Source organism: Rhipicephalus microplus, chromosome 10, assembly GCF_043290135.1.
Source record: "Rhipicephalus microplus isolate Deutch F79 chromosome 10, USDA_Rmic, whole genome shotgun sequence".
Lineage (NCBI taxonomy): Eukaryota > Metazoa > Arthropoda > Arachnida > Ixodida > Ixodidae > Rhipicephalus > Rhipicephalus microplus.
This window is the reverse complement of record NC_134709.1, coordinates 15,892,949-15,964,739: the sequence shown is the minus strand read 5'-3', so window position 1 is coordinate 15,964,739 and position 71,791 is coordinate 15,892,949. Positions and strand designations below refer to the sequence as shown.

Sequence of the window (71,791 nt, the reverse complement as noted above, 5' to 3'; positions counted from 1 at the left end):
GCGTCTTCTACTAGGAAATTGTTTGTTTGACCAAATCTCTCTAGTAGACCACAGCTAGTTAAAAAAATTTTAAGCGACAAAGTGCAAACAGAAGGAAAACGCAGTAAATGGGGCCATGACAGAGTGATGAGATTATACTAGCAGAGACGTAATAATGTGAGTTCGCTTGACGCAAGGCTGAGGTAGTTTAGATGTCTCCGTAACCTGCTGCTCATAAATGTGAATGTTTAGTTCATCTGATGATGAATAAGAGAAATAGTTGCTGGGCTATTTGGTTGGCAACAGTAAACTGGGGAGCACAAATTAGGTGCGGAACATTGAAGAACGAACACAGCATATGTGAAAAGCGCTATACACAGCACGATACATACTTCGCGTGGGACGTATAGAGCGTGTGTTCTCTTTTGTCACGTACCTATCGTTTGCACTTTACAGTTTGCTCGTACCTCTCGTTATGTGTGCTGCGTGTGATCTTGTACGTTCCGTTCTTAATTTGCGCTATGCATGTGCTTACTATGGGCACTTGTCATATATGGTATGTGTGTCCTTCTACGCCCCGAACTTTGCGCTCTGCAGTTGTCCCTTACAATTTGAGGGAACCATCTTGAACGGCACGGCTTTGCTACACTAAAAGTGACATGTGCCACAAGTCCTGTTGCACCAACGATAGATAGACACCAAGCTGATCACCTTGCAATGCTAATGAGTTGAAGCTTACCGACTCACAGCAGATCAGGAACACTCGTTGTCGTCGGCGTCCCAGAAGTCGACAGCCTCCGTCCACATGTGAGGCGCAGAGACTCCGATCACAGAGCGGCAAGGGATGCAGCACCACGATCCTCCCGTTGGGATCTCCCGCAGCGCGCCGGGGAGCCGATGACCGCGCTTCGTCGCAAGCACGTCGTGGTGGGTTACAGGTTGCTCCTGGAAGCCGGACGTGAAACAAACGCCGGACGGGAAATGACGTTGAACCACTCGCTTTAAAAAAAAAAAAAGGCTTTTCAAGCCCGAAAGCACTGTCGTTAATGTCGCTTCCGGTTACGCTGGCGTAAAAGCGGGCTGCGGCCGCAGACGAGAGTGATGCCATCGCGACTCTTGTAGCGAGAAGAACCGGACCGAGACCGACGCTCGTCGTTTGTCTCTTTTGGGAGAACGGGTTTTCTTTTCTAAAGATGCGCTCTCCCGCGCAGCGGTCTCCAAATTCTGCAGTGCTGCATCCGCGACACACTGACGGGCCTGTGAGCGGGTCACCGTCCAGCCTGTGATGCAACAGGTCTCGCAGTGCATTCTGAATAAAGGACTGATGCACTTTGTCAGAGCCCCTGTTGAACGTTGAAACGGCCCTAATGGCATCGAGATCTTCGAGTGGTGTCCGTCCACGTCTGACGTCAGCTCGTGGATTCCGCCCTCCACGGCGCTGCAGCAGCCTCTGCTCCTGTGCGTGGATCGTCTGCTTATGGTGGGAACATGTTCAAACGAACATCATCGCGAAGGTCAACTAACACCCACTAGAATGTTTTCGAGTGAAATGATGAACTTGTTTTAGTTGCGGCCCTGTCGACAGGGCCGAGAAACCTCCCACATGGCCCAACGAGCACGCCGATGCCACCGACCGCATTGCTGGCAAGAAAGTGAAACTACGAGTGAATGTTCTCGCTCGACACCTGCAGAATTCGTCGTGCGATACTAATTAGTTCGGGTGTTTCTTTCTAATTGTAATAGGCGTACCTTTCTGCTACAAGCATGTATACATGCAGCTTGCGAAACGTCACGGTATCTCATCGACGGCGCGGTGCTGTGTACGACGCAGGCCACGTTGTTGAATGCGTAGTCGAGGCCATCAGTGGAGATCGCATTATACCATCGCGGCTACCAGCAAACACGTGGACTTGCGAACCCGCGCAACAACGTCTTCGTGGCGATCGAGGGCTTCGCAGTGGTGAAGTACTGATCTGTGCCTCAGTGTGCTTCGTCCACCAGTGAAAAGACCGTTAGCTTTCACAGCAATCGTTAAGAGAAGGGCACGCCCTCCCCTTCTCCTTAGGATATACTTTTTTCTGCAGTGCGACGATAGTGACAGTGAACACCATGACATGAGAGAGAACTGCTGATTCCTGCCACTCTGACATTCGCAAACAACGCATGAGAACTTATCGATATGGAGTAGCCGAGGCAATATAGACCTCAACCTCTCCACAGCAAAAGTTAGAACAGAACAGATATTTACTGTAGAGCAGCTATTTAAATTGCTGCTTCGGCAATCAATCGACCGTTCGTGGCACCTATACTAGGAATGCTGAGCAGCATCAAATTACCAAATTTGAGATAATAATGCTCAGATAGCAGCGTCGGCAGAACGCAAGCGCGTGTTGTTGTATCGCAGTAAGTGCTGGTGCGACTCGGGGAGGGAGCAAGTTCCGCCTTATTGCACCCCCTGGCCGATGCAAACGACTGCAGCTTGTCTCAGTAACGTTTGTTGAGTGAGAGCGACCTCCTTAAGTAGTTCGTTTTCGCAAAGAGCCGTTGATTGGGTTCAGAATATAACAAATAGTTATCGCTGATTATATAGACCGCGCAGAGGGCCACAATGATTAACGTCGCAATGGCAAGCCGGGTGAGTAAGCGTTCACGCACGTAGCATAACGAAAAACTTAAGAAGCTCCGCTTAAAGTGTCTGCATCACCTTAGGTGACAACGTTTAGTGAATGTGCACTAAACAGCGACAGCCGGTTTCGCTTACGAATTTATGGTTAAGCAATGGGCTAGGCGCGTGCTTGTCTTGATCAGTAAACTACGTATATGTGTACGTACACCAAACAAATGAAGCCGTAGTCTCAGATGCTCTGCGCCACTCAGCTGCGCTCACGAGGCACCCTTATACCTGGGACGATTCGGAGGCCGCGTCGACGGCTCCCTCTCCAGGGGCCTCCGCGGTTTTGGGACGGCACGCCACCTGGTGTAAGTCGACTACGCTCGTAGCCCACGTGCGATGAATGACTGAAGTATACTGGCGAGCCGCCAAAACACGGTTGCAAGCTTACCGAAGAGTAGCGCGTAGGGCGGGTGTATAGCAAAAGTCACTGTCGGAGAAGTGCTTGCTGCGCAGGGTCGATGAAGGCTTGGGGCGCTTTCCCTTTCCGAGTTTGACTGTCCAGTTCTTCCTCAGCTTTGGGTCCTTAGGATAACTGTGAAAGCTGACAGACTTTCCATGGGTGGGTCATCAAACTCGTCATATTGAGGCACAGATCAGTACATCATGGCGCAGCACTCTGCGCGATGACAAGTGGCCCCAGTTTTAAGATAGAAAGTGGTGGGCCTTTACTCTAAAAATGAGCGTTAAAAGCGGACACTCACCGTTGTTAGAACAGCGTCAGTAGCCACCACACACAGGACAACCAATTGAATTGCTTCTTATTCGAGTTTTACCACAATGGTGGTTTCTCCACGGCGCCGCGCCTCGCTAGCGAGCGAATCCTCGAAGTGACGTCACACAAGCGCAGTTTGCGCTTGTGTGACGTCACTTCGAGCGCAGTTTGACATTGGTCGCACACCAGACCAATAGGATGCAGAAGAAAGAAAAAAAATGATTTCAGGCCTGCGCGGGACAGCCAAAGCGAAAGCTGGAACAGTGGCATTTCTATAAAAGCCCGTTACAAACTCCCTCAGTTGGGTTGACTAAAAGAAAGTATAGCTTCTAGGAACCCACCACACCATAAAGAAACATAAACTTGTGAAGTGGGAAATTAATCCTTATGCCATTATTCATAAATAAATAGTCGTAGCTCACTGACGTCACCTCTAGACCAGCCTCACGTTGTATATCACACTGCGTTGCGCTATTTGTGCGCCGTTTAACCCCATTTCAAACTGTAGTGTGCATAAAACTTTGGCAAGCTATACCAAAAGTAAACTCAACCAAAACGCGCTTTTTCTGGCAGCAACAGTATCATACGAAGGAAAAACAATTGAAATTTAAGATTTAAGCACGAGACAGCATATGCGGTATATAGCTTAGCCCCTACATATGTTGGCGGAATATAAACGCCAGTGTCCGTCATTGAGGTCGATACTTTTTCTCTCATCGATATGACACGCCACTCTACGATAGCCTTCACCTCGTCGACCAACTATGGGCAACAATACGCGCGCATGAGCATATGCTCTGGCAGTGTGAGTCGCTTAGCCCTGGTTTTTACTGGGAACCATTTGTAGGGATGACCAAGTTGCAAGGCCATGTCGCCCAAGTCCAGCTGGATGTCCAGTACGTCCAGGACAGGCCTAGGAGGCTTGACCTCCAGGTTTCGAGCGTGGGATTAGCCAGGCAGGTGCACCCTGTGGAGGAGATATATAAAAGTTACTTCCATTCATTCATCCTATGGGCAACCCAACCAGCCAGCGAGGCGGCGAAATCGCAAGGCTTCGACATCCCCACGTGGAAGGCCTGGACCCGCTAAACTAAGTTGCTTGTTTTAATAAATGATTGTTGCTCCCCCTCCGTAATAATGTCATGGCATTAATTTTCATTTGTAAGTGTATATCTTGAAGTGGGGTCGGGAGGGCGAAAATTTATCTGTTACTTTTTTTTCTACCAAGCTCTGCAATTTATACTATAGTTCACGAGTGTCAGCATTCATGACATGCAGAAATTCACTCCGACTGTATGCACGCCTTTTGCAGTGTCTTCCGAAATGCCGGAATCGTGTGGAAAGAAGACTGCCGTCTTAGCCCTGTTTTGCAGCATGAGCGCCGAAGCCAAGCTGCACAACACACTTTGTTACAATGAAAAAACAACAAAGCTAAAGGGAATAAATTACTTCATTTTCTGCGTTTTCGAGGTCTGAATGACGTTCACGCAATTCAAACTGCCCGCGTCCAAGAACGGCCTTATGACGTAGCCATGCCCACACTTTACTCGCTTTCCTGCCCTATAGGCGGTGCTGCAGCACAACGAAACGAGGGGCCTTACATGCCGGCGAAAACAAAACAAGGATATCGTTAAGATTTTTTTTCTTTTTCATCAGACTGAAATGCATAATTTGCATTTCATTCCATCTTGAAATGCAATCAAATGTTTTTTTGTCATGGGTAGTTTCAGTAATTATGATTAATTGCAACAGAGGCTCTGCTACGCCATCGGGCGTACGTTTGCAAATTTTCCAGTGGCATCACAAATAATGTCCTCCAATTATATTAATTTAGTGATTACTAAAGCACTGCTACTTAGTATTTCTTCGATGAACCTATTGTACTTCAACTTCACCTTCCGTTGAGTTTCCCAGCCCACTCTCATGGTGGTGACAAACAGACAATGAGGGACAGACTTAGCAGCTTTCCCTCCTTCTATCTATTAACTAGAGGGGACTCTGGCGCTGCGATCGTTTAGCGCCCTTGGGAATTATGGGTATAGTACACGGATTTGCCTAGTATTCGAACTTGCGGGTGGCGAATCGCATTTCTGGATTCGTTTATTGCTGTATTTTGTTTTCGTTTTGAAAGGAAGAACAAACCCTTTTGAACTTTGTGACCCGATTTGAAATGGTAAGCCTAAAAAATTAACGTGGTGAAGCACAACCACTGAACATTCGCTGATTTTTGTTTTGTGACAGAACAGCTCCAAACCACACGAACACACACGGAACCAGAAGTACGAATATTAGCCAAATTCGTGTACTACTCGTCATTCCCATGCTCGCTGAAGCGTCATGTGTTGCAGCTCTCATAGAAACTATCGCCAGAGTTCCCTCTAGTGGATATATAGACGTCAGACTCTGCCCAGGCGGCGCTGCGAAAAACGCCGCCATCAGCGCCCCCATCGACACGCTGGCCATAAGCGGGTAGTGCAAAGCGAGCCGTCCGCAAGTGAACGTGCATAGGCCCTCCTCTTTCGTTGGCCTTGAGGCACGGTTTGCTGAAAATCAAGGACCTGGCAAGCTTCTTGCTTCAATCCAACCTCGCTTCAGAAATGTAGGAAGCTCATGAAAACAAACTGTGGATACAATGCGAAAGTTGTCTCAGTTAATTCGGCGTACTGCGACTGGCACATTAAGTGCAAGCCCATGACATCGAGTTACAGGCAAGCGCTCCAACGTTCGTTCTGTTACGCCTAAATGCGTTAAACTTGGGAATACACGTGCACATGATGCTGTAGCGGCGAGGGAAGAGAGACGTGAGACGGCGTTGAAGGCGGCCGACGGGGCCGTGCTGATCTAGCCGCTTTATTCCACGCCTGAAGAGCAGCCGCGGTGGTTGTCCACGTCCGTCGCGCCAGGTGCGTGAGCTCGTTCTGCTCCTCGCGCAGCTCGAGCTAGCATCAGCTGCGCGAGAGGCGCGGCGCAGTGATCAAGAAATGATGGCGATGATGATGGCACTACAGGGCTCCCCCCCTAGCGCTTTGCGCGATTCGAAGGCATATGAAAAAAAGAAAGATAGTGATAAAAGCTATATACATGAACGACAATCCATAAAGTGTTCATTTGGAAAGTCCAGGTTGTCAACGTTGATGGGCCATCGGTAAGCGCGTGTCTCCGGTGGGCGACTCTGGGAGAAGCGCAAGGGACGAAGGAGGAAGTGCCGGATCACTGTGGTAGCCGACGAGCGGGTCTCACGGTGACCTGGTCGGACAGGCCGGTCATGATGCTCATGCGCCAGTATCTGCGGCTGGGTGAACGTCGGTATCTGCACAAGGGATTGGTGCTGGTCTGTCTGGAACGCACCCAGTGTGGGCTGGGCCAGCATGGTCTGCGTGGGCAGCATGGCCTGCAGCTGTTGCAGCGTCAGTGGCTGTCCCGGGACTATGGCAAACGAGGGGGGCGACATCATGCGTGGCAGTGCCAGAAAGATGTTGGGCCTTGGCCCCAGGTTCTGTGGGATGACAAGCGTCGGGATGCCAGGCGGTCCTGGATGTCCCCCATGGGGCCTGGGCCCCGTCTGAGGTCCCAGGGTCAGGCCCGTGGCATGGGGTGGCCACAGGGCCAGCTGGACCTCCTGTATCTGTCCCAGAGAGCTCTGGGTCTGCCCCGATGCGCCTTGTATCAGAATCGGGCTGTGGCCCAGGCCCGGAATGTACTGGTTCAGCAGGAAAGTGCCCTGCGCAGGTCCAGCTGGAAACATGCCCGGCTGCGCTGCCGCGGGGTTCCCGATGAGCAGCGGACTCCCCGTGTTGAGCCCCATCGCGGCTCCACGCTGCACCGTGGTCGCAGGCTGCGGCGCCGGTACAGGCGCGGGCCGCGGTGTGGCCTTGTGCTGGGCCGCCCGGGGAAACTGGGACCGGGTGGTCGCCGCTGCCGAAGGCGTGGTCATGTTCGCGCTGCCGCTCGACAGCTTGGGCAGGATCTGTGGCTGTTTCGGCTGGATGAGCCGGGGGGCACCAGAGGTGCGAGGACTGGGGCTGGCTGAAACCACCTGTGCGACGCCGGGTCTCGACACAGGTGCCTGCTGCGGCGCCACGGGCAGAGGGGCGACGGTGGCAGTTGCTTTGGTGGTTGCCGGTGTCGACGCCGACGATGAGGGCAGGCTCTGGCTCCGCGAAGGCACGGCGCTGGGGCCCGTCGTAGACCACGAAACAGAGACAGGGACAGGGGCGGGGAGCGGGGACGCCGAGTGTGGTCGGCTGCTGGCCGGGTAGGTGCGAGTGGTATGTGGCGAGGCACCCGGCAGGCCATTGCTGGCACCAGTGGCAGGTGGCGGAGCGGCAGGGGGCACCGTCGAGGAGCTTACCAGCAGCTGCGGCGAGGAGGAGGCCGAGACGTCTGAGCTGGTGGTCGCGGAAACGGCGAGGGCCACGGTGTCGCGTGTCGTCGCTTTCGTGGAAAACGTGCAGGTAGCAGGTACGTGTGATGAAGCTCTGCACTGGGGCTCTGAGGGAATGTACCTCTCGGAGGGAAGGTCAGTCGCAGTGGGGGAGTCTTCTACCTCGCGGTCGTGATCAGGTGCAGGAGTGGATGTTTCTGCGACCGGATCAGGTGTAGAAGTAGTCGAAGCCGGGGTACCGAGATAGCGGTCAATGGAGGGCTGCGGACCGGTTCGTACTGTTCTGCTTTACGCGCTCAGCAAAGACACAACCACACGAGACGCTAGCTAGCAAGGGACTGTTTATTGATGGCTGCCGCGCCGCGCGCGCGCCCTCTCTCAAGGTGGCCAGGTGAGGTGGGATCATCCCGATTTATTAAGCGGTGGCCCGCCTGGTACATCCTCCTTTTTCTTTAGGTGATGTAGTCGGCAAAGCGCGTCGGTGCTCTACGTGGCCTAGTTGATCTGCTGAGACTCGAGTCGGCTGCTTCTTGTGCCTGGCAAGTGACCTTATGCTGGGACGGGACCACGTCGGGGTCCCTTGATGGTTGACTTGCAATGGGTGGTGCACGTGCAGCTGACTGGTTCAGTAGAGCATCCGATGCAGGCGCCTGTTGTGACGGATGTCGTTCCTTTCGTGATGCGGATGCTGTTGTCAAATCGGGCGCTGTATCTGATGTTGAATGTTGTCTATGCTGTATAGGCGACGGGATTATCGGTGCGACATCCTTGTCATCCAGTGGGTCTAAGTGTTCGGGCGTCCTTTTTAGATGCTGACGATTCCTTCGATAACGCCGGCCTTCATCTGTACAGACTATGTAAGATCTAGGGCCAGCAAGTTTCTCTACTCGGGCTTTCGGAAACCACCCCTTGTCGTTTCTTATTCTGACGACGTCCCCTTCGGAGAGAGGTGTGAGAGGTATGCCTTTGCCGTGATCCTGTGGATGTTTCCGCACTGACGATGTCGAAGCCGATGAGAAGTCTGGAAGTCGTCCCCGAAGCATCCGTCCCATAAGGAGCTGACTTGGTGTGCGTCCGTCTATCAGGGGCGAGATTCGATAATTGAGCAGTGCAACCCAGAACTCCTCGCCAGCGTACTCACTTTTCTTCAAGAGGCGCTTTACGACCTGTACCCCTTTCTCAGCTAGACCATTGGCCCTGGGGAAGTGTGGACTGGATATGGTATGAGTAAAATCGTATTTTACTGCAAACTGTCTAAACTCTCGCGATGTGAACTGTGGTCCTCCATCGGTACAGACTTCAATGGGTATACCGTGGCGAGCAAACATGGTCCCTAGTGTGTCCACTACGACCTGACTTGTTGACTGAGGCAACTGTTCCACTTCTGGGTAGTTGGAGTAGGCACAGTACGCAACCAGGTAACGCTTGCCCCCATGGTCAAATAGGTCGACACCAATTCGCTGCCACGGCCGCGTTGGGATTTCCCTCGATAACAGTGGCTCTGAAGGTTGCCGGTAGGCAAAGTGCTGACATGTGGCACACTTGCTAATGAGTGACTTGATGTCAGCATTCATCCCAGGCCAGTACATCAGAAGGCGTGCTCTGGCTTTGCACTTGCTCATTCCCAAATGGCCTTCATGAAGACGTTGCAGCATGGATCGCCTCAGACTCTTTGGGATTACCACCCTGCTGCCCCGCAAAAGCACTCCATCAACATATGACAGTTCTGACAAACATGGAGCTAGTTCGCCTGAGACTGGTCGTCCTTCCTGGAGTGCCTCCACCACTTGCTTGAGGTATGGGTCCGCCAGGATTGCAGAGGTCAGTTCAGTCTTCGTGTTCTCACTTACGATGCTGGCTAGCACGCGAGTCGCATGGATGCATACGTCTTGTTCGCTTTCTCCGTCACTCGGTTGGGTTCCTAGAATTCGGGACAGTGTGTCCGCCACTAGCAGATGCTTCCCAGGAACATATTGCAATTTGATATCAAAAGGCATTAGCCTCAAGAAATAGCGCTGCAATCGTGGCGGCATTTCACTCAGGTTCTTTTGTGAAATAGCAAGCAAAGGTCGGTGGTCTGTTTCGACTGTCACTGATAACCCCAGTACGAACTCCCGGAAACGCTCACAAGCAAACGTCACGGCCAGCGCTTCCTTTTCAATTTGGGCATATTTTGTTTCAGCCTTTGAGAGCACCCTTGAAGCATAACCCACTGGGCGCCAATCTTGGTCATGGAGTTGAAGAAGAGCAGCACCTACTGCAAAGCTTGATGCATCAGCTGAGAGTTTCGTTTGCTTCAATGGGTCAAAAACTGCGATCACTGGAGCCGATGTCAAAGCCTTAATAAGATCTTTCCATTCTTTGTCATGGTGAACTTCCCATATGAATTCAACATCATTCTTTATCAATGACCTAAGGGCGTCAGTTCTTTTTGAGAGATTAGGTATGAATTTGCCAAAGTAATTCATAATACCTAAAAACCTTTGAACTTCCTGTTTACTCGACGGCTTTTGCATGTTGGCAACGCATTCAATGAGACTAGCATCGGGTTTTATTCCTTCTTTGCTGATACAATCTCCCAGGAATTTAACTTCGGCCTTCGCAAACAGACACTTTTCTTTGTTCAGTGTCAGGCCAGCCTTTCTCGCTGCCATCAGTGCTGCACGCAGGCGTTGATCATGCTGCTCTTTTGATGCACCCCAAATTAAAATATCATCGACATATACGCGTGTGCCCGGCAGGTTTTCAAACACTTCCGTCATTGCCTTCTGAAATACTTCGGGGGCGGACGCGATACCAAATGGCAGGCGCAAAAATCGGTATCTTCCGAACGGCGTGCTAAAGGTGCAGATCTTTGAAGTGTCTTCGTCTAAGGGGATCTGGTGAAACCCGCTATTGGCATCAAGCTTGGTGAACATCACCGCTCCTGCCAGCTCTGCTTCTATTTCTTCACGTGAGGGTAGCTGATAATGCTCGCGTTTAAGGCTTCGATTAATGTACCGCGGGTCTAGGCATATTCGCATGCGGCCATTCTTCTTCATAATAAGAACAAGTGGACTCACCCAGTCTGACGGCTCTTCCATTTTGCATATGATGCCCTGCGAGACCATCCGGGCCAACTCCTGCTTAAGTGGCGCTCGCAGTGCGTGTGGCACTTTCCTCGGCGGCATGATCGTGGGGCGCGCATCATCCTTCATTGCCAGCGAATATGGTCTACGGATGCAGCCCAGACCGTGGAATAACTCCGGGAACTCGGTGACCCAGTCGGTGCTAACGTCACTTCTTGAAGATACATCGTGAACGCGGGAAATCAGCCCTAAACGTTCTGCTGCATTCAATCCGAGTAGGACTTGCTTGCCTCTCTTGACCACAAAAAAACTGATATTCTCTTGCTGCTCTCCTAGACGTAGTGGCAGACTGATAACGCCCAAATGATGTATTTTGCTTCCTTCGTAGTTAGTAAGTACTGTGGTCGATGGCCGCACCATGGTCGGCAAACGCATCCTGCGAAAGTACGAGTACGGCAATATGTTCGCTTGCGCTCCTGTATCCACTTTCAGTTCTGTCGGGTGCCCGGCAAGGTCCCCTGCCACCGTCCAATCCTGATTTTTGGACACGTTTCTGATTTGTACCGTGAGAACTTGAATGTCTTCATCGGTAGCGTCCGAGGACTCCTCCAGTGCATCTTCTGTTGCAGCGACGCCTAACTCATGAACGCCGCGTCTACTCCTGCAGCAAGCTGCAAAATGGTTTCTTTTGTTGCACAGCGTGCACGTTTTTCCAAACGCTGGGCAGCGTCTTGGTCCGTGAATCTTGCCACAGTAGCCACAGCGTCGACGTTGTCCGCTCGTACGAGACTGTCCGGCAGCGTTTGCAATTTTTTCGACTCTCTGCACTTTCGCTTCGCTTTCAAGAGCCCGGTTCTGCGTTGCTGCCAGTTCCGCGGCTTTGCAGATTTCTACAGCTGATTCTAGGGTTAAGTCCTTCTCCTGAAGCAGGCGTGCACGTAGCTTCTTGTCGACGATACCGCACACTATCTGGTCCCTCACCATCGAGTCCCTAAGTTCGCCAAAATTACAAGTCTGTGCTTTCAACTGAATGTCGCGCAAAAACTGTTCGAAAGGTTCACCATCCTGTTGTTGCCGACTGCGCAGAACGTACCTCTCGAATGTCTCGTTGCACCGAGGCGTGCAGTAGTCTTCGAAGGCTTTGACGATCGAGTCATAGTCCTCTCGTTGTTCTGCTGACAGAGGTAGGGTGTTAAACACTTCAATTGCCTCTGGGCCCGCGACGTGTAGAAAGATGGCAGCCTTCTGTGCTGGCGTCCGTTTCTTGTTGGTCTCAGTAGCTTTGAAGTAGAGTTCGATTCGTTGGCGGAACTTTTTCCAGTTGTCGGCCGGAGTATTTGTCAGTACAAGTGGCTCGGGTGGTGGTAGGCAGTCCATCTTCAGCGCAGGGTTCGACTGTTACACTTCTGACACCATGTTCTGCTTTACGCGCTCAGCAAAGACACAACCACACGAGACGCTAGCTAGCAAGGGACTGTTTATTGATGGCTGCCGCGCCGCGCGCGCGCCCTCTCTCAAGGTGGCCAGGTGAGGTGGGATCATCCCGATTTATTAAGCGGTGGCCCGCCTGGTACACGTACCTTGCTCTGCGACGCCGGGGAAACTTGCCTGGTGCGGGTAAACGGAAGCGGACGGTATGTGTTGCCGCTGCGGGCGAGCACCGCAGTGCAGAGGGCATCGTAAGGCTGCGGGCTGGTGCTTGAAGTGGCAGCGAGATGGCGCAACTCTACTGGAAGGGCGTCGAGAAGAATGGCGTGCATCAGCAGCTGGTCCGTGATGCCATTCACCGCAAGAACGGCGTCGAGCTGCATAAACCATACCTTGGGGTAGGTCGATTGGAACGGTGGCACTGGCGGGCAGAGTTGCGGGAACATGGCAGCGGGCCGTTCGGCGAAGGGCGTGTTCTCCGGGTCACCAATGTAGCGGCGAGGGAAGAGAGACGTGAGACGGCGTTGAAGGCGGCCGACGGGGCCGTGCTGATCTAGCCGCTTTATTCCACGCCTGAAGAGCAGCCGCGGTGGTTGTCCACGTCCGTCGCGCCAGGTGCGTGAGCTCGTTCTGCTCCTCGCGCAGCTCGAGCTAGCATCAGCTGCGCGAGAGGCGCGGCGCAGTGATCAAGAAATGATGGCGATGATGATGGCACTACAATGCCAAAGCGATGACGTGCATACACGAGCAATCTATCTTACGATCAGTGGTACGAAGTTCACTTTGTTCAGCACAAATAGCCCTGGCAATTTTTAGTCATTGCAGTTGCATTCTCCGATCTCTCGCTTCCTGTGCGTTGAACTGTGTTATTATACGCAGGCTAGAATGTTCTGTTGATGGTTGCCATCCGTTTGTATATGCTGCAAACGGGCGTGCATGCGTGTCCACTTTCTCGGTGTACGACGAAATGCAAAACCGAGGCCTCCGAGATAGCTCCGGCAATATCGGAGACCAACGGCAAGAAAAAAAAGAAAACTTATTGTGGTCATGATTATTTTGCAACTTACCTGCATGACGTGTATGTTCACGTTTCATATATAAAGACGGAACTTAGAGCCTTGAAAGCCCTCAGGCGTAATGCTGTGGAGCTTCAGGTTATCTGCAGTCGCGACGTGTGCGATGTTTATCGTGTGTGTGACCTGTCTACTGGTGCACGGTGCCCTCCGCGGTCAGAGCCTCTGTTAAGCTTCATAATCAAAGTTGCTACGGTTCCCTTTGATATCAAACCTACTCAAAACAATAACAGGGAGACCCACATTATCACGCTTTCTCACGCGAACGGCTGTAGACAACGCGAGTGATTTGCTTGCTTAACACAACAGCACATGTCCAGTGCTCTCACCGCTCTGCTTCGTGAAAGCTGCGGAAAACAGCAAAACGAAGTCCTTAACATGCGTAACGATTCCCAACGCAACTGTAGCGTCGGCTGGGGTCTTTTTTTTTTTTTTCGTAGAGCGCGGAGCTGTTTGTTGCTTCTACTCTTGTTTTCGCAGTCGTTCTGGCGAATGAACCAGCAAGCACTTCACCGCGGTTCGGTGAAGCGCCTGACTAGCGGAGAAACGCTCGTAGCTCTTTTTCGAAGAGTTCAATGCTCAAGTACACCTAATATTTAGCTCAATTGCTGTTTTTTTTTACGCTGTAGTTGCACCTGGTTGCGCAGCAAACTGTGCAAGGAAGTCGGACTTTGCACTACTCAAAACTGCGTCGACAGGTGGCGCTGCGTGTCCGCAAAACTCCGTAGTTGGACGTCTATAGAAAGCTCTATGGGGTACACAGTATCACCGTGCACTTTAGTCGCATAGCACTTTGTGTTTCCGCGTTTCCTTCCGTGTGTTTGTCGGGCACCCCTTTGCCTCTTCTCAGGTACACCTTTGCTTGCTTTCTGTGCCCTCGCTTTAGCGCCGTAGGCACTAAAGCGAGTGTTTATTTTTTTGGAGGGGGGGGGGACGCTGACACTAAACTTTTGACCACCTGGGGATCTTTAGCGTGCACCTAAATCCAAGTAGACGGGCCTCAAAAATTTTCCCCTCCATCGAAAATGCAGCCGGGATTCGATCCCACGACATGCGGGTTAGCGGCCGAGTACCACAATCACTAGATCGCCACTGCTAGGGCCGGGTGCGTTTGTACAGTATACACTTCCGTTTACCTTATCGCAAACCTATATATATGCACTTCAGCTCTCACAAGAAGCTTCATTTTGGCACTCTATAGGCAGCAACACTTTCTGTTAGAACAAGTGACCACATTTTTACAGCGATTAGATATGTTTATAAACTCCTGATACCCCCCTCCCTTTCTTTTTTCCTTGAGCACATACATACCTTCAGTAACTGCGGCAGCCCGGCCGCCGATGAAGATGCCGCGTCGACGTATCGGACCACCACCAGCACCACCACCACGTGGACCTTCTGTTGTCACCACGTGCTTGGAGCATGCGGTCTATAGTCGTGCCCTCCGAGTTTCACCACTGGGAAGACGCGTCAGCGAACGATAAGGGGACACACACATGCAAACAAGCACACACCCGCCGCGGACGATACCGTGGAGCCGTCGCAGATAAGCGAACAGGATTTCGCCGGCAATATAGTATCGCCTTGACCAAGCCCGCGGCGTCGCACTGGCCAAGTGCGGCAAGAATGTTGAACGATGTTATCTTGAAGAAACAACACTTTGGCTTTGTGTGGCTTTTCATGCACCATCGTTGAAATTGACTGCCGAGTCCGCTTTGACTCGCATCGCCGACAGTGTTGGTGCGGCAAAGCTTCTCTCGGTGCGTTGGGATACTGCGGGTACAGATCGCCTAGTTTTTTTTTTTTTTTAGGGGCGAAGCTCCTAAAGCCGCGGGTCTGTCCATCCCTTGTACGTGACCGCCTAGTTCTACGACTCACTCAGCAGGCAGGCAGACAGACGGCCGGACGGACGCTTTACCCCACGCATCATCGTTCACTCCGCGGACATTCTTTGGTTTTTTTTTTTCTAGCCTTATTTGGCATGCAGTCACAAGCCGGTTCTGCCTCATGTTAGTTCTACCAGAGTCCTTCAATGGTTCTACCTTGTCTCGTGAGCCTATAAGGCGCGATAAACTTCGTGTTGCACGTTTTCGACGGGGCAAACGGAGATAACAGCGTGTAATCAGAATGGGTGGAATCCCAATAGGCTGAACGCTTAGTGTTCTCATTGTTCACGTGTTTTACGAAGAAATAAGTGGCGAGGAGAAGATAGCTTCTGTAGGAATGGTAGCATAGGCGAGAAAAAAAACACACTTCTGACTCGAACCCATCCGAAGCATCCTGAGCGAACAAAAGACGTGTTTGTACCCATCGAAAAGACTGCTTAGCAGTGTTCACACATAGATACATATCCTCATTTCCATGATTGTGTGGAAAATGACTGTACTAACCGCATGCTCTGACAGTGTGCCCTATGTTACAGGACTTTAACAACAGAGAGGACTGGGGCATAGCCATCACGAGCTGCAAACCGGAAGGCCAGTCCAAGACAGTCCAGATGGCCTCTAAGAGAGCGAAGAGGCATGGCCTGCCGGCTCCAACATGGGATTAGCTGACAGCAAGAGTAATGCTCTGTAGGACTGCACTGGCTGGCTACTCAGGGCCTTAATAAAATTTCTTGTTTCTGTCTGTCTCCGAACTCGAAGTGGCTTAGGGGACCTTTCAGCTATCATGCGACAGCTTCTACAGAGTATAGGTGTGGGGTAGACTTTGCAAACGGGAATGAAAGAGCTTACCGCCTCCCCGCGCATGCCTATGCTTTTAGGAAAGTTTAGGTTAAGGGCAGGCTCGAATGACTTTTTATTTAAGCAGTAAGATGGCTGCCTAGTTTAACGTTACGCAGAGTCCGCAGCACAAATAAAAACGAAGGCCAGGCAAAGTGACGATCTACGAGGCCACATAGACACGTCCGCGAGAAAAGAAAAAAAAAAGGCGCGGAGTTTGCCGAGTAAGCTTTTAGGACAACTTATAACAAATCTAATAGCACAATCTCAGTTAAGACACATGCAGAGGGCTTCTAAAAGACGCTTCTTTAGTAAGTTCACTCAGCGGGGGTAAGATAAGATTACTGCTCAGGACCTAACGAGCACTGCAACACAACGCAAAACGAGAACTGACGTAGCCACTAAAATGGTGACCAATGCGACGCAACCATCACCGAGCATTTCGTAGACAGTTAAGACGCTTACCGCCCTGTTCGTTCTCATAACCACAGACACACAGGAACCACTTGTGATATCCGTTTGAAGAAACATGCGAGAATGAGTTCTTGGAACGGAACAGGCCATCCTGGAGGATAGCTCGATCTCTTCTGAACGCACGCTCGCAATGCGTCGAACGACTTGGAAAAAGATATGGCCGGGCGGTGCTGCCCGCATACCTTTGCAGGCCACACTGGCAACGTAGTACCTGTGCGGTACCACGGCTGGGCTAGACTAAATGTGCGAGCCAGGGTGACCTCTCCTTTCCGCCCTTTCCTATAATTCAACCCCTCTCCCCCCACACACGCACGCACCCGTGCACACCAGCGGAGCAGTGCTGTATATTCCCTCATATGTCACGGAAATAACAGTCATTTCCCATTTTAGACAATTATCAATCTTGCTTCCTTTTTTCCGCCCCGTTCGGGACAACAAAAACATGTTTCCAGATAAGAACTTACACCTTCACTGACAGCGCCGGCTTTTTATGGGTGTTGTTTCGTTTCTCAGTCTCGACACGTCCTTGCGGCTTACAAAAGCGGAAAGCGGTGACGATAAAATTATCAGTAGAGGCACAGAATGGGTCACGATAACGAATTATTTGCATACAGCAAGGTCAACAGCAATGACCAAGGTTGTTACGAACGTGCTCTGCCATGAGGTAGGAAAAAAAAGCGAGCGATCAGATTAGTTTCAAGTGCCCTAGTGACGCCCTTTTTTTCTTAATCCTGTCTGCATGCTCTCCACCAGATGTACTTTTTCATAGAGTGGAACTGGTGAAGAACGCCACTTATTAATATGCATGCATGACACCTGTATGAAAGACCAGCACAGCATTTGATAGATTGATATGTGGGGTTTAACGTCCCAAAACCACCATATGATTATGAGAGACGCCGTAGTGGAGGGCTCCGGAAATTTCGACCACCTGGGGTTCTTTAACGTGCACCCAAATCTGAGTACACGGGCCTACAACATTTCCGCCTCCATCGGAAATGCAGCCGCCGCAGCCGGGATTCGAACCCGCGACCTGCGGGTCAGCAGCCGAGTACCTTAGCCACTAAACCACCGCGGCGGGGCTACTGGTGAAGAACGCCACTTATTAATATACATGCATGACACCTGCGTGACAGACCAGCACAGCATTTCCTTTCACCTCTATAGTATTGTAATAGTGCCATTCTAAAGAAATAAATAAAAAATGCAGGCAGCTCTAGAGGCTAATTTTAGGGTAGGAATAACCCACACAGGTTAGAAAATTTTATTATTTCGCGAATTCCACTTTGTTTCTTCAGAAGTCATTAGGACAGGCACGCGGCGAGGTATATCTCTCGCCGGGGTGAGGAGCGAGGGAAAGTCACTTGTTGAAGGCTTCAGAAACCGCTATGCTAGGGCACTTCCCCCTCCCCTGTTTACGTGCTACATACATATGTGCAGCCTATACGTGTACGCACAAATCAGACATGTTCGATGCCAAGTCCTCAACGAAGCACGTTCCACCAAAGATCACCCGCCGCGGTGGTTTTGTGACTGAGGCACTCGGCTGCTGACTTGCAGGTCGCGGGATCGAATCCCGGCAGCGAAGGCCGCCTTTTCGATGGTGGCGGAAATGAATGAGGCCCAGTGCTTCGATAAATTTAAAGGACCGTGGGTGGTCGAAATTTCCGGAGCCCTCCACTACGGTGTCTCTCGTAATCATATGGTGGCTCTGGGACGTTCAACCCTGACAATTACCATTATTAACATAATATCGCATTGCCCCGCCGTGGTGGTCTAGTGGCTAAGGTACTCGGCTGCTGACCCGCAGGTCGCGGGTTAGAATCCCGGCTACGGCGGCTGCATTTCCGATGGAGGCGGAAATGTTGTAGACCCGTGTGCTAAGATTTGTGTGCACGATAAATGACCCCAGGTGGTCGAAATTTCCGGAGCCCTCCACTACGGTGTCTCTCATAATCATATGGTGGTTTTGGGACGTTAAACCCCACAAATCAATCAATAATATCGCATTGTGAATGTTGCCAACCCGACCACGTGACTATTTCGAAGGCGTGCCTCGCGTCAGAGCCCCTGCCCTCGCATTCCGGCCGATTAGCTTGCCGCCGCCTCGTTTAGCCTTTGTGTCTGGCGGTCTTTTCACGAACGACTCGGTGACAAAGCGGGCGCGTCGGGGGCCTTTGAGCACCAGCCCTGACCTTCGGACCACCAGTATAGATGGCGTTATCGCGGCGTTCTTGTTTCCCCGTTCCATTTTCAAAAGGAGCGCGCTCGCTAAACCGGCAGATTAGAGCGTTTCAGTTGAGATGATTATAAAAACGCTATCTATTCTCTCACGCATTCCACACAGAAGTGGCGCTTCTTTCGTTGTCAATTTGAATTTATTATTCCGGTTCACCGCGCTAGTATCGCGATGTTATTTGGTAAAATTAAACGTTATTCAGGAGATGTGTCAGTGTTTTCACGCAGCACCGGCCAGTTCTTTTGACTGATAACAGAATTCTTTAAATAAAACACAGCAATGACAAAAAGAAAGAATAAAAGAAAGAAGGCAGCTTCGCACTAATGGCACCAAGCCTGAAGAAAGAGCAGACCTAAACGATATTTTTTTTTCCTCTCTGTCTTCCGTTTTCTCTCTTTTCTTGGCTCCTTTCTGTCTCTTTTTGTCTTTGTTTATGTCTACTTACTTATTTTCCTCCCTCTCTTTATATCGTTCTCTTCGTTACTCTTCCCTTTGTCCTCTTTGCCAATTCACGCTTGCTTCCCCTTTTTTTCTATCTTTATCTTGCCCTATTCCCATATCTCTCTCTTTCTTTGATTATCTCTGCTTTTCTCTTGGTTTCAATATATATATTTTTTTTATCTTTCACCTTCTTTGTATTCCGTGCTTTACTCTCTCCCCTTCGTCACCCTCAAAGCTCTCACCACATCTTATCTCTACACTGCACTGTAAAAGGCTATGCTGTGCTATCTTATAACGTGCCATAGGCGAGTGGTTACAGCGCTCACCTTCAGATCGTGGGTACGCGGGTGCGAATCGCGCCTCGCCAAGAATTTTTCTCTTTCTCTCGCTCTCTTTCTCCGTACTCGTTGTCTGTCCCATCAGATTTATTGCATCCCGACCCGGATGATTGTTCTAGTGCGAGCTCAGAACGTTGACGAAGGGACAAGAAGACGAGCGCTCGTCTTGTCTTGTCTTGTCTGCTAGGAGATCTTCTTCTCAGTGTCCCATCGTCGTCGTTCTGAGCTCGCGCTATAGCATTCGTTTTGACCTACCAACTAGCCCAAACAGCCACGCTTCCAATCCGGGAGCGAAGCAGAAGAGGAAGAAAAGAGCACGTGCCCGTTGATGAGGACGATAATTTCTAATCCACCGTCATTTAGGCTTAAACAGCTCCGCCATTAAATACAAGAAAGAGCATCTATATGGAGAGTTCATGTAGAGCGGTGAGCACTGTTAGGGTGAACACGCGAGCACGTGGCCGACGGCACTGTCAGCGCCCCGTTACGGTCATCACTGGAAACATTGCGCATGCGCATCACGCCTTCCGCGAAATAATTGTTCCACCGCGCGCATGACGTCATGAATGCACTTGTTCGTCGTCTGCTAGCGGCATTTTTTGTTTTCTAAGCCCATGCATCCTGCATTTTAAGATTTCTTTAAACATCTCTGCTTGAACAGGACAAGACAAAAAACTTGTATATCAATGGGGGCGTGTCTATTCGTTCCCTTCAAAGTTGTTGTGGATGCAACGCCGTATATAAAACAACCAAACATCTTTTGCAGCCGTTCATTCTGTCGCCAGATCGTATTATGGCTAGGGTTCCTGATGATGAACGGCGCTCAATTGTCGATCTTTCCCTGAAAGGTTATTCCCAGCGGTATATTGGCGCTTTAGTTAATAGGCCCCTGAAGACTGTGAACAGGATAATTCAAGCCTACAAGTACGAAGGTCGCATTCAGGATGCACCCCGCGCGCCCCGCCCTAAAGCTACCACAGACGATGAAGACGCCCTCATAGTTGCAGCTGCTGTTCGTACCCTTTCTTGCCAGCCCCAGCAATACGTGAGGACTTGGATTTGGACGTTTCGGACACCACTGTTCGACGTCGCCTGCGGACAGTGGGCCTTCGCAGTCGCAGCGCAGAAGCCACTACTAACGGCGGCACACAAGGACGCACGACGGCAGTTCGCTCAGTTGCACGAAGCATGGACATCAGAAAAGTGGGGTCGCGTCATCTTTTCGGATGAGTCGACGTTTTCGACGCGACAAGACCAAAGATTGCGTGTTTGGAGACTACCAGGCACACGGTGAGGCAAACTTCCTGCTTTGAAAAGCAATTGTTTTAGTTAACGTCAAAATGCCACGCAGGAACGACCCAGACAACGTGCAAGGTATTTCTGCTGCAGTTGGAGATCGAGTGTGAGCGTGTGGGGTGCTGCTTCAAGATATGGTTTAGGGCCCCTGCAACGTATACGTGGACACTTATCGTCGGAACAATACTGCAACATTTTTAACAATGCGCTGTTGCCATATGCGAGCAGTTTATTCGCAGACGGTGATTACCTGTTCCAACAGGACCGGTCACCGTTACACACGGCGCGGGCTGTCAAGGAGTTCCAGGCGGAGCAGCACATTCAGCTACTGGAATGGCCTCCGAAAGGAGCGGACCTGAATGTGATAGAAAACGTGTGGAGCCGTCCGAAAGCTTCTTTGGCAAGGAAGCCCCTTTATTCCGTGACTTCAGACCAGTTGTGGGCGCAAGTCAGCAACGAGTGGGATTAAGACTGAAAGCCGATCAGGAATATGTTCGATCACTTTACGACTCGTTACCGTCCAGAATAGCTGCAGTCGTTGCTGTGAGTGGTCACATGACTCGCTATTTGACTGCTCATGTTTTTAGATTTGTTCTCATGGTCTTGTTTAACTTGAATTGCAAAAGTGCAATTTTCTTGAATAAAAGTTTAATAATTATCCCTCTTACACTCACGTTTTTCCTTCACGCGACACCTTCAATTCGGATGGACCTTGAAATGCAGAAGGTATCAGCTCAGCGAACAAAAAATGCGGCTAGCAGACGACAAACAAGCGTATCGATGACGTGATGCGCGCGGTGGAAAGAGTGTTTCGCAAAGAACATGCTGCGCATGTGCAATGTTTCCAACGATGGCTGTTACGTGGCGCTGATAGTGCCGTCGGCCACGCGCTCGCGTGTTCACCCTAACAGTGCTCACCACTATACGTCAGTCAAACCAGAAATATTGCTACATGCGCTATGGTGCCCCGCTGTACCAACCCATGGCTACCACTGCAGACAAGTGCTCGTGGCGTTATCGTCAACGTAATATATTGATATACCGGCGTGCAAAAGCCAATATATTCTTATCAGCGAAGCCGCACACTGTTGCCGATTGCAAGCGTGCCATGGGAAATCGATCCTCCGGGATATCAATTTGAAAGAATGTAAGCTTGCAAACTTTTCTGGCTGAGTGACAGGAAGCTGGTGCGTAACTGTATCAGAAACGGCTCCCCCCCCCCCCCCCCCACACACTTTTTTTATATCAGCCATACCCCCGTATTCACAAACGCTCCTCGACTCGACTTCCACCCTTCATTTGACATAGTTGAGCAATGCGCCACCGCTCGGATGAAAATGACGCTGCGCTATCAAAGATCGCAGCAGATTATTGTTGATATGCAGTGACTTACCGTGCCTAAAGAAGGCACTCCCATCGGCTTTCTCAAGTGAAGGTGAAGCGTTAAGTGAAGGGACGTTCAAGAATATGGGGGATAGTGATATAAGCGTGAAGATTGAAGAAGCTTGAGAGTAAAAAAAAAGAACAGTCCGCCGCATACTGAAAAGAACAGAAATGTTTCGTCACTCTGAAAGCACGTGGCAGTGCAATATGTGACGTTGGTCACCGTCGGGTCAACGTGCTTGAAGAAACTGCTGCACGCTGCTGCTTATCTAATGTGCATCACGTACAAGCTTCCAAAAGAAGATTTTTTTTTAGTCGACAGGCAAGGATATGGCCTCCTAGCCCTTGGTCCTGAGGCTTGGATTTGAGCAATGAGCCCTACGTTTACATTGTCACGTAAACGTGAGATGGATGGCAATTAGGCACAGACGTGCGCACAGGGATTAGGTTCGGGAAGTGGCAGCATAATCTCTATTCGTCGAAGAGAGGCACAAAGTCTGCCCTGTACACGTGTGCTGTATGGGACCTGCACAGTCATTGACTCGCTCGCTGGATTCCGTGCCGACCGGCTGTGCCCCCGCGATCTGTGACGACAGCGCAGCTCTGGCCGACCGGCTCGCTCTCCGCCGTCTCCTGACGCCGACAAGAGCTCTCGTCGAGTGGTGCTTTGTCCTCGGACTCCTTCGACCGTATCCCCATCTTTCTCCATCTTCTCTTTACTTCTGTATGTGGTTGTCCTCATCTCTATACCTATCCCTTTTCTATCCCTATCCCTTTAATTAATACCTCCTTATTCCCTTCCCTCGTGAGCCACTGTTGAGGTGTCGCACTATGATGCAGACAGTTACGGGGCTCACTTGTAATCTTCTTTTCTGTCTTTTAAGAATCACTTACAATGTACAGTCATTGTTGAAAGCGTAAAGTTTGTTTCTGACGCTAGCGACCCGGTACTCGCGAGGCTGCATTTCCAAGAACTGCGCTGTGTGGTCAGCGCACTTATACCATCACTCATTTTGCATCCGTCATAATGTGGTGGTATACGTATAGGAAATGTCACTGCTCGCGCACGCCAGTCAAGATTTGGGCGACTGCTTGCGTGCGGCGTATAGCCGGGCTGCTGATATCCCGTAATCGTGGCGCGTGCCCAGATAGAAGAGGAGACAAGTACAATGCCCCACCAACTTTTCCTGTTGGCCGCGGTGTAACCGAAGGCGTCCGTATAGAAGCAACGCCTCTTCTACTTCTTTCAATGTCCGTGCAAAGGCTCGCTACTCAGTAGAGCCGGCGGTCCGCCTCAGTTGACGGAGTCGTCGTGATGCCACGTCACATAAACGCTGCTTGCGTCACGCATGCGTCCCAGTGCCCCACTGAAGCCGAAGAAGGGCCCCAGTAGCTCTAACTCTAAATAAACCACACATCTTCATTACCCAGAAGAGTAGCCCGGCCACGGTGGTCTAGTGGCTAAGGTACTCGGCTGCTGACCCGCAGGTCGCGGGATCGAATCCCGGCTCTGGCGGCTGCATTTCCGATGGAGGTGCAAATGTTGTAGGCCCGTGTGCTCACACTTGGGCGCACGTTAAAGAACCCCAGGTGGTCGAAATTTCCGGAGCCCTCCACTACGGCGTCTCTCATAATCATATGGTGCTTTTGGGACGTTAAACCCCACATATCAATCAATCTATTACCCGGAAGAGTAGCCTGGGATGCCAACTGGCGACCCTAGTCACATCAGAAGGGGCGAGGCGCAAAGTCTGCCACATACATTCACTTAATAGAGGAGGGTCACTGCGATGATACTTCACCTCTGAACGGAAACCCTTCAGATGCGATCAAAGACTGTGAGGCTTTTTTTTTTTTTTTTGGAGTCGGGCTTTTCTGTCAAGGATCCACATGAGCGCTGTCAGGCGGCATTGCTTACAGCCACAAAGAAGGAGCACGAAAGAGAGATAGATAAGGTTAATTCGAGCCACCCCGTTATGCAGTGGTTAATTCGAGGCTGCCTGGTATGCAGCGAGTCACAATGCGCGTTAACTTGTGTAACGTATGAACTCGGCCATCTTTTTGACAATAGTGTGTCATTGCACGAAGGGTGGTGAACAGCTGGATCGGGAGCATCCGGCTGGCATTGAAAAAATAGAGGCGCTGGCAGTACGTTTCACGGGGGTTAGAGTTTGGGGGGGAGTGCATTCATAAGGGATCAGTAGCTACCGAAACGGCAAGAACGAAGTAAGGAGGGAGAGGTTTTATGATTATTCAAGGGGATGCGCTTTACTTTTCGAAGCGTGGTCGGGCTGACGCGTAGTGATAAAGCGAGATTGAATAATGAAGAAGCACAATGTGCATGCCGTGGGAGAGCTAAGGAAACAATGGAACATGTTGTGATTGAATGTCGCGACATCAACCCAGGTGTACGTGTGGGTATGAGGCCTTGGATTTTAGGGACAACGATGGAAAGCTGAATACGTCCGCGATAGAAGCAAGTAAAAGACGGTTAGAGTACTGGTGGCACAAAAGTAGAGATAAATGAGATAAATGGTGGGGAAAATGAGGTCATTCTGTCTGAAGAGACAGAGAGATAGACCGTGAATTTAAATTTGGTAACAAGAACGATTTAATCGAAGTAGAAAAGACATTAGGCCAACATAAAGATAAAGTTTTCTTTTTGTTTTGTTTTTCTTCCGAGCCTGGTGGCACACACGTCACCGCCCCGTTATAAAGGGGACGCTTATAGCACCCATCCATCCATCTATCCATGGAGATGGGGGAAGTATTGAGCTTCCTCCTTCATTGTTGTGACCTGATCAATAATACTAGTAAAAAAAAAATTATCTGAACCATGCAAAATTGGCTGGCAATCCTGAAGACCGTTTCACAAGTTTCTGCGAGGGCGTGTGCTAACGAAGCTGTGTGGTTTATTGCTACTGCACAGAAAAATATCCGAAATTCCGGAAGACAGGAAAAGGGGGGGGGGGGGGGTGACAGTTGCCATATTCTATAATCGGGACACCAACTACGTAAGCAATTTATTTTTAGCTGAACGTTAGCCCGACTGGTTCTGACTTGAATATATCCCCGCCGCGGTGGTCTAGTGGCTAAGGTACTCGGCTGCTGACCCGCAGGGCGCGGGCTCGAATCCCGGCTGCGGCGGCTGCATTTCCGATGGAGGCGGAAATGTTGTAGGCCCGTGTGCTCAGATTTGGGTGCACGTTAAAGAACCCCAGGTGGTCTGAATTTCCGGAGCCCTCCACTACAGCGTCTCTCATAATCATATGTTGGTTTTGGGACGTTAAACCCCACATATCAATCAAATCATCTGACTTGAATATATTTTATTAGCGAGATCGGCCCACGGACTACCGTTGTGTGCTATAAAGACAGCACGTTGTCCCAGTTCTTCTTTCTGACCGAAAATCAACTGATTTGATTTGATGATGCGGACGACAGCCCTCGCGGCGGGCAACCCCCTTGCCTTGTGTTTAAAACTGCACGGAAGTGGTTCGATGACAGCAAAGACTGAGCAGAAGTTTCTTGCCCTGTTTGATAAGACGCAGTCGATATCAGGGTGCGCGCCCCAGACAAGGCTGCCTGGTACGCAGCGATTCACAACGCGTCCTTGACTCGTCTAACGAACTCGGTCATCTTTTCGCCGAATATTAGTGTGTCATGGCAGGAAGAGGCATGCACCCGATGCAAAAAAAAAAGATAGAAAGAAACATAAACACTTCAATGACTTCATGAATGCATATCTTCGCGAGCCCACGAAAATAAGATACGGGGTGGTCAGCCCCCACCCTCTCTCCACCGCAAATTAACACTATCGCTAGGTTCCTGTTATCTTTGTACTATTTGTGCTACTGGAGGTGAAATCCTATCCGAAGAGCTAACGACAATTAACAGAACTATAAACAAAGCTCCCGCGGCTCGAGCTGTTCTCATCTACCGTGAAACTTGCGCCGCTCAGCTACATAACTGCGTGGATATGCACGTTTGTAAATGTAACCGCATCCGAATCTCACAGAGCCGAAGTGTTCAGGGTCACACACACGCTATCCGCATACGTCCACAAGGTGCACAAGTGCATAAAGATAAGCGCAGGGGTCAGCGGTTCATTGTTGCACCTTTTAAAAGCGCCGCGGAGCTCTATCTCGCCGTTGTGGAAGGATGCGATAGCAGACAATGTCATGCAATAACTTCGTCCTCGCGAACAATGCATGCAGCAGCACTTTCAAGAGAGACAATGGATACTCTTTCTTCTCCGGCGTTGATGGTACATCTATAAAGTTTTATTACGATCCAGGCTTGCTCCTATCAGGGGCGTACGCAATATTTTTTTTTGAAGGGGTGGTAGCACTATTTTGATCAAAAGGGGGAGGAGGCAAATGGTCATTTTGCGCTATGTATGCCATGGCGAATTTTCTTTTCTTTTTTTGGGGGGGGGGGGAGGTAGAGGGTGTGGACCACGTGCCCGGTGTGCCACCCCCTGGCTCCTACAGTTTCGCACTGGGAAGTCTCCAGACTCGCCTGAAGTTTTTGCAACAACAATAGAACCTTCAATGACGCCGGCAAATAGCCACATCGATGCAGCCAGACTTATCAGAGCCATGAACAAAAGCTTCAGCAGCAGAGCGTGGCATTCAACTAATATATGCTGCTTGGAAATGTTTTATAAGAACCTTTACTGTAGTGTTGATTCACATCTCATGGCTTACAGCAACATGGGTGCCAAGTGGAATTGTGGAGTTAACTTTGAGAGAAGCCTCAGCTACATGGGCAGTTACACTAACTGGCTTCATGCAGCCTCCACAAGTCTTTGACACTGCACTATAGTGACACAGAGTGCAGTGAATGCTGCAAAACGGGCATAAACTTGAGCAGGAATTAAAATTAAAATGCATCTACTCTCTCACATTCATAAGGCACATACTTTTGGACTGGTCAATCTTTAAATCATGGTTTCGTGCGAAACTTGATTCTGTCGGAAGGAGAGTGTACATTTAATATATTGAAAGTGTAAATTCATTATTATATTGTCTGTGTTATCAAAGTTATCAAAGAAGCAGCGATAATCATCGGTTTGAGCGAAGTTCATCTGTTTCGTGTTGTATCTCACTTTACACGCGTCGGAATTGGCAAATCTTCTGCCACACCAGTCAAAAAGCACAGAAGCAACCCAATGTGCTTTTAAGCATTTTAATACCTGCAACGATCACCTTGTATAAAGCGCTCACAACGCTGACATTCAGATCTTTTGTTCGCGTGCAGTATCGGAGAGTCGCTATGTCACATAAGCACTTGGTCTGCCTACTGGCAGTGAAATGTCGGTGCAGACTCAGCAGTCACCGGATGACAGGTCCTTATATTACAATAAACATTGATGATTAACACTATAGCTGACATCATGAATACTCAGTTGCTGGGAAAAGCCCATCTGTCAAACACATTATTGCGCTTGTACACTTTCTAATGCGGTCCTAAATAAAATGCACTATTTCCTGGATTGCAGCCAGCTCGATTTTTCGTGAAGTACATATGTAAATTCCCCTGGTCACTGCTGTACACTAATGTGGATAAACGAGTCCGAATTTCCTTACAAGTACTCATGCTTACACAAAAGCACTGCGGAGTGAGATTTTCTTTCAGTACCATATCATGTAAGCAGGCTTGATGAACAATGGCACAGATTTACGGTGCAATGACACACTGCTCCGTGCAACTTTCACTATTTGGTTCTTTACACAGTTAATTCAAGTTTGCTGTACACGATGACGTCTCCACTCAGGTGTACACAAGTGCACGGTGAAGGTGTACACAGCAAAAATGTGTCACAATGGAGGTTAGTTCAAAAATTCTGAAAATGGTATGCAAGAACAACTTGCTCATTTGGAATGTGTAAATTAAGATGATAAATGATTGCTAACCAACAAAAATGCAGGCACTTGCACGTAAAACAAACACTGGTGTATGAGTATGCATAAACGCATTATGTCTGCTATGTATATCTATGTACAATCCTCATGTGATCCACAATGCAGAAAGTCATCTGCACCTAAAGTGCACACCTCTTTAGCATTCAAGACCCTGTAGACGTAATGTTTGATGCATAATTCGGAAAATTATTACCGTTTGTCGACCTCGTGATCAGACGTCACATTACGCACATTTCACTCACATTAAAATAATCGTGGTAGTTGTACAGGTTTTGAATACAAATAAGGTGTCCGCCTTAGATGCGACCAATCTTGTGCATAAACCCAGGTGCTTCTCTGGTAGCCCTTCGTCTCGCTTGCAATAAAATGCAAGCTGCTTGACAGTGTGTAAACATGTCTAAAAGCACGATTTTTGTGCACGTGGAAGTTCTAAAATAGCTGGGGCCCAGTCTCACTGGCCCCAAACAATAGGCAAAACGTCAATGTCCATGAATTAAACAAAAACAATAACAAAGACTAGTTTAGAGACATTCGAGCTGTCTTTCGAGATCTGAGTCTAAGGAACTCATACTTGGTGACCCTAAGCAGGCACAGCACGGCACAAACATCTGACGCCATGACCATGTAGAACACGGTGTTCCAGCCGTACTGGAGAACGAGTCCCGCAATCAGAGGGCCCACAGCGGCTCCTATGGAACCTGTGCCGTCGATAATGGCAGTGACCGTGGCCAGCGCCTTAGCGCTTCCTGTCACCGTCGGATGGGTGCCGAGCTCCGCCGATACGGCGGTTGTGATGAGAGCATACGGGCCGTTGATCAAGAGACCCGCTAAGCTCTGGAGGCCCAGGTTCATGGCGAGGCTGACGCTGCCGAAGCATTCGAAGACAAACATCATGGGCACGGCGGCCATCAGGAAGACGACGCAGGTGATGGCGCTGGCGCCGGTGCGATCGGACACGTAGCCGGCCAGGATTCCACCCACGATGCCTCCGAAGTCGAACGCGGTCGATATGAACGCCGAGTTCGAGGAACTGAACGACGTGGAGGCGTAGATGTAGAAGGGCAACCAGAAGAGGAACGTGTAGCTGACCAGCTTGGCGAAGAACAGGGCCAGGGAAAAGTCGAGCACTCCGGGGATGGCCAGGGCCTGGAGGAACGTGACGGCTCTCTTCTCGCTTTCCTTCTCGAGCCTCCTCTCGAGCAAATACCGCTGTTCCTCCTCGTCAAGAGTAGTGTTCACGTCGTCGTCTTCATCGACCTCGCTGGCCGCGTCTTCCGGCCGCGCGACCGCGGACGAGAGGGACGTCTGCAGCGACGCCGAACTTCGCCGCGGAGTGTCGCACTCGACCTCTTCGGGGTACGGCGTCAGGAAGAGCACCACGAAGAGGCCGACGAGACCGCATATGGCGGCCGGCACGACGAACGAGAGGCCCCAGTCGCGGTTGACGAACATGCCGGCGATGTAGGCGCCCAGTATGTTCCCCACCGACGTGTGCGCGTTCCAGACGCCGAAGATGAGACCGCGCTTCTTCTTGCCGAACCAGTTGCCGACGCACGTCACCACGCTGGGCCAGCCGGTGCTCTGGCAGGCGCCGCCCAGGAGTTGCACGACAAAGTAGAAGGCGAACGAGTGGATTCCCAGGCTGTGGCCCATGCCGAATACGTGCGTGGTGAGCGCGCTCAGGAGCATGCCCAGCCCGAGGAAGTAGCGCAGGTGCATTCTCTCGGCGACAAATCCGCTCACGAACATGCACGCGGCGTACGTGAAGAGGTAGATGGAGTCGAGGTAGGAGAAGAGACGAGGAGCGTCATCGCCGTCGAAAGGGGCCCAGTTGCACCACGTCCGGCTGTTGTTCACGGTGACGACGATCGAGGCGTCGGGCGTGGCGTACCTGCAGTCCTGGTGCAACACGGACTTGGCGATGCTCAGGGGCCGCCGCGTCATGTGATAGCAAGTGTACGCCAAGAAGGTGGCCACCAGCACGAAGCCGCGGTAGTAGGCGAGCCTCCTCTCGGCCGTAATGGAAACGCAGCACTTACGGAATGCCAGCTGAAGCAGCCGAAGTCCCAGCGGAGCCCCGGACGATGCCATCGGGATCGTTGGATGTCACAAGGGCGACCGTCGCTGCTTTCGGGCGCGAGTGAAGTCGCCAGCTGCTGCTTCTCGCGATTTCTACTCTTTCGCGGTCGCGAGAACGACTGACATGACTTCTAGGCGCGATAAACGCGTACTTCGGGGGCTCGGCTGATTGCGGTTATCTATCCGTCCGTCCGTGTGATCGTAGGGTTGGCGGTTGGTTGTCAGCTGAGTCAAGGGCGCGTGACATGAAGGCCAGCACAATGAAGTGCGATGACGTACAACACACACATGCGCTAAACCAAACCAAAACAAAATGAAGTAACGTAAAAACAAAACGAAACAAAAAAGTTTGCCCGCGAGAGGACGCGACATTCGGAACATTGTTGCTTACATGCACTGCCTATTTTTTACTAAACTTACGTAAAAAGTTCTGAAAAAAAAAAGAGATTGCCAAACTGTGGCGTTTATCAAATATAAAAACTAGAATCTCTACAATATAAAAAAAAAACTTGAAGTTGCAAAGCCAATGATAAAAAGCAAGTGAGTAAGCACATCTTATGCGAGTCAAAGCATGGCCCCCGAGAATGCATACTTCTAGCTCTCATTATCACTTTTGTCGTACGTAGCCAGCTGAACAACAAGGTCTAAATCCTGTACTTTTATTAAAAATACACTGTGTGAAGACCGAGCCTATTCGAAAGCGCAGAGTATAAGCTCTTCAGTACGTAGCCATGCGTCAAGGATCTGTTTCCTCTATAGAACATCTCAATTTTGATGTACTCTTCCAGGAACGTGCATAAATATGAATATTCCTAAATGAAATGAAGGCATGGAGATGGTTGCTATGCGTGTCCTCTTGATAACGAAGTGGTGACATCTGTACCACCAAGCTGTGCCAATGAAAAGGGCCTAATGCACTGTCAATTCAATTAAATAAAAATATTGGATAGACCATACATTCAGAGCCCAACTCTCTGCTCCTATTGACATAATGACGGAGTAATTACTTTGTCCGTTCTTCCCATTTTTTTTCGCCATTACTCCTGTGATCGCGTTTTTATTTTTTTTGTCACTCTGTAGTTATGCCCTCGTATTTAATGTATTGATCTTTGTATTTGCTGCCGTGGCTTTTTCTTGTACCTATACATGTATCCATCATCCCCCTTTAGCCATATTTCGAGGCACTTGTATCTTTGTATCTCCTGGCCCCGTATTGACACAACATGATCATTGAATACCATCAATCCACATTTTTGGTACAATCATCTCAGCTCTGCACAAATAAGACAATATCATTTGGTACAATCATCACAGCTCTGCACAAATAAGACAATATCATTAGCGTAAAATGAACCTTGAAGCTGCTGCTTAGTCATGCCAATCTGTCTGTGAGACAGATTAAAACCAATTGCTGCTACAATTTTGGCGCTTCTGCCTTCTTCATCATGCATAGCATAAAAAAAAAGCAGATGCTATGGACATCCCTAGCTGCCTCAGCACCTCGCTAATATAAACATCTATTGTGCTACTTATTCCTCCCTATTTTACACAAACTGTATTCTCTTGGTATGTCTCCCTCAAAAGTTGTATATTGTGATCGCCTATGCCCACTTCTTTCGTATATTCTCCAACATTTCCTCGTTAACGTCATACACCTCAGCCATTTTAGAAAAGCCATGTACAAGGGTCTGTTTTCTATTTTAGATACATCAATACATTGAGTAAGAACACACAACTTATTATCTAACTGGTTCTTTGTTAGAACCAACAAAAGTTTTCTATGTTCACGAGGACACGTGCAGCATTTATGCATCGTGCTGTTGCACTTTTGTAACTCTTCAAACGCTTTTTAATTTGTGAAGTATCTTTAATGATGTGGAAAACATAGCAGTATTGCAAATAAAAAGTTTGAAGTCTAATGCCTTCACGTATGCAAGTAATGAGGACTACTATTAGTACTAGTCACGGTATACACTGTGGTACTAGTATATGCATTAGCTACCGGTCACGTTGTACACCATGGTACTCGTATATGCACTAGCTAGGAAATGCATGTATACAACGGTACGTTGAATTCTCGCACATTAGGCTGCCATTCAGTAAATACATTGATTGCATTAATTTGAAAAGTGGGGGCTGGACAGAATGGGAGGTGGTTGAAGAACGGTACTTGTACGAATAGGTGTGCCTAGGGTGCCTCTTCAGAGGAGGGCTAAGGTTCTTCGCAGCCTCCCCCTCTATTAAGTCAAACTATGGAGCAAACTCTGCTCCCCCCCTTTTTTTATGTGATGTGACTAGATGGGCCACACTCCCCTATTGCCCAGTGCACGCGCTTATGTTTGCAAAGTAAATAAAGTATAAAAATTGGCAGACCCTTAAGCTTCACCGTTTAGAATTCAACGCAACAGCGAGATACTGTTCCTAGAGCGTACCTAGTTCAAAATGGCTTGTGTCAGTGAAGCCTTTGCACACGGCTGCATTCTGTGTAATGGGTAGCTTGTTTCAAACCACGGGCAATTGTGCGCATGAAATATTTTCGAGCTTGCTATTCACCCGCTCCGTGACAGTAAGGGAAAGGCATGTGTGCCTCATGTAGTGAATGGCCCGCTTTATGAAGTCATGATAATCACATGTTCTGATACCCGACCACCCATCATTACTGCGGTATTACATGTTGCATTGTGAAACACGTATACAGGGCGCATGTGTTTATGTGTGAAAGTTACTTTAACTGCATTTACCAGCAGAGGAAGTTATTTTCACTGTATTTCCAAGCAGGCACATGGCTCTGCGCTGGAACACTTGCTTGCCACACAAACGACCAGGGTTTGAACCTCGCTCAGGCGGAGAAATTATTTATTTTATTTGCATATTTCTTGATTTTTTGGTCAGGCACAAGATGATTCTTCACTCGTAACCAACGATGCTGATGCCGACACCGGAATTTCTGCAAAACGAGCTCTTAAACGCCGTCGCGTTAGAACTGTTGTGACGGCTGAATTCGACATTGGGGCCTACAGTACACGAACCGTGAAATCCTTTCTCAGCACTCCTTTTCTCCATTTGCTGACCTCACTAGTGACGTCATAAAATAAATGTTTTTTTGTGAATTATTTTTAGTTGCATACCCAGAAGGCGCTAGTGGTAAAAGCGGCGATGCCCCAGCGTACCAGCATGCGAGCGCTTGTCTCGTGGGAGGTATGCTGAGTTTCCACTCTTTGCCATCAGTTCCATCATGCTTGCTTCATCATATGCATGCATTTTTGACATGAGAATGTTCGATGTACCGACTCATTTGCTGACTGCACAAAGGAGCAGCGAAGCCAAGCCAGAGAGCACCTACGCCAAGCTGAGTTCGTTTTTACAAGCAATGCATCTACGCAGTGCACTTGGCGGTCTTGCACAAAAATGAACAGCGGTGCGGCACGTTCAGGTTGACACCTATTAAAGAAACACTAAAGAGAAAAAACGGTTTTTCGTGCACAAGTTAATTACAATTTCCCAATCCTGATACACCACTTTTACTGCAGTACAATGCTTGGTAATCAAGAAAATGTCCGTGGAGACACCACCTGTAGATTCCCGAACCAAGCACTGCGACGTCATTGACATTGAAGGCATCTACTGGGTCCAACGTAGCGTCTAATCAATTAAGTACAGTGGTGTCTCGTTAAACGGAACCTGGTAGAACCACGAAAATACCTTCCGTTTTAACAGGAGTTCCATTTACTGATACAAGACCAGGGCTGCAGATTGCAAGAATGAAACCAATTTTGTCAGAAACTTTTGTTCCATCTAAGCAGCAGTTCTGTTTAACAGCTTTCCGTTTACAAATTCTACTGCACATTGTCGTCTGTGGGTGAAATGGACCCTGCACACCAAGTTTCACAAAATTTCGAGCCAATGTTGCGATAATCGAAAAATAAATTTGTAAAACTTTGACATTACGCGTGACGATCTTGAAATGAAATATTAAAATGAAACTTCAACCTTGACTTAGTCCACTAATAATGAACTTATGATAGTGACACTTAAGGCATTAAAGGCATCAGAGTGCAGTTTATCAATCTAAACCAAGTCGTTATCTCTTTGAAAGCGACCAGTACGCTAACTACTGCACCTTGTTTTATGCTCTATTGAAGAGCTTGCTGAAAATGCTTATTCTAATATGAATATTGTGGTTCTAAGCAAATAAATCACATTGTAGAGCATGACCCCTTCCATCATCATGCATTTATGGCGTGGCATCGGCACGCTCACCTCGTGGCCCATTCTGATTTTACGTAAGCTTTGCCATCTATTGTATTGGCAGTGTGGCAAAGCCGAGTCTTGCCTTTTCGCACGACCACAAATGGATTAACTCACGAAGGCACTGGCTCGAGCCAGCGAAATGATCAACATGGCAGTGGTGGTGGCTTCAATCGATGCTATTTTGAGCCTCCAATCTGAGCTCAAAGTAAAAAAAATGAGACATGAAAGAGTTTTGGCATCCAATATTTCAGGCATTCTTAGACCGGCTCTATGGGACTTGTGATGGTACTGCAAAAATGTCCAAATTTTCAAGCGTGAATGAAAAATTGGCAGCTGACTATATAAGAACACTGTGCTAAACAGCAAGCCCATTATATGCGTGGTAGAGAACTTTCTCTTTTTCTTGGCTACCAAGCAGATGTCACAGCTGTCCTCCATAGGGCATAATTCAATATACCCTGGTCCAAGTCCATATTCTGAAAGGCATTTAGCACTACACCTCAACTCCACTAAGCCTTTTCAATAGTGACCAGCATGTATGACCACCATAACCGTGACTCCAGTACGCCTGTTATTAAATCAGCATCTTTGTAAGCTTTCCCTCACTTTTTTTTTATTTTGCAGCATACTAGAATAACATACAGTCACATACAGTCACATACAGTCACAAAAGCATCGTCTTGTTATCAATGTATATTACTTCGAGTGCCACGTCATGGTGCATGCAAGACATGTGCAGCGTACACATATGGGACTGGGCGAATGACTTTTCAAAGATGGAATTCTTGTGTGCTTTTTTTGTCCGTGTGTCCAAGCATGTGAGTTTCCCAGTGGTGTTTCCTGAAGAACTTGGCTGGACACAGGCGGCATGCAAACGGCCTTTCCAGCATGTGCGACCTCTGATGTCGCTGCAGGCTCTTCTTGAGTAAAAATGTTCTTCCGCACTCCTGGCAGTGAAACCTGTTCACGCCTCTTTCGTGAAACTCCTTGTGCCTTTTCAGCGACACCTTCTTGCAGAACGTCGATGGACACTGCTCGCACTTGAACTTTTTCTCAACCATATGAGTGGTGCGGTGGCTAAGCAACCCGGACATTCGCTTGAATCGCATGCCACAAGTGCCGCACTTGTGAGGCCTCTCACTGGAATGCGTCATCATGTGTCTCTTCAGTGACCACATGCTCGCCACTGTAACTGAGCAGTGGCTGCACTGAAAGATCTTAATCTCGTGAGTGCCTTCATGCCTGCGGAGGTTTCGCTGATCAAAAAACACCTTTTCGCAAGCAGAACAGGGAAACGTTTTTTTCAGCTTCACCTCGAGGTGTGTACGACGCATGTGCATCGTACGCTTTTGCGGCTGACTGAACGACTTTTCACAGATGGAACACTTGTACGGTCTCTCGCCTGTGTGTTTACGCATGTGAACATTCAGGTCTGCCTGTCTCAGGAACTTCGCCGGACACAGGTGGCATGCAAAGGGCTTCTCGAGCGTGTGTCGCCGCAGATGTTTCAGCAAGCTTTCGTTCTGTCGAAAGATTCTGCCACACTCCTGGCAGGGAAACAGGTCGACACCTCTTTCGTGAAGTTCCTTGTGCTTTTCCAGCGATTCCTTACGGTAGAATGCCGAGGGGCACAGCTCACACTTGAACTCCTTCTCGGCCGTGTGAATTGCGTGGTGCCTAACTAGCGAGCCCTTTCGTTTGAATCGCGTGCCACACGTGTCGCATTCATAGGGCCTCTCACTGGAATGGGTCAGCATGTGGTCTTGCAGTGACCGCTTGTTCGCTAACATTGCCGAGCATTGGCTGCACTGGACCTTGACCTCGTCAGTGCACAGATAAGCAGAGAGATTCGCCTGTTGAAACTGCTCGGCCAGCGTCACTGGAACCGCAGGAGTACAACCAGGAACCCTGGAAATTAAAGAAGAAATATAGACGAGCATATTTAAAGGGGTACTGAAATGAAAATTTTCAGCTGTTATTTTTTGACAACACATCAAAGACCACATCCTCAAGATCCTAGAAAATTTACTGGTCAGTGTGAGTGCACCACGAAAACCTAATTACACATTTTTAAAAGCTAGTGACTTCCTCTTGTACACTGACGTCTTAACACAATACGAGCTGCTTTCCACAGGCTCGCTCAATACGTTGCAACGTTTCTACGACCACTCTGCTGCTTGGCTGCGTTGATGATGCACAATGCAGCCATTTGGTGTTTTGGTACCCCACTTCATGATCAAAACTAGGCATACTGGTGCTTAAGGTCACCAGAATCGACGATGTAGCCTGGCACCACAATAGCCTCAATGTCAGTAGGTGCACCATGTGAAAATTGACTTTGACAACAAATTAAGAACCTTATCAACATTTACTCTGCCTCACACTTGCTCAGAACCATCTCTACGTACAGGAGACTTGCATGGCGTAGTAAATTCAGTTTAGAAAATTGGTGTCAGTATCCCTATGCACCAATTATCGAAGACGTGATGGTTTTTGCTAAATGTGGTGCGTCACTATTGATGCAGCCCTGAAGTCGCACTTAAAAGGTACGGTGGCGAAACAGGTTCCCGCCCACACTGTTTCTGCACCTAGTTTGTTGAGGTATCACACATCCAGTCCTAAGCAACCATTAAGTGATGTAACAAAGCTTGGCAGCACCTAATGACAGTACGGCTATGATATTGCAAAAAGCAGATGAGATCAACACCATAGTTCGTGTTACCATTACCGCATATATACAATCTCATTAGAACACTTCTGTTTGCAAGGGACATTCCTATAGAAATACTTATGTGCAGTGGTGTGCCAGTGATGAATGAAATACAGCAAAAAAATAGAAAATAATAAAAAAAAAACAGAAATTCAAACATAACCAAGACACCGAGCACTATATCCCTAAATATCCTCATCCACTATCTATACTCTGTTTCAGAAGTTCTCTTTACCACTGTGGTGGCTACAGGCCCCTCAGCCAATAGCAAGGACGCTTATCCCCTCCATGTGTATTCATTCGCGCTGTGTCGTCTGCTCACCGTATTCACGGCGTCTGCTCAACGAATTGTAGTTATTATGGCTAGTTTATCAACTTAAAAATGTAGTAATGCTATTAGACAAAACACATAACGGGAACCTGAAAGAAGCGTGAATTTGTTACTCTGCTGGAATCTCATGCCGGTGAATAACTTCACTTTGTGGTCGTTTCTTTCCGACGCTCTTCGTGGCTCTCGTATGTCTGTTTCTCCGTCGATGCGTTTCTTCGTGTCTTCCGCTGCAACGCTCCTTTTCTCTCTCTCTTTTTTTTTTTTTTGCTTCCACCGAAGGAGGATCCGACGCGCACGGAATGCTGTGCGAGATTGCATGTCCGATATTTGGAGATGCAGCGTTCTTGGTCTGACGACGCAGTCCGAACACTGCCTCGGCGCGTTAGGCTTAGGAGGTGCGGCTAAGCAAGCACCATACTATTTTACTAATATTGACAAAACGTACCTGATCCTTTAGCACTAGAATTAAATGAAACAAATTGATGGCTGATTTTACCATTTGTTTACTGCTGTCAGTGCAGTGGGCGTGTAGCAAGAGCAAGTCTGGATCGAAGCGGGCTGTCACTTTTGAATGTGTGCTGCTATGTTGGTTTGTAAATACAGTTATCAGCGGTAACTGACACAGATAATCAAATGTGTACAAAATAAATGCAAAGAAAAATAAGCATATCATGTATTGGTGTGGCGTAAAACGCACCAAAGAAACGCCAATGCTAGCAAACCCTGTCAACTTTAGGGCACTTGTATGTGGGACTGCGTATTGCTGCACAAACGTGTGGCTTTCTTACACCCCTTAGCTTTTGTACTGCTAAACCAAAATGGTTCAGAGTATAATATACTCTGAACAGAGTATAATATAGAAAGTACTTTTGTGCCCCGGTATCTTGGTTACATTTGAATTTGTGTTTATTTTTATTATTTAAAAAAATTATTTTCGCAGTATTTCATCCACTTGACAATGCACAGTGTATATTTTTTTGGTTGAGTGAGAAGGCCGACATTGCTACGGTGCTGTGTCCAGTTCTGCTCTATGTCTAGGTCTTCCTGCTGTTAGCCACAATGAATCCGAGTCAACACGCCCAATTTTCCATCTTACCTCTATCATATATTGTGCCTTAATGCACTAAGCGATTCTCACTAACCTTAGGTTACTTTCTGTGAAGAGCACCTCTCGTGGCCTTTCAGCATTCCACGTCAGTGGGGTTAGGACTACGTTGCACGGCCGCAGGGCTGGTAACTCGGATGCCTTTTTGTCAATCACGTCAAGGCGTTCCTACAAAACAATGTACACAATCATTCAGATACCTACGAATTCGACCACAGAATAAAGCAAGGTGTAAACTGCAGTTAAGATGAATTCGCCTATACTATTAGTACTTTTCAGGTGAAAAAAACAAAATGAACTCGGTGCATATTAGGAACACTTTAAACGTGGAAAAAGCTCATCTTTGCAACTGGTTTTTTCGCCAAATTTAAATGCAGAAGTTTGATTTTTCGTGCCAATCAATTACTAACTCGAGGCATGCTACCGGAGAAATTAAGCTACCACAATGAATGTTTGATTACCTTGATTGTTTTGGGAATGCAGGACTTTAAACGAGCTACTCTTGATATTGCAGGCAGTGACTTTTAGACAGTGTCATACTTATTATTCAAGCTAAGATAAAAAAAAACTTCTCCGATTATGCATTTTCATTTGTTAATATCAAATATAAACAAAGTCAGTCCCACACACTGACATAATAGGGCGGGATGCTGCAACTCGGGGGGGGGGGCACTATGAAATACCTTCACCCCCACCCCTCCCCCCCCTGAAGGGGAACCCTGCACACACCTATGACGCCATGGGAGCGACTAGCGACACTGGACACGACCCTATGTTGAAAATAACAATGAATAATAAACTGAAAAGGCCACCTCTACACGTTACACATGCAGCAGACCTTTGGAAATAATTTTTTATAGAATAAATCTTCTCAGACTCTAAACGATAGCTATTCAATAGCTGGTAAAAATTTCAGGCAATTTTTACTATTCAACACTGTCAGCTTGCGAAGCTGACACCACAATTTGATATTTGACTTGCGAGGTTTTTCAATCACGGAACTGCGATGTTACTTAGCGTAATCACGAGGGGCACACCTTTCTCTTAGCTGCTGTTAACTTGGGGCTGTTCAAGCCAACGAAATTTCCTGAAGTGAAGTTTCACTGAAAATGGCGGATGCATGAACTATGAGATCATTTCATGCAGTTATCGATACCAGCATTATTCAAATAATGCGACCTTAGAAGAGGCAGTCAAGAATGATAAACAGAAACTTCCACAATTACAACCTACACTTCACTTTAAGTAGCAAGTATGGTCATAGGGTTAACTGGTTCCACCTTGTTCTCAACACTTTCGGTGACCTGAAAGAAACGATTTTTTTTTTTCAACACGAAAGCCTTTTACGTCAGCATCCACCAAGACTTCAGTAACGTACCTCGTCACGGAAATGACTTTAGAAAAATATACAAGATCAGAAAGCAAAGGAAGAAAATTTCCTGGCATATCCACGCAGTGAATGATGAGCGGACCAAGCAGCGGTATCGTTTGGTGTTACCGTGAATCACATGTGACATTGACCACCCACGTGCAATAGGCAGACCTATCAATAGGCAAACCTATCAATTCGGCTAGTGTGCAGACTTGCATCAGAGATAGCTGTTTAGACTCAATTTCGTCTTTATGCAGGTTAATAAAAGGTTGGCTCACGGGTGTGCTATCATTATTATCGATATGTCAGGCCTCCACCATTTTAAACACATTTCTTCATGCCCGTGGCGCTACTAAATCGCACACTTATCAAAGTTCGGCATGCACTTACACTCTCAACACTGCAACGACAAATTAGATAGTGAGCCTCCGGTTAGCGATATATTATGTTTCATTATTCTGTGGTTAACAAAGCAAACCTGTCTGCGCTATGTTGAAGCAGGCGCAGCTGAACGGAATCATATACACCACACCTGTGCAGTAATCAGTAAATTTGTTGGTGTGTTTCCCAAAACAAATGACAGTCCACTTCTTAGGGAGTTTGAGAATTGGGGGTCCAAGACAATGGGTCCCCAAGCTGCTTAGTGTAAGTTGCTCTTGCGTCCGGAGGATCATCAGCAGAGTTTGAGAATTGGATCAAACGCAGGCTGGGTTGGGTCAAATTCACAGGGCATACCACATGGGGAAGTTAACACCATGCGAGACACGAGCCATACTTCATCGTGGTGCGCATTGTGTCATATGTGTCGTCTCGCTCGCGACGCAAGACGTCTTGGGGATCCATGCTAGTTTTCGATTTTGGAGCCTCAAATCAACAGGAACGCAAGAGCCCAACACTGGCTTAGGTTCTGCGCATGCGCCTTGGCGGGTCACAAACTTCTCAAGTCCCCTAATCCTTGGGGCCCCAATTCTCAAACTCTCTCTTGTCTACCACACGCTTATACATTCTCTATACAGCAGCACATGTTATGTCTTTAAACATGAATACTTACCAGCAAGCTTAGTTCTGTGTCATTCTTTAACAGGCATTCTGCAATGGTTCACAGCACTGGTCCTAAATATTCCTGTAGCGTAACACTCGTATGGGCAAGTAGACGATACGGCCTTGACTTGCATAATAACCTAATACTAATGCTTACAACTGCTCATTTACATAAGTCGCACTGTGAGAGATCAGAACTCACAAATTTCACTGTACACTGAACTCACAGGACTGTGTGGCATTTCAATCTCCTTCTTGATGTCATCGCAGGTCAGATCCTGAAAAGAACATTTTTTTAAGCTTTTGAGCTAAGTTGGCTACAAAGGGCTTACTTTAAACCATATACACACCGCTAAAAAAAAAAAGATGATGAAGGGTATTACATTAAAAGGTTCGAGATCTTGCATCCTAGAGCAACAAAAAGGACTTCTGCAAAACCAATTTTTCAAGTAATTAATGCCACTCTTATGAGAGATTAGTGTACAGCCGCGGCCACGTCTATGTAGAGCATGCGAGCCGTCGGTTTTTGCTCTGAGGCACGAAACCTTGAGGGAGTATCAGGCTCTGACACGGTCAGCCTGACAACTAGGCCTTGCATGCTCCTTATACACCACTTCAGAGCCTGAAAATGCCTCAAGCTTTCGCCCGCCGGGCGAAAACCGGCTGCTCGCGTGCTCTACACAGGCGCAGCCTTGGCTGTACAAAATTTCATGGCCATACCCTTATTCGTTTCTGAGGAAAAAAAAATGCGCTTCATTTAACATTGTAGTTTAAAGTTTGGTGATGCTAAAGGGATGCTAAATTTGTCGGAAGGAACGACGCTAGTGCTAAACATGCAAATACGTTAGAGATTTTATGATTTAAACTATGCTGTAAGAAGTCCTTTGATGCTAACATAAAGAAAAGCCACTCTTTCCCTTCTCTTAATGTAGTTGAGATGAAAGAAAACACAAGATCATGCAATACCATATTGCACTCGACTTACGGGAGGAAGCACAGTATTAGGGCTGCTCGGTTCCGTTTTGATGTCAACACTCTCCACAACCTGAAAGATATTTTTTTAATGAAGCTTTCAGCCACTATATGGTTGGTATAGCTAACAAAGCATGGGTTGATATTGTATATATTGCAAAGAAGAGTACATGAGAACACCAGCTCATATCTGCTATAAGTTAAATTGTTGAGAATTATAACTTCTAATTGCATAACTCTATACAATACATACTTACAAGCGATAGCAATGGTGGAGGGTGATTCGGCATTATGAACTCCTGCTTGCCATTAGCACAGGTCCTGCCCTGAGGGGAAAAAAAATTTTAAAGCTCAGTTAGCCATAAGGCACTCTGAACCACACACATACACAATTGCAAGTTAAGGTGCTTTAATTTGTAAAATTTAGGCTCAGTATATTGGCATAAGTTAGTGAAGGGTTACGAGTCATACACCGAGTCCAGAGGTGCACATAATACATTACAAGTAATTAGTTACATTTTATTGTAATTTAATAACCCAACGATTACTGTTTCAAAACTATAACACCCTGGGTAATTTAATTACACATTTAATGTAATCAATGACTGGTATCCAAAGACTTTTTTTTTTCAATATCAAGTTGTAACATGTTTCTACGGCTATTCTCGCTCCGAAAGATACTCTTCGCCCTGCTCCCTCCGTCACATGGGGGGTCCCAAAGAGCTTGTTCTCAAACCTTTTCGCTGGCCTCACCTGCAGCCTCACCTGAGTGCCACCAACAGCGAAGCACGATGCCTCATAGAGAATAGGCACACTAGCATCAGAGTTCGGCACAACTACGAGCTCGTGAGCAAGGTGTGCCTACCTTATAATACTGCCCTTCCTTCCAGCACACGTGATAAGAGAGTTTCAGTGTAGCAGCTGGCCTCTTAACGAGTAAACGTGGCAGAATCAGCCATGACAACTATGAAAAACAATTCCTATAGAAAGTTAGCATACTGCAACCCTACATCCCAGCCAATACAGTAAGCCTCTTAGCCTTCAAGCAAGCTTTCAGTCTTCTCTCTACTGTACAAGCCACAGTGCTTTGTTGTAGTCCGACTAACCTTGTGTTACAATGAAATTGTGAAACAAAGTAATGCAACAGAGGTAGTCGACCACATGTCTGTAATTGCGCAGTTACCTTCAATACAATATCTAAGGTTTAAGGTCCAAAAACCACGACATGCTTATGAGAGACACCGTAGCGGAGGACTCTGGAAGTTTCCACCTGGTGTTCCTTAACGTGCACCTGAATCTAAGTGCACGGGCCTCAAACATTTTTGCCCTCATTGAAAATGCCGGGATTTCATCCCTTCACCTTTGCTTTAGCAGTTGAGCAGCATAGACAACTGTGATGGGGCACTCGGTTCCCTTTCCAGGGCTGTAATTGACCATCGTAATCAATCAGATATTGAAAAAAAAAACAATTTTAATTGTAATCATTTACGTGTACTCTGTAAAACCTAAATGTCTGGTTGCATCATTGCTTGCTATTATCAGAACCATGCCACGGACATTATTCGGATAGTGTTAACTTCCAAAAGGAGGAGTAGGTAGCTACTGCAGTTTAATTTTGATCAGAATAAAAAAATATAAAAAGCTGCACAATGACTCGCTGCACTTCACTTACACGAGGCGGCGGTGTTCTAGGGCTGTTCTGTTCCACCTTCACACAAACACTTGGTATGGCCTGAAATAAGTGTTTCCTCATTTTTATTCTTAGGTGCTGAAGTGAAAAGCAACCACTTACTCAGAATAAAAAGCAAACACACAATGACAGAAAGCCCTCTACTACATCATTTTTCATTTGATGTACCTAGTGAAGCAATAGACTTGTGGGCTCAAAGACATCCCCTTTTAAGAAGTTTTTACTTTTAATTATGCAACTGAGCGGCAACTAATACATTTTTGTTTGGACACACATAAAAAAAGGAAGCCTAGACACAAAACCAAAGCATTAAAAACACAATTCTGGATCCACTTATTCTCTGGCCACCATTAAATTACCTGAAGCATTGGCTGTGAAAAACCCCCAAGCGGTTAACTTTGCATTATTTATTCTGAAACCTGCAGGCTCAGCTGAGCGAGTGTTACTTGAAGGGATACTGAACAACCACGATTTTCAGCAATGCAGACACCTGGGCTTTTTGGTAGCACACAGTGGTCCACTGTTGAAGGGAACATTGAAGCATGGGGCACAAGCTTGGCACCACGACTGGCTGGCGGCTGCAAGGAGCTCCGCTGAGGCACAGCCAGCACCACGCGCGGTGCTCTTTAGTCGCATGAACGTTTAGTCTCGTGACGATTCCTAGCCCAGAAGCAAATGGCAACAGACGACAGAAGAGCACGCCTCACAGCGAGTGCTGCGCCGGAGTGACACTCATTGCAGCCACCGGCCAGTGGTAGTGCCGATCTGCCACCGCACGCTTCAACGTTCCCTTTAACAGTGGCAGCTGGGTACATACTTCAAGGAACAGTGCAAATACAAGAGGCAAACAGACTTGCGAAATGTTGGTCCTCAAGATTTTTGAAAATTGTAGAGAGCCAGCTGCCACTACTGTCCTAGAACCAGTCACTGGCTGTAAACAATGCTACGGGGCGGGGAACAACTCTGTGCTTTTGTGGAACGAGGAGAGTGGGGTGAAAAGAGAGGGCGAAGAATGAATGTAGCAGGGCAGGAAAGTCTGCACCCGCCATTGGCATGCGTGAAGTAGTAGACGTCAACGCGCACCGCCATGCTCACTGGTGCGCAGCCGCCGGTGCTCACTATAATACAGGCGTCTCCAAAAACGCATGAAATGCACGCTGTTCATGGAATTCGAGTCTTCCAAATCTCATTTCTAGGTATTTGTCATTTTTTTCATATTCTTGTTCAGTATCCCTCTAACCTTTTGTTTCCCTCAGCCAAACCAGTTGCACAATTAAATATTTCTTTATGTGTATGTAATACATATCAATGCACACGAAAATGGGAATAAACAGAAAAACTGAAAAATTTAGCTCCACTTCTAGAAGAAAACAAGAATCTTGGCGCCAGTGAAAACGAGGACAATGAAGAAGAGACACGGGAAACATGGGCGCTACTCACAACGATAAAGTTTATTCCTTCATTGAAAGTGTCAAGAGATGCTGCGTTTTCAAGATGTGCCAACAAACCCACATCGCTACGCTTCATGAAGACAACTGTCCACATATGTGTGCACTGCAAACACTAGTTACACGGGACCATTATCATCATGCATTGCTCATGGGAACTTTGCGTGCAAGCAACTCTGTTTCAACACAATAATTATTATCATTAACACTACTTGCCATAATTAACACCTTCAGCATCAGTGGGACCAGGCAAATCCACCTCAGACTCGGCAGATTTGCCTAGCCGCACCGACACGCTCACCCCGTCGCCCATTCTGATTCTACGTATGCTTTTCCATCTAATGTTTTGGCAGTGTGGCAAAGCCGAGCCTTGCCTTTTCACACAACCACAAATGGATTAACTAACGAAGGCACTGGCTCGAGCCAGCAAAATTATCAACACGGCAGTGGCGGTGGCTTCGATTGATGCTATTTTGAGCCTGCAATCTGAGCTCAAAAAAAAAAAAAAAAAAAAACTGACATGAAAATGTTTCGGCGTCCAATATTTCAGGCATTCTTAGATTGGCTCTATGGGACTTGTGATGGTACTGCGAAAATGTCCAAATTATCAAGCGTGAATGAAAAATTGGCAGCTGACTATATAAGAACCCTGTGCTAAACAGCAAGCCTATTATATGCGTGGTAGAGAACTTTCTCTTTTTCTTGGCTACCAAACAGATGTCACAGCTGTCCCCCATAGGGCATAATTCAATATAACCTGGTCCAAGTTCCATGTTCTAACAGGCATTTAGCACTACACCTCAACTCCACTAAGCCTTTTCAATAGTTACCAGCATGTAGGACCACTACAACTGTGACTCCAGTATGCCTGTGATTAAATCAGCATCTTTGTAAGTTTTCCCTCACTTTTTTTTTTATCTTGCAGCGCCCTTTTGTTATCAATGCTCATTACCTCGAGTGCCACGTCATGGTGCATGCAAGGCATGTGCAGCGTACACATATGGGATTGGGCGAATGACTTTTCACAGACAGAGATCTTGTTAGGTTTTTTTGTCCGCGTGTCCACGCATGTGAGTTTCCCAGTGGTTTTCCCTCGAAAACTTGGCTGGACACAGGGGGCATGCAAATGGCCTTTCTAGCATGTGCTGCCGCAGATGTACTAGCAAGTTCTTCTTGTATAGAAATGTTTTTCCACACTCCTGGCAGTTATACATGTCCACGCCTCTTTCGTGAAATTCCTTGTGCCTTTTCAGTGACAACTTCTTGCGGAACGCCGACGGACACAGCTCGCACTTGAACTTCTTCTCAACTGTGTGAGTGCTACGGTGCCTCAGTAATTCTGCCCTTCGTTTGAATCCCATGCCACATGTGCCGCACTTGTGAGGCCTCTCACTGGAATGCGTCACCATGTGGCTATTCAGTAACGACCGGCGTGCCACTGTAACTGAGCATTGGCTGCACTGGAAGATCTTGATCTCGTGAGTGCCTTCATGCCTGCGGAGGCTTAGCCGATGAAAATACACTTTTCCGCAAGCAGAACAGGAAAACCCTTTGTTGAGCATCACCTCGGTGTGCATACGACGCATGTGAATCGTACGTGTGTGTGACTGACTGAATGACTTTTCACAGATGGAACACTTGTACGGTCTTTCGCCTGTGTGTTTACGCATGTGAACATTCAGGTCTGGCTGCCTCGGGAACTTCGCTGGACACAAGTGGCATGCAAAGGGCTTCTCGAGCGTGTGTCGCCGCAGATGTTTCAGCAAGCTTTCGTTCTGTCGAAAGATTCTGCCACACTCCTGGCAGGGAAACAGGTCCTCACCTCTCTCGTGAAGTTTCTTGTGCCTTTCCAGTGACGCCTTACGGTGGAATTCCGAGGGGCACAGTTCACACTTGAATTCCTTCTCGTTCGTGTGAGTTATGTGGTGCTTAACTAGCGCGCCCTTTCGTTTGAATCGCGTGCCACACGTGTCGCATTCATAGGGCCTCTCACTGGAATGGGTCAGCATGTGCTTTTGCAGTGACCACTTGTTTGCTAACATTGCTGAGCATTGGCTGCACTGGAACTTGACCTCGTAAGTGCGCTGATGACCAGAGGGGTTCACCTGTTGAAACTGCTCGCCCAGTGTCGCTGGAACTGCAGGGGCACAACCAGGAATCCTGTAAGTTAAAGAGAAAAATATAGACGAGCATACTTGAAAGGGTACTGACACAAAAATTTTAAGTTGTTATTTTGTGGCATCTCATCAAAGACCATGTCCTTACGGTCCTAAAAAATTTACTGGTCAGTACGAGTGCACCATGAAAAACTAATTACGTGTCTTGAAAAGCTAGCCTCGGTTTTTTCTGCACCCTGACGTCCAAATACAGTACGAGTTTCTTGTCACACACTCCCAAAAGATATTGTGACATTTCCACGACCACTCTGCTGTTTGGGTGCATTGGTGATGCACAATGCAGCCATTTCGTGTCTTGGTACTCGACCTGATGATCACAACTAGGCATGCTGGTGCTTGAAGCCACCAGAATTCACACTATAGCTTGGTATCACACTAGTCTCAATTTAAGTTGGTGTGCCATGTGATAATGGTCCTTGACACCAAAATTAAAGAATCTCATCAGCATTTATTTATTTATTTGAATATTTATTTATAACTTCCGTCAAACAATCTTACGCCTCACTTGAACAGCTAGAAATTCATTGGAGTGTAAAAGTTCAGTCAAAGAATCATTGTGGCTGTATTTAGCAAAAATGAATCGCATTGCTTTTCTCTGTACTCTTCCGAGAGCATCAGTACTGGTTTTGGTCAAGGGATCCCAAATGATGCAGGCTATTCTAATTTGGGTGTGATGAGAGTCAAATAGGTTAAAGTTTTTACGTCATGGGGGCACATGGTTAAGGTTGTCGCGAAGAAGACATAATTTTCTAAAAAATGAAAAGGCGATGTTAGCAATGTGGGTGCAACTAGTAAGGTTAATCGTTAGTAATGTTAACTCGAAGATATTTGTACTTGTTAACTTCAGCCAAAAGGTATTGGCCAATAGAGTATAAAAATTTGAGTGGCACTGTTTTTTAGTCATTCGCAGGAGCACAAATTTAGAAGAGTTTAGTTTCATGCCCCATTTATTGCACCACTTAAAGATACTATTCAATGCTGAACTAGGTAACGAGAGAATTTCATGATGCCTGATCACAACTTTGCACAAGTAGTTTGTGAGCCTACCAGGCACGGAGCCGGTCTCAGCTTGCTCTTTGGTCTAGTCTTTTTGAACGTTCCTTTTGTGGTTATCAAACATCTGTCGAGCCTGGCCTATCTGACCATGATATCGTTGCTGTATACTTTTTGCTGAATGGTAAACATACAGCTGACAAACATACACCTGTGACTGTAAAAGACTTTGCACTGGCTGACGATAGCAGTATACCAGACTACGTTCATTCTTGTTTTTGTGAATTTCACGAGAGCGACGTGACCGTGCTTTGGAACAAAATTAAAAGAACGTGCTCATTTTGCGTTGTTCAGTTCATAGTTAAACAAACGTGTAAAGCTTCATTGAGCTTCACAATTATTCAGAACCGTCTCGGTACTACAAAGCAGACTTGTATGAAAGAGTGTATTTTGCCGGGAAACTGATGGTACACTCACAAAGGGGTAAGAGCAGCGTTATTATTTTTGTGCTCATTTAGTTTTACAACATTCACCTGCTTAACAGAAACAATATGAATGAACAATCACTTCTATCACGCAGCAGAGCACTATGTGATTCTCACTAACCTTAGGTTGCTTTCCATGGAGGACACCTCACTTGATATTTCAGCGCTGCCTGTCGGAGGGGTAACGACTATGCTGCGTGGCTGCAGGGCTGATGACTCGGATGGTTCTCTGTCAATCATGTCAAGGCGTTCCTACAAAACAATGCACACAATAACTCTAACGCCTAAGAATTTGATCGCAGAATGAAGCAAAAGTGTGAGCGCAAACTGCATTTTAAATGAAGTTTTAGGTGAAAAAAAATGACAGACTAAATGCACATTAGGCATACTTCGAGCATAAAAATAATTCACCTTTGTAACTGGCTTTCTGGCCAAGGTTAAACCTAGAACTTAAGACTTTTTTTTTTTTTTTTTTTTAGGAACGACTGAATATCGGACTGGTTTATCAAGTGGCATGCCTCGCATGCTACTTGAGAATTTAAGCTACCATGTTGAATGTTTGGTTACCTTGATTGCATTGCAATGCATGACTTTGAATAAGCCACTCTTGCTATTGTAGGTGGCTATTTTCACACATAAAGTGTTATATTATTTAAGCTAGGATGACAAAAACTCCACCAATTTCACATGTCGGTGTGCTGATATCAAATATGAATTCAGTTTTATTGCATGCCCTACCATTACTATAAAATTGTTGATGAAAACATAAATTTATAGCATTTTAAATAAACTGGCTTTACAGATTTCCATGATCAAATATCACAGAACTTGACATACATCAAAGAGCACTACAATAGCTCACAGTTCTGGCTTTTGTAGAACAAAGACTATGACGCTGCAGGGCTCTCACTTAAACGACTAAGAAAAAGCACCTTATTCATTCCACCCTTTCCAAACGCTTATAACTTTACAAAGTAACATTTGCGCCCCACTGGGCTTACTCAACTGCCGGCTTTTCAGCAAGACAAAAATGGTCAAAATTGGCTGCACGCGAGCCGAGAAAAGCTTCTCAAGTGCAGCATCAGTGAGACTAGGCAAGTTATGAGGTTATGTAAAAACAAAACAGCATTTCGTTGTGGCTACAAACAAAACACCATTAGATGCTTGTGTGATATGTAAAAGGCTGCTATGGCTAAAGTAATGATCTAGGATTCATAAAAATTGGCGACGTGCATCACTAATACTAGCAAGATACAACAGCAATGTAGAAAAAAAAAATTTGGCGATCATTTAAAAAGCAGTCTCCCCCCCCTTTCACTTAAAAAAACACACAAAAACGCCACCTCTTTCTTTTTTTGGTGCAAACTACCTATGCTCATCACGCCGTGGGACAGGGTTTACATTGCGTAATACATGGCCATGAACTAGAATGTGGAGTTACTTGGCATGACCTCTGAGATGAGGTGCTGGAACATCAAGCACATAGTAGGACTGTGACTCTGTGAAGACAACAAGCAACTTAATGTCTTCATTACCTTGGTGCAGTTTAAAGGCCACACACACACAAAAAAAGACTGCACCACCACCACCCTGCAGATTTGCAAGCATTGCTGCAATGGTGTACGCTACTTACTCAAAAGATTCGCTTCAAGTGAAATTTCACTGAAGATGGCGAATGCTTGAAAAGTGAGACCATTCCACACAGTCATTACCAGCATTATTCAAATAATGTGACCTTAGAAGAAGCAGTCAGTCGCTGTTGCCTTCTAATATTTCTTTGAATTATAAGCACTAACTTCCACAATTACAATGCACACTTCACTTACAGTAGCAAGCATGGTCGTAGAGCTAGCTGGTTCCACCTTGATGTCAACACAATCAGTGACCTGAAAGAAGCATTTTTTTATTTTATATATGTGTGTGTGTTGTGTGTGTGTGTGTGTGTGTGTGTGTGTGTGTTAACGGAGCACCTACTTTAAACCATAATGAATTCACTGAAAAGGAGGCCCCATACTTTGCACTACATTGATGCACTTGTTCATAAATAAGACTGCAGCTATAACAAGCTAAGAAAGATAAATATGGCAGACCTGCTAAAGAAATTCAGGAATTATCACTGTTTTGTCAAGCTCATGACACCACATACATTTACAAAAAAACAGCCCTAGTCCTGCCTCTCTTGACACTCTCCTATACCAAAGCAGCAATCGGCCATTGTAAAAACGTTCGCAAATGATTAACCATTGCACACTTCAGCAAATAAGATTTCCTGTCATGAGAGGCGGGCTTTCAGATACATAGTGCTGCAGAAACTAAACAAGATGCGAAACGTTTGTACAAGCATTCCTTTTAAAAAGTTGTCCTAATTTCCATAATCAAAATTAGGGATCGAACTTCAGGCAAATGCCTTGCATTTCCATCGGCCCTTTTTTATATGTGAGCATAGATTACACATTAAGAAGGGCTTTCATAACGTTTTTATAGTGCCTATAAATGCCTATTTTTTACTTTTGTGCCCAAATACCTGTAAGTCCCTACTTTCAAAATCTGCGCCTATTCGAGCACTACACACAATGAAAAGACTGAGTAAAAAGGGAGTCTTTTTGTCCCACAACAATAATCGTCATCTACCTTGCGTTCCTTTCCTTGCACAATTCCCGCACGCCCGGCACTTTCAGGTCACTAATGACACGTGCGTTATTGGCATAACATAGCTTTCCTGACAGGAAAATGGCCAGCACCAAGTTTTCACGAAAGGAAGCCCAAACAAGCCAGATGATTATTCTTGTGGGACAAAAAGACGCCCTTTTTACTAAATTTTTTTGTTAAGTATAGTTAACCTCAAATTACGCTTTTGAGAGCAATTTGATACCATTATTGGTATCACTTGGCAATGGGGACAGAATAAAAAATATGCAAATAAAAAAATGATTTTTAATGCCTGAAAATCTGGCCTCTACTCATGATTACCAACTTTATGACACTTATCAACAAACCCACAGACGAGGCACATATGTGGCTGTGAGCGACATATGAGATTTGTGCAAGAGATGTAGTCATAGTACCCCGTTACATTATTGCACTAAGCAGCTGTTTTTAAACAAACACGATTTTAGCATGTTTGTGGGTGAGCCTCCAGTTAATGATCTCTTACGTTCCATTATTTTCTGGTAAACACAGAGGACCGTCTGGCCTATGTAGAGATGGACACAGCCAAATGGAATCTTATACACCACATATGAACGGCAATCGGTAAATTTGTTGGTGCATTTCCTGAAACAAATATCAGTCCACTTCTTGCCTTTGGTCTACAGAAATATTTCTGTAGTGCAACCATGGCATGGGATATATCAAACTTGCAAAGTATACAATGCAACCTTGGCTGGCATAACAATAGGCTAAGCTAGTGCCTACAAATGCTAATTTATATAGGTTGCACTGTGAAAAAGCATAAATCTCAAATGTATAATTTAACAGAGCACTGAACTTACCAGACTGATCTCCTCCTCGATGTCGTCGCAGGTCATGTTCTGAAAAGAACCGTTTTTTAGCTTTCGAGCTAAGTTGGCTATCAAAGCCTCACACATACAGGTAGAAAAAAAATGATGAAAAAAGGTATTATTATACCAAAAGTTGAAAAATGTTGCATCTTGAAGCAACAAAAAGTACCTCTGCAAACGCAATTTTTCAGGTAGCGATTAATGTCACTCTCACAAGGAATTAGTGCACAAAATTTTATGGCCATACCCTTACTTGTTTCTGAGAAAAGATATACTTCATTTCACACCGCAGTCTGAAGTTTGGTGAACAAAGCATAAGAATCAAGCTTTTATTTTTGCTACCTGCATCAGCATAGTTTTATTGATGGGACTGATTGATTGATATGTGGGATTTAACACCCCGAAACCACCATATGATTATGAGAGATGCCGTAGTGCAGGACTCCGGAAATATCGACCACCTGGGGTTCTTTAACATGCACCCAAATCTGAACACACTGGCCTACAACATCACTGCCTCCACCAGAAATGCAGCCGCCGCAGCCGGGATTTGATCCTGCGACCTGCGGGTCAGCAGCCGAGTACCTTAGCCACTAGACCACCGCAGCTGGGCTTGATTGATGGGACTGACAATCATAAGTCTTTTACGGCATGACAAAAAGCTCTTCCTCGGTATGGGTACAGATGCAGCGGTTGATTCCAAAAACACGTCGGTATTCTGTAAGCAGAATTTTTCTATCCGAGAAATCACTAAAAAAATTAATAAAAGTTCATCCTTCAGTAACGCTGAAAATTGATAGCGATTCAATCCCAACACACTCCTTGCCAGCTGTTCATTATGTTAAATGTCCTGCTCTTACATGAGTGAGTGGAACTGTGCTTAACCTTCTTCATTTTGAAATTTACAACTGTTTTTGACTATGAAAAGCTGGCAGAATAACTTTTCCAAATGCTCATTGCCACATAAAGTAGCTGTACTGCCTTGTGAGCCAGGAACTTCTGTTACTTCTCCAACTTGTTTGCAGGTGCCGCAGGCTCTCAGCTAACAAGTTTTTTGCTGCCACGCGAGATCACCTGCAGTGACAGCATGTAAAGAGGTGCCACTGTTGTGCTCAGTACAAAGAAAGGCATATGTTTCTATTTTAAGGTAGAAAAAGCTGAAATAAGAAAGTTTACTGCGTTTCAACACCGATGTGTAAACCATTGCCGGTGCACATCAGTAAAAAGTCCCATGTTCAACATCATCATTCTTCGCTTTTCGGCCATGTGGAGTGCGAACAGCTACGTCTCACAATTTTTTTAGTGGAGACATGAAAATACAAATCTGAGTTTCAGGAGAAAAACAGGGATTGTGTTAGTCAACAAAATAAACAACCTTCCCATTAGTGGGGTTATTTCAGTTCTTGTACTGAATGGCTCTCTGTCCCTTTAAAGTATTCTGACAACAAATCTGAGACCTTCAGATGTTTGCACCGTTTCACAGTCTTATAAGTGTGGGGAGTTCTGACCGATCATTAGCCGCAAATGTTAGCTTCAAGATATTGTAAGCACAATATTGACAACGTTTGACCTTCATCTTCTTCATCTGTATATAATCATCATCACAAAAAACGTCGTCTTCGTTCGAAGGGTTGATCAGGCGATTCGGCCTAATAAACGCCGTCGAGACTCCAACGCTGCTACTGTCTTACAGAGTGGTGGAAGTGCTTTGATCCCCAAGTCCTCTCCGACGTCACGTTCCCTTGGAGCTTCGTTCGGGTCGCCGCTTGCTTCCCCCGCCCGCTGTCATGGCTCAAGAACTGCTGCCCGGAACATCCAGCATCCCTGTCCAACAAACCATTCCTGCGTGGATCGTCAACGCCCGGCAGCGCGACCCACCCATCTTCTGTGGTCTTCCATGTGACGACGTCGAGGTATGGCTAAAAGAATACGACATGACCAGTGTTTATAACCAATGGGATGAGCTTCAAAAACTTCGTCACGTCGCCTTCTATCTGTCCGATGTCGCGAAAACGTGGTTTTTTAACCACGAGAGCAGCTTCCCGGATTGGCCTACTTTTGCTCAACAAGTCCATAGGATTTTTGGAAAACTGAACATCCATTCCGAAGTGTCGAAACGAAATCTCGATGGGCGTGCCCAACTTCCCGGGGAGACGTACACTTCGTACATTGAAGATGTCCTTGCCCTTTGCCACCGCGTGAACTCGGCGATGACAGAAGCTGATCGTGTTCGCCACATCATCAAAGGGATAGGCCATGTCGCGTTTAATGCTCTGGCTGTTTGTTTATTTTATTTTATTATACCCTCAGGGCCAGAGGCATTACAGAGGGGAGTGGTACAGAACAAAGGTATAACATGAGGTAGCATGGTTACAAAACGTTGTGTACATAAAAAGGAAAAGGAAAGACAAAACAAATTAGTATTATCGCAACAATGTGGTCACACAAACACAGATTAAACCTTAGATATTTCTGCATATACAATATTGGCTAAGGCAGCACGGAACAGTTGGTTATCGGTGATACCCGCAATTTCAGCGGGAAGGTGGTTCCATTCACGGGATGAACGGGGCAAGAATGACTGAGTGGCAGATTTTGTATGATAATAGTTAATGCCAACCTTGTGACGGTGGTCAATGCGATGGGAAATGTATAGTGGTTGGGGTAAGAGTTTGTTGCGCAGGGAGGAATGATAATATATTTTATGCAGCATGGTTAACCGAAAAAGTTTCCTGCGTGATGATATAGAGGGAAGGGAAAGGCTGCTTTTCATTGAAGATATGCTGGCAGTGCGGTTATAGTTTGACAGGATAAAGCGAGCGGAATTATTTTGAACAAGCTCGAGAGAAGCGATTAGATTTTCTTGGCTTGGATCCCATACTGATGCTGCGTACTGTAACTTGGGGCGTATTAAGGATTTGTAAAGCGATAATTTTAGTGACGATGGGGCTCTAGAAAAATTGCGGCGTAAGTAACCTAACATGCTGTTAGCGTTGTTGATGATATGTTCAATATGTGTTGACCAGCTGAGGTTAGTTGTAATGTGCACTCCAAGGTACTTATATGATGTAACTAGTTCTAAAGCTATGTTGTTTAGGTAATAAGTTGACTGATGCTTGGGGTTGCGGGATACGTGCATAACCTTACATTTGTTAATGTTTAATTTCATCAGCCAAGTTTGGCACCAGTTAGAAACAGCGGTTAGATCAGACTGAAGGATTCTAATGTCGTCACTATTATTAATCGTACGAAATATCACACAGTCGTCTGCAAACAAATGAATATTAGAGCACAATTTTGAAGGGAGGTCATTAATATAGATAAGAAATAGAAGGGGCCCTAGGACGGATCCTTGTGGGACCCCAGAGCGCACTTCGTTGAAAGAAGAGTTAAAGCCATTAGCATGAACAAATTGGGTGCGGCGGGTAAGGAATGATTCAATCCATTGTAGCACGTTTCTATCAAGGTTGAGGTTACTTAGTTTGTGAAGTAGAAGTTGATGACAGACCTTATCAAATGCTTTAGAAAAATCTAAATAAATGCAGTCTGCTTGAGACGAACTGTCCAGGATAGTGTGCAGTTTTTCAGTGAAGGTTATGAGCTGTGTTTCACAGGAGTATGTTTTACGAAACCCGTGTTGCGCAGGAGTGAAAAAGGAGTTTGATTGGAGGAAATTTACAAGATTTGTGAATAATACATGTTCTAGAAGCTTGCAGCAGGTACTAGTAAGAAAAATGGGGCGATAGTTAGTAGGAGAACATTTATTTCCGGATTTATAGATAGGAACCACCTTCCCGATTTTCCATTGAAGAGGTAGCGTAGATTGATCGAGTGATTGCTGAAAAATTTTTGCCAAGATGATTGAGCTAGTTGCAGATGTATTTTTCAAAAATTTAGCATCAACGCTGTCATAACCAGGTGAAGAATGAAACTTCAAATTGCTTATAAGGGCGGCAATACCAGCAGCGTCCATGTTCACTGGTGGCATTTGGACGTAATTGCAGTAAGGTAGGTGTGGCAAAGAGCTGTTGGATTTATGCGAAAAGTTGTTTACAAATGTTTCATTAAGGACACCAGCACATTCACTTTCAGAAATATAATCACCATACATATCTAGGAGAGAGATGGAATCATTAGACGTCGGGTTAATAGTGCGCCAAAATTGTTTCACATTTGATTTTAGCATGGAAGGTAATACATTCGACATGAAATTTTCTTTAGCGTTTTTTAGAGCTGTGACATAGCTCCATTTTGCATTAGTCTGAGAAAGTTTAGCAGCACGATATAGACGTTTCTTTTTGTTTGATAGGCGTTTGATGCTTGGGTTGTACCATGGGCATTGTGCGTGAGTCGTAATGAATTTCGTGGGGATGTACTTATCGGTTAGTCGGCGAACTTCGGAAGAAAACATATCCCAGTTAGTTTGAACAGTTAGCTCATCATAATCCTTCAAAAAAACATCAAGGAATACCGCAAGTTCATCATTTATGGCCTCAAAATTTGCTTTTCTGTAGTTCCGTATTATTTTTCTTTTCTTGCTACATGTGTGGGATGGCGCATTGATACAGAATGTGAGTAATGAATGGTCACTTATATCCGGTAAGCAGGTAATGTCGGACGCAAGGTCAGGTGTATTTGTTAAAATTAAATCAAGGGTGTTGGCGGCGTGAGATGTTACCCGCGTGGGTAGTGTAACTAATTGTGTAAGCGAAAAAGTCGATAATAGTTGCAGTAATTCGCTAGCTTCGCTTGAAGATGGTGACAAAAAGGGTGGGGCGGCATGCCACTTTATGTTTGGGAGATTAAAATCGCCAAAAAGAAACAAAGGACACGAAGAGAAACGGGTATGAATGATGTTAAGAACATCGTGTAATTCATTAATGAAAGTCGGTGATAAGGAAGGAGGGCGATAACATACACCAGCAATGTACTTTTGGTGGCCTACTGTAAGTGAGCTAAATATTATTTCTAGATTGCTGAGCACGTGCACAGGCGAAGAAGGAATGTCTTTTGATATTGCCAACAAAACACCCCCTCCACGTCTTTCAGTGCGGTCGCAGCGATAAATTGAGAAGCGGGAGGAATTCAGAAAAAGTTCGGAATCACGCACATGCGCATTAAGCCAGGTTTCAGTTAGAGCGATTATATGGGCTGAACAAGTATCTATGGCGGAAGATAGAGAGTTATGTTTGTTAAGGATGCTTCTTATATTTGTAAAGAGAACAGATACATAAGATAAAATCGGTTGTCCACTGCCCCTCTCGTTTTCCTACAGCGAGGAACTCGAGGCAGGATTAGAAGAATGTCGTACACGTGCCGCTTGCGGCCGTATTTCTTGAACGGCATCGGTAACAGAGTCGTACATGTATTGTTTGTTACCGATTGACAACTTTTTATAGTGAAGTTTGAAAAGTGGTGAGCCGGGATGCCTTTTTCCAAATTCTATTAGCTTTTTCCGCGCTGTACGAGTGTTTGTTGAGAAGTCTTCGGTTACCGAGATATTGTCTTCTTTGAGGCGATTGCGCATGGAAAGTAGTTTTTCTTTAGTCTTATAATTTGCAAATTTCGCTATAACTGGGCGACACTTGTTAGGCGAGAAAGTACCCAGGCGGTGCGCTCTTTCAATGTCGCCGGACGGGAGAGTATAATCCGAGGTGTTTAGTATGCCGATTAATTTGGATTCAGTTTGTTGCCATGTTTCTTTGGAATCAGTGATGCCATGAAAAATTAGATTGTTCCGACGGGACCGATCTTCGATTTCGTCAAGGCGGGACTGTAGAAGGTTATTCCGGGAAGTTAGTTCTTCAATGGACTTTTGGGCTTCCGATAAACCCTCACTGAGCCTATCAACTTCTTTTAGTTGACTTTCAAATTCGTCAAGCCTATGTTCGATAGAATTCATTTTTGTTTCTATACTTGACTGGCTTGCTCTAATTGAATTTATACCTTCCACTAGTTCCTCTTGAACCTTTGAACTATTATGCAAGGATTGTGCACGGAGATCTCTCAGAAGTTGGAAGATAACGCTCATCTGTTCAGCCAAGTTTTCCGGTAACGATTCAACTTCCAAGGGGGTTTCCGAGCGAGCACTGCGGGTGGTGGGTCCAGGATTAGTTTCCACATCACCCGAGAGTAAGAGTGTTAACGCCATAGCGTAACATTCGGACAATGACTCGCAAAACACCCGTGGGCACGGGAAGAGCACCAAAAAACGATCATCTGACTTTCTGGCATATAATGAAATTGGGCTACACACCTGCATTTCGGAAAAAACACGGGTGAGCGAGGCGCCGAAGGTGCTGCTCCCGTGCCCACTGAAGTGGGCGGTGGGGCGGCGTTCGTTTAAATACGGGCAGCTTGGTGATGTCGTTGCTGATGGGATGGGGTATCGGTCGTTGAGTTGTGGGCAGGCAGAGGGTTCCGTGAAGAATGTCTTGTCAAGATTTGGTGACGCCGGCTTGAATTCCAACCATGCGCAGTAGCTGCTCGGGCACACTGCTATCGGCGATGGCTCGAGGCAGCATGCCGAACAGCAGGACGAAAGGGGTAGCCATGTCACGAAAATAGCAAGCAGGGCCTGCATTTCGGAAAAAACACGGGTGAGCGAGGCGCCGAAGGTGCTGCTCCCATGCCCACTGAAGTGGGCGGTGGGGCGGCGTTCGTTTAAATACGGGCAGCTTGGTGATGTCGTTGCTGATGGGATGGGGTATCGGTCGTTGAGTTGTGGGCAGGCAGAGGGTTCCGTGAAGAATGTCTTGTCAAGATTTGGTGACGCCGGCTTGAATTCCAACCATGCGCAGTAGCTGCTCGGGCACACTGCTATCGGCGATGGCTCGAGGCAGCATGCCGAACAGCAGGACGAAAGGGGTAGCCATGTCACGAAAATAGCAAGCAGGGCCTGCATTTCGGAAAAAACACGGGTGAGCGAGGCGCCGAAGGTGCTGCTCCCGTGCCCACTGAAGTGGGCGGTGGGGCGGCGTTCGTTTAAATACGGGAAGCTTGGTGATGTCGTTGCTGATGGGATGGGGTATCGGTCGTTGAGTTGTGGGCAGGCAGAGGGTTCCGTGAAGAATGTCTTGTCAAGATTTAGTGACGCCGGCTTGAATTCCAACCATGCGCAGTAGCTGCTCGGGCACACTGCTATCGGCGATGGCTCGAGGCAGCATGCCGAACAGCAAAACGAAAGGGGTAGCCATGTCACGAAAATAGCAAGCAGGGCCTGCATTTCGGAAAAAACACGGGTGAGCGAGGCGCCGAAGGTGCTGCTCCCGTGCCCACTCAATGGTGGTGTGTTAAAAACCCCACCACCATTGAGGACGTCATCACGACATGTCAGCATCTTGATGAACTCCAAGCCATTCGATTGCACCTAGACTACCCAGACGCCAGTGACAGCCGGCCTTCCTCAGATGCGGATTTGCGCGCGCTGATTCGCACTCTGATTCGCGAGGAACTTCAAGCGCAAGGGTTGTCATGTGCACCCGCCCCTCGACCTCACTCTCAATCTGCTGGTCTGCGCGACATCATCAAAAAGGAGCTCTCATCCATGGCTGGCGCTCTCCCATCGAACACTACGGCACCACCAACACCACCCATGACGTATGCGCAAGTCGCTGCCATGCCACCTGCCTTGGTTCAGCACGCGCATCCTGTTCCTGCGCAGTCCAACGTAGCAGCATTTGCACTACACTTGCCTGTCCCAGCGCCAGTACCAGTGCCTGTTACAGCTCCAGCACACTACGCCCCCTGGCGCTCGCCTTGCCCAATATGTTACTATTGTGGCATTCGGGGCCATATTTCAGGATTTTTTTGCAAGCGCCAACAGGACGACCGCAGTGGCTACGATGTTTACGAAAGGGATTCGGAGCCATCCCCGAACCAGTACCAGCGACGCCCTACGGCACGTTCCGTCTCTCCGACTTCTCCACTCGCCGCACCTCGCCCCTGCTATCCCAGACGCCGCCGGTCCCCTTCACCTCTACGACGCTCAACATCTCCTCTGAGACCGGCTGTACCTACTTCTGACTACCACTCGGAAAACTAGCTGGTGCAGTTTTTGGAGGGAAAGCTGCATCGCTCGAACAAACACCAAAACCTCCAGAGGGCCCAGCCAACTTGTTATTAATGTATGCGGAAGGGGTACCAGTTCAGGCATTGGTGGACACGGGGGCTGCTATTTCTGTTATTCATGCGGATTTGTGTACTCGTCTACATAAGGTTACCACACCTTATACTGGCACTCTCTTACGTAGCGCAAATGACTCGCAGATACGGCCATCAGCACAGTGCACCGTTAGAGTTTTCATTGATGGGATCAGGCATCATATTCAGTTTGCCGAGCTGGATTCTTGTGCTTTTATGCTTATTTTAGGATGGGACTTTCTTTCTGATGCTGCTGCTTCCATCTCTTGTCGACGACGACTCATACATATGGGAGAGACGGATGATATTTCCCCGAAATTATCTCGTGACCGGCTACGAACAGCCAATGACTTCCTTGTGCCACCTAACCACGAGCACGTTATCACCGTTATGTTTGACTCCATTGACCACGGTGACGTTCTAGTCAGTCCATCAGCCCGTTGTCTATCCACAGGGATTGCACTTTCATCGAGTCTTGTCCGCTTCTCCAACGGCACCGCATTTCTCGCAGTACTGAATATCACCAATGAGCCAATTCTGCTGACCAAGGGCACTGTTGTAGTTTCCAGTGTGGACACACAACCTATCTCTGTAGTGGCTTCGGACACCAGTCTGGTGTAATCACGTTCAATACCAACAGATGCTCCACCCACTACGGCTCTCGTCAATACCATCAGCACGGATGTCACTCCCCCGCAAGCAGACGAACTACTGGCGTTGTTGTCTAAGCATAAATTTTCTTTCGACGTACATTCCACTGCTCTAAGCCAGACTTCTGCGGTGGCTCATCGCATACACACCGACGGAACTTCTATTGTCCGTCGTCGACCATACCGTGTTTCTTCCAGCGAACGCGAGATCATCGACAAGCACGTTGCTGATATGCTCAAGCAAAACATCATCCACCCCTCTTCAAGCCCTTGGTCGTCACCTGTCGTTCTCTTAAGAAAAAAAGACGGTTCGGTGCGATTCTGCGTTGACTACCGCGCATTAAACAAAGTAACCAGAAAAGACGTATATCCCTTGCCTCGCATTGATGATGCCTTAGATTCCTTACAAGGAGCGGAATATTTTTCGAGCCTTGACTTGCGCTCCGGTTATTGGCAAATTCCAATGCACGAGGATGACAAGGAAAAAACTGCCTTTGCCACACCTGATGGGCTTTACGAATTTAACGTCATGCCTTTCGGCCTCTGCAATGCGCCAGCAACGTTTGAACGACTGATAGACACTGTATTGCGGGGCCTTAAGTGGAAAACATGCTTATGTCACCTTGACGACATCGTCATATTTTCTTCAGCATTCGAACAGCACTTGCAGTGCCTGGATGAAGTTCTGACGTGTCTCGCAGCTGCTGGCCTTCAGCTCAACACCAAGAAGTACCACTTTGCTAGCAAAAGTATTAAAGTACTCGGACATCTCGTCAGCAAAGATGGAATCCGGCCTGATCCCGACAAGATTACCGCCGTTCTTCACTTCCCGGTGCCTCAACGCGTCAAAGAGCTCCGAAGCTTTCTTGGCCTTGCGTCGTACTTCCGGCGCTTTATACGAGACTTCGCCACCATTGCTGCGCAACTTCACCAACTCCTTTCTTTGGGAGCGTCACGCGTATGGTCGGACGAATGCCAAATGGCTTTTGACACCTTGAAACGTGCCCTCACGTTTGAGCCAGTGCTTTGTCATTTCGATAACGCCGCACCCACTCTCCTCCATACTGATGCCAGCGGACACGGACTCGGCGCTGTACTTCTGCAACGAACAGAGCATTGTGACGAACGTGTGATCGCATTCGCAAGTCGCACCCTCACAGCAGCAGAGAAAAACTACACCATCACCGAGCAGGAGTGTCTCGCCGTTGTCTGGGCCATCCAGAAGTTTCGACCATATCTTCACGGCCGCCACTTTACCGTCGTCACTGACCACCACGCTTTGTGCTGGCTGTCGACGTTGAAGAATTTGTCTGGACGTCTCGGTCGCTGGATACTTCGTTTCCAAGAATACGAGTTTGACGTTATCTACAAATCCGGCAAGAAACACAACGATGCCGATGCCCTTAGCCGCTGTCCTTTACAATCCTCATCCGGCACTCCTGGCCTGTCGCCAACTGTGAGTGAACCCATCAAAGTGCCTCCGCCAGTTCATTCACTCGCCGCTGTCGATTTTCTTTCTACCTTCAACAACGACACGTTTGACGTTTGCGTCCCACCAATGCAGCGACACTTACTGTCGCTCTATAATGCAGCGCCTTCAAGGCTCCTCTCGTCCTCCCAATGCTCGCGCCCATCGACAGCTGCAGAACTTCAAGACTGAAAACTCAATCCTTAACCGCTTTGTCTTCCACCCCGAAGGACAGCGCTGGGTTCCTGTTGCTCCTCGTTCCCTAAGGGCGCAGATTTTGGAGGCGTTTCACGATGACCCCAAGGCTGGTCATCTCGGTTTTCGAAAAACCTATGAACGCATCCGCAGTCGTTTTGCCTGGCCTGGCCTTTCTAACTGCGTAGCGCGATATGATGTGTCATGCTCGCTATGCCAACGCCGCAAGCGACCCACTTCCTCCCCGGTCGGTCTCCTACAACCTCTTCCGCGTCCTGACGCTCCCTTCGATGTCATTGGCATTGACCTCTACGGACCGCTACCAATATCTGCTAGCGGCATGCGCTGGATTGTCACAGCAGTTGACCACTTAACAAGGTACGCCGAAACAGCTGCACTTCCTTCAGGATCAGCAGAGGACATTGCCACATTTTTTCTGGAGGCAATCTTTCTAAGACATGGTGCACCACGCATCTTATTGAGCGATCGCTGCAAGGCGTTTCTTTCGAAACTACTCGAACAAGTCCTCCACGCATGTAATACGATTTATAAGACGACATCCAGCTACCATCCCCAGACTAACGGCCTCACAGAGCGCTTCCATCGAACTTTGACCGACATGATATCTATGTATATCAACGCCGACCACACCAACTGGGATACCATCCTGCCATTCGTGACTTTTGCGTACAATACCGCTACACAGCGCACCATGGGCTATTCCCCATTCTTTCTCGTCTATGGCCGTCAACCAACATCTCCGCTCGACATTTTTTTGACGTCCCTGTGAACTCGTCATCGAGGGAGCACTTAATTAACCTCTCGCCTGGCCGATTGTCGCCGACGCGCCCACCTCAATACACAGGCAAGCCAACAAGAGCGGAAGACTCGCTACGATGGCGTCCACCGCGTAGTTCACTTCAATACTGGAGACGAAGTACTGTTGCGGACCCCAACGCGGGTTCCTGGCCTGTGTGATAAGTTTCACTCACGTTTCATCGGCCCCTACGCTATAGTCGAGCAGACGTCTCCTGTTAACTATCGAGTGACCCCTGTTGTCATGCCTCCCGACGGCCGTTTTCGTGGTACGGAGGTTGTTCACGTGTCGCGCTTAAAACCATTCGTGCGCCTATACCACCGTCATAAACAGCGGCCTAATTGGCCGCTTCCGCGCGAGGGGGAAATTAGTGTAAGCACAATATTGACAACGTTTGACCTTCATCTTCTTCATCTGTATATAATCACCATCACAAAAAACGTCGTCTTCGTTCGAAGGGTTGATCAGGCGATTCGGCCTAATAAACGCCGTCGAGACTCCAACGCTGCTACTGTCTTACAATATCTTAATTTGGTTTTAAAGCAAGCGTGAGTGCTCATCTGAGTTAGCAGCACGTCGCCACGTTGCCACTGGTATGCTGCAGATCGAGGCCCAGTGTGACGTTCCATGAGTAAATCGAGCGTTGTCGACGTCACAGAAGACTTGTGGGGTGCACATATTGTCATGATTGATACCCCACACCGGCTATCATTCTCCAGCTCTCTCGCTCTGTTGTCCGGCTGCTCTCTAGGTAGCTGCTCAGGCCAGGAATGTTTGTGTTTTTTCTGAGGGCACACATGCCTAACCGGCTTAACTATTCTGAAGAACACACATCGCTTCAATACTTACCGTGTGGGGCCCAGAAGAAAAAACTGTGTCTTCCAGCATAATCAAAATCTCTACGGTTAGTGCAAGTGGCCTTGCTATACATGGGCTGCATTAGAGCATTTATGGTTTAAGTTCGGGATTACCAGACACAAAGCTACAAATTACAGTTAAAAAGTCACAAACAAAAACTTCGCTGTTAGGGGTTCTTTAATGCTAACATGATGAAAAGGTCACCCCTCTTTTCTGGATTTAGTTAAGATGAAAGTACACAAGACCACGCAATGCCATGTTGTACTTGACTTACGAGAGGAAGCACAGTCTCAGGGCTGCTTGGTTCCACCTTGATGTCAACACTCTCCGTGACCTGAAAGAATTATTTTGTTTTTAATGAAGCTTTTAGCCGCTAATCTGCTCTACTTGGTTGGTATAGCTAACAAACTTTGGGTTGATCTCACACTTACTGCAAAGTAGCACACACGAGAACATCAGCTTGTAACTGCTCCAAGTTAGATTGCAGAGCATTATAACTTCTAATTGCACAACTTTACGCTACACATCACTTACAAGAGATAGCAGTGGTGGAGGGCTGTTTGGCATCGTGAACTCCTGCTTGACATCGGCACAGGTCACGTCCTGAGAGAGAGAGGGGGGGGAGATTATTAAAGCAGAGTTAGCCATGAAGCATGGTGCCCGTGCAACCGACACAGCTCAATACACGGGCAGCAAGCATTTGGCCTCCATCAAAATTTGACAGCCATGGCCAGGATCAAACCCGCGACTGTTGATTCGGTAGTCGAGCACGCATCGCAATCGCGGCGTACACGCTGTACCACCGAGGTGGAGACGTTGCCCTAAAGAAGCAGCTTTATGTGCTTTTTCCTTTGGTCAAGCTGGTGTCAGCGGGCAGCGCATAGTTTACGGCCCTGGCTCTAGTACTTATAGTCAACCATAGCTACCTTACATAACATAAATTACGGGGCGCTGTCAACAAAATCGCTTGGCAAGGTAGGGAATTATCAAGCACTTATATATAGCAAACTTCCCATAGGATCTGTCTACTCTCAACCCATTTTCATTCCCCTGTTACCTCTGTGTATGGAGCGTTTCGAGCCATGGAACCGTCAGGACAGTGATATGTAGCCATGGTTTCGAGCGCACGATAACATGAGCACGTCTCGTCGTCAGTCGTCTTCTGACCTAACACCCCCAAAGTTGTAACACCTATTTAGCTTGTATTTACTACCACTTGGAGAAGGGAAACTGTACCTTCGACAATGCAACAAAAATTAAGGTAACGGTGGCGTTGTGAACTAATTTATTTGACCAAGAGATGACGCTGCCAAAACTATCATCATCATTGCGCTGGGGCGTTTTAACAGTTGCAGAAAATGGCTAATCTTTTCTTTCTCCATGCTAATATCTATGGATTTCAATAATTTTTCTCTTTAAAAACTGTCAGAATTGAGCGTTTTTATATATTAAGTCTCGGCTTATTAACTTGGACTTCCATATATAGAAGGGCAATTCTACATAGATTGAAATAATTTTAAGTTTATTCATCAATGGAAGAAATAGGATGCCCGACACAATATAAGTAAACGAGTATGCTTAACAAGATAATCATCTTTGCCATTCTAAAATATATCAATTGTTCCCAATTTTCCCCGCTATAGTGGGAACAATATGCACATCAATACAGTGCTCCAAGTAATCCATTTATGGAAGCACGTCAATATAGCAGCTTTGACTGTGTCTTCACAAAGCAGTTGCTTGCACTGTTTTGCACTTTTACTTTCTCATAAAAATATTTCTTTTTTTGCCCATTTTTGGAGGGAGTTTGTGCCAAGGGTCTATGGCGTATGAGATTGGGGTGTCCTAGTGAGACTGAGTCACATTCAAATATATACTGGATCAGTTTTGTAGATGCCAACTGATCAATGTATCTGGAAAGTCAAGGTACTTCTGGGTTGTTTTTCGGGCGTTCTTGAAAGATTTGTGGGGTTTAACGTCCCAAAGCTACCATATGATTATGAGAGACGCCGTAGTGGAGGGCTCCGGAAATTTCGATTACCTGGGGTTCTTTACCGTGCACCCAAATTTGAGTACACGGGCCTACAACATTTCCGCCTCTATCGAAAATGCAGCCACCGCAGCCGGGATTCGAACCCGCGACCTGCGGGTCAGCAGCCGAGTACCTTAGCCACTAGACCACCGCGGCGGGGCATTCTTGAAAGAGAATGAAGCTGTTCACACACAGCATGTCAACACAGTTAACAAAACAAAGAAGTTTTTATTCATTTATTTACATATTTATGTTTACCTAATGCCGCCTCAATGAGGCTATTGCAGGAGTAGAAAAAGAACAACAATAACAAGTCAACATTCATGCACAGGCTTCCGAAAATTCTTGAAGTGGTAGAGAACAAACACTTCCGGGCAACCAACTCTAGGCTTCTATAGTTTAAGGGAAAAAGATGTATTTGAACATGTCAGTGTGGTGCATGAAAAAAATTGCAGTGTTAAGGGCATGGTCACTCGTCATAGATAATCTGGAAAATTTCAGATACGATTCTTGTAGTATCATGTGCCGGACGTGACGCACGAGAACACAAAGCACGGCGCTGAAGCACCGGCCAACAAGCAGTATGCAGCAGCCGGTAGCCAAGCAGGAACTCCCTCTATATACACAAGCATCACTATATATACATATGTACAATGTCCCATAGGGGCCAGCCAACCGATTCCAAAACCGGAACAGAAACCCAGACACCACATCACCACCCCCTTGAATTGAAGAACACTCGGGTACCTACCAGCTAACACATTACCTAATGATAGTGAACATGTACACAGCATGCATACCCAAAATACAACAGTATACAGACAAAGACAAATACACAATGAAATAAAAATGTACGGTATACACAAACAAGTAAGGAAGCGCACAACATAACACGTAAAGAATTGCACAGCAAACACAGAAAAGCAAGGCACACCAGCCTATCATCCCCTCCCCCAAGAGAGAATGTCTGCACAGTCATTGTAGTGTTTGAGTCTACAGTGTCGACGCTTGTAGTCGTGCAATTTCCACGACAGGCACTGTCGCCCCCCACAGCAGTCCGGTGGTACGTAAGAATCGGCCATCTGCTGTCCTTCCAGTGTTCTTCTGGCACAGTAGGGGCCGGAACAAGCATAAAACGATGCTCCGACGGGACACGGCTCGATGCCACCAATGCAGGCGCGATGCACAGAACAGGAACCGGCATGGCCGGCGTAGACGCGACCAGTGGTAGCACCTCCTCAGCACACAGAACTGGGACCACTTACTGAATCTCGGCTGGCATGCTTGGTGGATGAACCTCCGGCAGATCGAGAACAGACACAGCATCCCGGAGGCCACCACAAGCGAAAAGACGCACAGCCGGGGCGGAATCAGCAGCAGGCAAGACGGGAGCAGCAGGCACAACCGACGTATGGTGAGCTGGGACGCAAGCAAGTACAGTCCGGGTATGCTCAACCGCAGGAAACACGACAGGAGCAGGCACAGCAGGAGCACGGCCAGCCGAGACGCCGACAGGTGCAGCACAAGTGAACACGCTCACAGTCTGGGCCGGAATCGTCGTAGTTTGTGAAGTCGAAGTATGGCCCGGTAGAATTTGCAAGATTTCCGCAAAACTTGGAGGGGCCGGTGGCACAGCAGGGTTGGAAGCGTAACTACAGTGTACTAGAAGTATTGGATAGTGAAAAGAGCGGAGGGCGGCGGCCATAGGGTTCGTGAAGCCAAGAGCTAAAACTCCTGCTAGGGGCGCTGGTGTGCTCTTCCCGAGGAGACCATGCCGGCTGCAAGCGTTTGCATGCTTTAACGCGTGGCGTTGCGATGGGTCAGTGTGTTTTTTGCAAGTGAATCTGTGACTCTCTCTGTGTTCGATGCTGTGCTAATGTCACTTCTAGGGAAATGGAAATGAAGAAGAAAAAAACAGGTACGCATTGCTATGCACCCGGATGCAAGAGCCAGGTATCCTGGTTTTCGAGAAGCAAACGGGCGCATGCTGTCTCTTTTTGGGGTGCCTAAGGACTATGAACGGCGGAAGCAAATGGGACAGAAACCTTCGCCGCAAAGATAAGGCACTTACCGAGACTTCAGCTGTGTGTGAGAGGCACTTTGAGGAGCGTTTTATTTTGCGCAACTATGTGCACGTCGTCAATGGTCAGGAAGTAAGGATTCCTCGAGGTAAGCCAGCGCTGATCGACGACGCGGTTCTACTCTCCTGCCCGATTTGCCAGCCTACCTCTCAAAGGAGACGCGTCAGCGAAGACCAGAGAGAAAACACGTTGCTGTGTGCCCAGCTACGTGCACAAAGAAGCTGCGTTTGTCTCAACGCGATGTTCTTTATACATCATCCCCAGATGTGGGTGCGGATGGCGACGACAGCCTGGATGGGATGGTGCCCCGGCATGATTTTCATATGATTGTGAACACTGTGAGTGTCCCGAACGGGTAGGGGCGACTTGATGCTCTGGACTTTGATGGGGTTGTGTTTGCCACGACAAGTGTAAAAAAAAAAACCATTTGCTTTTCTTCACGAAAGAGTGCTGATGTTTGCAACGGACTGCGCAGACATAGTTACCGCCCGCCTATACTTTCGTGGAAAAGAGAGGAAGGACGTTCCAATCAGATCGGTAAAGGAAGCGGCGGAGATTTTTAGGTACTCCGATAGTGCTATTCTCTGCAAGGGTGCCATGGGCCAAGCAGAGTTTGACAACAACTACAGCAAGGATATCACATGCCACCTCAAGCACTATGTAGACATTGTATATGGCATTGTGCTCAGCAGATCTTGCTCAGGAATAGTAAGCAAAGAAGGTAAGCACTCAGCTTGTTCTGCGACACTGAGCTATTAATTTTTTTTCATGTGGAAAAAAGCACCCTTTAAGACGTGAAAAAAAAAAAAAATGAGCTTCGCTTGTACATTGCAGTGTAATATCATGTCATTTCATGCGTCTTCGAGGCTCATAAGTTTCAGCAAACCAGATGAATACCATATCTTGTCATCCTGCTTATCCAAGTGAAAACTAAACGTGCAATTGAAAAATGTTGCCACGCACTTACAAGAAACTCTCCATTTGGATTCACCCTATGTCATGTGTTATTACAAATTAATAAAGGTGCCAGAAGGCAATAACAGAAAAGCACAAGTAAAATAGGGAATTGGCTGTGTGAATAATGTTGGACCGCTACAAAAAAAATAAAAAAATTTGCCTTGTGCTGTTCGCTGATTTGTTCAATAATTTCTTACATATTGTAACAAGTGTTGCATAAATATGGCTCCAAATATGAAAATGAAAGCCTAACTTTTTTTGCTTTAGGTGCCGTCTGTGTAGCATGCCGCTACCTAAGGAAGAGCCTACAATCAAGAAAGTCCTGGTTCAAGACAAGAAAGCCTGTGAAGAGGAACATTACTAAGCACCTGAAGCTGGCTCGGCAAAGGACAAAGCGCTTGGCCTCACGTGCTAGCACACTGCAACAAATGGTTTCCGCAATGAAAAATGCAAATTCGAGAATCACTGAAGACGCCCTCAAGAGCAAACTTGAAACATTGCCATCAAAACAAAAAGAGGCCGCTATGCATATGTTTGCAGCAGCTAAACGTAAAGGCATGCGGGGAATGGCATACAGCAAGAGCTGGATCCTCGAGTGTGTCATTATGAAAATGAAAGGCCTGAAACTATATGTGCAAGCAAAATATTCTTACACTCCCTGCAAAATCAACGCTGAGCAATTACTTGAAGTCTTATAGAACCGGATTTGGCTTTAATCCCAAAATCTTTAAAGTCATTAAGGAAAAAACAAGCACGATAAATCATTTCAAAAGACATGGAGGGCTGCTAGTAGATGAAATGACACTGTCAGAAAACCTAGCTGTTACTTCCGATGCACTCATTGAAGGATTCGTTGATCTGGGCTCCTTCACACCTAAGACTGACAAACACACTGTGTGTGACACCATGGAATGGTCATTTGTTTCGTACCGTTTGTTAGGAAGTGGACGCAGATTCTAGCCGTATTCGCCACTCATGGTAACGTGAAAGGAGACCTGCTAGCAAAAATTATGACAGAAGCAGTTATCCTTGCAGAAAATGCGGGATTATTTGTTGACTTCATTACTAGTGACGGCGCATCTTGGAACAGGAAGATGTGGTCTCTGATTGGAGCGACTACAACACTGACAAAATGCAAGGTGCAACACCCAGATGATGCAAGCCGTTCACTTTATTTTGTGTCCGACTTTCCGCACTTATTAGGTGCCTCAGAAATGGCCTCCTGAAGAGCAGCTTCAACACACCAGCAGGCGAGGTAAGATAGTTCAGTAGGTTTTCCCTGCATTTCATCTGTTGCAAGCAGGCCGTGTTTGTATGTCCAGGGCTGTATATTGGTTTAAAATGCAAACGGCTTGTCTTTTCTCTGTGTATATTTCGCAGGTCTCTCTTCGTCCACTACAGAAAGCACTGGAGCTTGACGGCTCTAATGTAACCCTTCAAGCCATGTCTGGAATAACAAGAAGTCACACAAACCTGAACAACTTTGAGAAAATGAGGGTTCTCTTTGCATTTCAAGTGTTTGGTGACAAGGTGCTCAATGGTCTTCGACTGTATGAGACAGAGCTGGAACGCAACTGTGGAGGCATACAACCAGTGCTCATCTTCTTTGGGTAAGTTTACGCGCAACGCTTTTTCGAAGGTACATTTACTCAGCTATGAAAAAAATCGCAGCACTATATATTCAACTATGAACTAAATCTAAAAATGCAACTTCTTGTATTTTTTTTAGAATGATACGAGACGTCATTGAAATAATGACATCCAGATTTCCAAGACAAGCCCTGCGGCCAGACTCTGCGTTGGAGGACAAGCTTCTTTCATTCTTGACGTACCTGACCGAATGAGAGCTGCATGCAGGTGGTCGAGGTGGCTTTCTTTCGGCATCTACTGCGGCTGGCCTGAGAGTCACAATTGCTAGCGTTCTGTCATTGCTGACATATCTGACAGAGAATGTTGGCTACAAGTACCTAATGACCGCCAAGCTTAGTCAGGACCCAGTGGAAAATCTGTTTGGCATAGTACGGCAATCAAGCGGTTGCAATACTCATCCAACACCCCAACAGTTTCTAATTACCGTGTCTTGCCTAAGTTTTTATGGGCTTGCCAGGTCTGTATCTAACGGCAATGCTGAACCTGGTGTTCTTACCGCCCTGCTTGAGCCAGACATGATGGGAGACCAAACACATGGAAAAAGTGACATCATCAAATGTCTCCTTAGTGACGATGACATTCCCTCTGCAGGACATCAAAAGCAGGGCCCCGTCAAAGACCATGCTTCATGTGTTGAAGCGAAAAGTG

At 47.1% G+C, this 71,791-nt stretch overlaps 3 protein-coding genes and 1 long non-coding RNA gene across 10 annotated transcripts in view; all 4 read right to left on the bottom strand.

Annotated features, from left to right (window-relative positions):
• LOC119181157 (intracellular coagulation inhibitor 3) overlaps positions 1-1,578 on the bottom strand; it is a 60,033-nt gene extending 58,455 nt beyond the window's left edge. Inside the window, exon 1 of the mRNA XM_075875108.1 lies at positions 719-1,578. The gene's annotated coding sequence lies outside the window, so the exon portion shown is untranslated. The remainder of the gene's footprint in view (positions 1-718) is intronic.
• Positions 1,579-4,057: 2,479 nt separating this feature from the next.
• Positions 4,058-16,718, bottom strand: LOC142774175 (uncharacterized). Its single transcript, XR_012886347.1, has 3 exons — positions 16,507-16,718; positions 14,630-14,775; positions 4,058-4,332 (listed from the first exon to the last, which is right to left on the bottom strand). It is a non-coding gene; the product is annotated as an uncharacterized LOC142774175 (long non-coding RNA).
• A 10,668-nt stretch (positions 16,719-27,386) lies between these two features.
• Positions 27,387-30,558, bottom strand: MFS16 (major facilitator superfamily transporter 16). Its single transcript, XM_037432730.2, has one exon. It carries the CDS (start codon positions 30,228-30,230, stop codon positions 28,656-28,658), a length of 1,575 nt encoding a protein of 524 aa, XP_037288627.2. The 5' UTR covers positions 30,231-30,558; the 3' UTR covers positions 27,387-28,655.
• Positions 30,559-35,056: 4,498 nt separating this feature from the next.
• On the bottom strand, positions 35,057-65,702 carry LOC119181374 (uncharacterized). Of its 7 annotated transcripts, none has more exons than XM_075875103.1 (14): positions 65,481-65,702; positions 64,958-65,026; positions 64,698-64,757; positions 52,285-52,323; positions 50,620-50,679; positions 48,915-49,045; positions 47,211-47,298; positions 43,673-43,732; positions 42,258-42,326; positions 42,014-42,073; positions 41,256-41,306; positions 39,860-39,919; positions 38,653-38,783; positions 35,057-36,377 (listed from the first exon to the last, which is right to left on the bottom strand). In XM_075875103.1, exons 1-14 carry the CDS (start codon positions 65,535-65,537, stop codon positions 35,240-35,242), a joined length of 2,073 nt encoding a protein of 690 aa, XP_075731218.1. In that variant the 5' UTR covers positions 65,538-65,702; the 3' UTR covers positions 35,057-35,239. The 7 variants fall into 7 exon arrangements, with proteins under 7 accessions (XP_075731218.1, XP_037288492.2, XP_075731219.1 ...); XM_037432595.2 differs by having other exon boundaries at positions 47,244-47,298; XM_075875104.1 differs by lacking the exon at positions 39,860-39,919.
• Positions 65,703-71,791: the final 6,089 nt, after the last annotated feature.

Coding starts and splice junctions, on each gene's coding strand:
- LOC119181374 (XM_075875103.1), bottom strand. CDS start 65,537: ATGGCTACATATCACTGTCCTGACGGTTCCATGGCTCGAAACGCTCCA. Junction 42,074..42,257: donor CTCCACCATTGCTATCGCTT/GTAAGTATGTAT, acceptor AATATCTTTCAG/GTTGTGGAGAGTGTTGACAT. Junction 36,378..38,652: donor TTCACAGAAAGTAACCTAAG/GTTAGTGAGAAT, acceptor TTTAATTTCCAG/GGTTCCTGGTTGTACTCCTG.
- MFS16 (XM_037432730.2), bottom strand. CDS start 30,230: ATGGCATCGTCCGGGGCTCCGCTGGGACTTCGGCTGCTTCAGCTGGCA.